Source organism: Odocoileus virginianus, chromosome 31 (genome assembly GCF_023699985.2).
Source record: "Odocoileus virginianus isolate 20LAN1187 ecotype Illinois chromosome 31, Ovbor_1.2, whole genome shotgun sequence".
In the NCBI taxonomy this organism is placed as follows: domain Eukaryota; kingdom Metazoa; phylum Chordata; class Mammalia; order Artiodactyla; family Cervidae; genus Odocoileus; species Odocoileus virginianus.
Window position 1 is genome coordinate 38,864,763 of NC_069704.1, and position 72,089 is coordinate 38,936,851.

A 72,089-nucleotide genomic window follows, 5' to 3' on the forward strand; every position below is an offset into this window, starting at 1 on the left:
TCCAGAGCCTAGAAAGTGAAAGTGCTAGTCGCTCAGTGTGTTGGACTCTTTGTGATCCCATGAAATGTAGCCCGCTAGGCTCTTCTGTCCATGGGTTTCTCTAGGCAAGAATACAGGAGTGGATTTTCATTCACTTTTCCAGGTGATCTTCCTGACACAGTGATCGAACCCAGGTTTCCCGCATTGCAGGCAGATTCTTTACTATCTGAGCCCCCAGGGAAGCCAGAACCTAAAGTAGTTGTAAAACAGAAAAGATTCTGGGATCACAAGCACCCGCTAGGGAGTGGCCAAGAGAATAGTAAAAGGAACTGAAGCCTCAGCTGTATCCCCAAACGAAGCCCTCTGTGAACAACAGCATCTCAACCAGCGATTGCCTAAACTGGGGGGTCACTACTGGGTGGATGTTCTTGTCTTTCCTGGCTGTGTAAACCTATGAATCATTGTCCCTGTGGCTCCAAAGGTTAGGAAGTTTGCTGGATGGAAAATGAGAGTGGGAGTGAGATATATTCATTTCCTTTCCAGGAGTCTGAAATTGAGGGAGTCTACCTTTCCCCTATCAAAATTATATTTACCTGAGCAGCATGGGAGTGATTGAAAGCATACTCTTTGGAGTTAGACTTCCTGGGTCGATGTCTTGACTATGATATTTAATCAGCTAGCTCTCTCTCAGTGGATTATTTGACTTTTGATCTTAATTTTTCTCAAACTGTAAAATGAGAATAATAATATTAGCTCATATGTACTAATGTGAGAGTTAGACCATAAATAAAGCTGAGTATTGAACAACTGATGTTTTAGAATTGTGGTGCTGAAGAAGACTCTTGAGAGTCCCTTCGACAGCAATGAGATTAAACCAGTCAATCCTAAAGAAAAGCAACCCTGAATAGTCATTGAAAGGACTGATGCTGAAGCCACCTGATGTGAAGAGCTGACTCACTGGAAAAGACCCTGGTGCTGGGAAAGACTGAGGATGGGAGGAGAAGCAGACGACAGGATGGGGTGGTTAGATAGCATCACTGCCTCAGTGGGCATGAATTTGAGCAACCTGCAAGAGATAGTGGAAGACAGAGGAGCCTGGCATACAGTCTATGAGATCACAGAGAACTGGACTCGACTTAACGACTGAACAATACTCACAGAGTTGTTTCAATTTAAAAATGAAATTATGCTATTAAGTGCTTAGATTAATGCTTAACAAATAGCATACACTCAATAAATGCTGTCTTTGCTCTCCTTGTAGCAAATCGTTGGTGTCCATGGCTTTTGCATTCACTTATCTAGGATTCTGTAAGATAGCTCTGGCATGGTTTCTTACAAACTAGTCCTCCTTTTTCTATGTCTTTCATCTCTGGAGACCCCCCAAAGCTTAAAGTTATATCGTCTTTTCTGAGCAATCGATATCCATTACGTATAGCTCAGGATAGCTTTTCCTGGAGAAAGATGTTAATGCATTCTGTCAAAGCCTCAATGCAGCCACTTCCTTACATAATGGCTTCTGAGTTTCCTAAAAGCCTGACCTTCAGTCAGAAAAGTGATCAGGAAGCTGCCAATCAGCTCAGTCTTCCAATTACTTCTCAGTCTTTGGTGATAATCCACTGTCATCAAGGGTCCACCATTGAGTCCCAGCAGTCACACAGGTTGTGGCTTCTCCTGACATTTAAAATCCATTAGGTGTACCTGGTTGGGAAGGGGTGGGCGGCAGCAGTGGCCAATCTCATGGACTCCAAAAACTAAGTAAACAAGATACTACAAAATTTAAAAACAAAAGCAAAACTCACAAGAGTCTTCAGGAGACTGGGTTATTTGGGGCTATTGACAAGTCAGCTTCAAGAGGACTGGATTTCAAAACAGAGTGAAAAGGACTTGTCTTTCCAGTTAGAATCTCCAATCAAAGCTTTCAGGCTGCCAACCCGGCTCTCCTCTCTTTTCAGCGATATGCTCTTTATTTTCTCCCTCAACCCGTGATCCTGGCAGACAGGGAAGTTTTGTCCGTCAAAATTCACCCAAAGCTACTTCCTTAATAAACAGGAAGAGAACTTTAACAAAATTCTCAGTGAGTTTGTTTAGTCACTGTTTCTGATGGCTGGTGTCTAACAAAGGAATGGAATCAGGCTCCTTGCTCGCAGATTTAGTTTTCTATGTCGCCTCCTGGTGACCCTTCTAGGAACTTCACTGTTGGATTATCCGGTACCGAGAGACCTGCCACAGAAGTGGCAAGGAAATGTTTAGCTTTATTCAGGATGATTTCACAATTTTAGCACATCCATAGTTTAGTTTTTAAATTCCACAATCACCTATCAGTCCAGGTGCCTTGATAAAAAGGCAGAGGGGCTCTATACCTGGTTGATATTTGAGAAGACAGTCAGTCAGTTCTCTGCAATCACATTTCCCATCCAGGAATTCAACCAACTGTGGATAAAAAAACATTGGAAAAAAAAAAAATTCGAAAGTTCCAAAAGGCAAAAATTGAATCTGCCACATCTCAGCTACTATTTATGTAGCATTTACATTGTATTTATAACTATTAACAAAAGTACTATTTTCCTTGCATTAGGTATTATAAATAATATAGAAATGATTCAAAGTATACATTTGCATTGCATAAGTGTTAGACACTCAGTCTTGGTAGTTGCTCAGCCTTATCCGATTCTTTGTGACCCCATGGACTGTAGCCTGCCAGGCTCCCTCTGTCCATGGAATTTCCCAGGTAGGAATACTGGAGTGGGTAGCTATTCCCTTTTCTATGGGATCTTCCAGATCTGGAGATTGAACCCTAGTGTCCTGCATAGCAGATGAATTCTTTACCATCTGAACCACAAGGGAAGCCCATAGGTTACATTGCAAATAATAGGAAAAAAAAATTCACCATTTTATGTAAGCTACTTGAGCTTGGGAGGTTAGTCTCCCCTGGGGGCCTGGAACTAATTCTCGGTTGATACCCAAGGAGGACTGTAACGGATGCTACTGGGAATGTTGGTTTTGTTTTAGTGTGTGTTGTCATCACTGCAGTCCTAGGTTTCCCTGGTGGCTCAGATGGTAAAAAATCTGTGTACAATTCAGGAGACCTGGGCTCGATACTTGAGTTGGGAAGGTCCCTTGGAGAAGGGAATGGCTCACTGCAGTCCTGGCAGGACTAATGTAAAAATACACTTGATATTCCTTGGCACCATAACATTTAGATAATTTATTGTAACAAATACAGATTTTGATTTATTTTTTCAGAGGATTTTTTTTTAAGTGACTTGCAGAAACTTACACTGCAGAATTCATCCCCTGCTCATCCTTCACCTTTTGACATGTACAGCCACAGTATCTCTGATCAATTTGACTTCTTTTTATATTTTATACTGTTTTTCCTCTGGGGTTCCTGACCAACATCACTCAGTGGTTGGAGATTTAGGCACTGGTTTTGTCCACACTCTGGGAGCCTATAAACCTTTGGCCCTCAGCCATTGATCTGCATGTGGACTGGGGAGCATAGTCAGGGTTCAGCTGGGTTTCACTCCAGTCTTGGATTTTCCTCTTTGTGGTGTTCTCCTGAGTACTCAACGCCCAGGCAGGTCTTTCCCCAGTTAGCTGGGAGGATGTGGGAGGCGCATCAAACCTACCATGCTTCTCCTATGCCCACATCCTTCTTGTACCATTTCAGGTTGGTCCACTCTCACCCTCCCTGTGATTGCAACTTCAGTCTAACTAAGGTGCATCTTTGTCCTATTTGTTTCCTATCAGCACTTTTAAAAATTAATTAAGAAATGCAAATCAAAACCACAATGAGGTACCATTACACGCCAGTCAGGATGGCTGCTATCCAAAAGTCTACAAGCAATAAATGCTGGAGAGGGTGTGGAGAAAAGGGAACCCTCTAACACTGTTGGTGGGAATGCAAACTAGTACAGCTGCTATGGAGAACAGTGTGGAGATTTCTTAAAAAACTGGAAATAGAACTGCCATATGACCCAGCAATCCCACTCCTGGGCATACACACCAAGGAAACCAGATCTGAAAGAGACACATGCACCTCAATGTTCATCGCAGCACTGTTTATAACAGCCAGGACATGGAAGCAACCTAGATGCCCATCAGCAGACGAATGGATGAGGAAGCTGTGGTACATATACACCATGGAATATTACTCAGCCATTAAAAAGAATTCATTTGAATCAGTTCTAATGAGATGGATGAAACTGGAGCCCATTATACAGAGTGAAGTAAGCCAGAAAGATAAAGACCATTACAGTATACTAACACATATATATGGAATTTAGAAAGATGGTAATGATAACCTTATATGCAAAACAGAAAAAGAGACACAGATACACAGAACAGACTTTTGGACTCTGTGGGAGAAGGCGAGGGTGGGATGTTTCAAGAGAACAGCATCGAAACATGTATATTATCTAGGGTGAAACAGATCACCAGCCCAGGTGGGATGCATGAGACAAGTGCCCGGGCCTGGTGCACTGGGAAGACCCAGAGGGATCGGGTAGAGAGGGAGGTGGGAGGGGGGATCGAGATGGGGAATACATGTAAATCCATGGCTGATTCATGTCACTGTATGACAAAAACCACTACAATATTGTAAAGTAATTAGCCTCCAACTAATAAAAATAAATGAAATTAATTAATTAATTAATTAATTAACAAATTAAGCCTTGTTGGAATATAGTTGCTTTACACTGCTGTGCCAGTTTCTGCTGGCAGTGAACCAGCCACATGCATACACGCATCCCTGCTTTTGGGATTGCCTTCCCATTTCAGTCCCCACAGGGCCCTGAGTAGACTGCTCTGAGCAGTGTGTTTCCCGTGCTATACGACAGGTTCTCATGGATGACATATGGTTTGAATTTCTTCTTCCCAACCCACAATGGCCCACTGAATGTCATTTAAAGAAATGTAAATGCAAAATTAGATAAAAGGTCTTGGAAGCAGCAGCGCACGTGATGGGCCCTGCAGAGCCCCAGATTCGTTAGCTTCCAGATAAACCCACCTTTGTCCAGGGCAGAGGGCACATGACCTAAGTGCAGAGAGCCAGTATAGCATCTCAAGACACAACGTTCCAGGCTGGTAGCAAGTTCAGTCTAAGCTGAGGCATTAATAAGGGTTGTTTATTCATGACTGGACAGCAAGACGTTCAGGGCGCTGAGGTGGAGGGCAGAGCTGCTTAGATAGTAGGTCTAGCAGGTGTGTGCATTCCCAGAGGGAGCCTTGACCGTGCTTGTGGATTCAAGGGATAGGACTCAAACCTTGGGGAAATGACAAGAGCCAGAAGCATTAGGGCTATGAAATCGTAACTTTTCCACAACCAGAGACAGAACTGCGTCTACAAGGGTTACTGGTTAGAGGGAGCTGTGAAAATGCTTCTGAGTCTGTAGACAGCATTAGAAGAAGATCCCTAGGAATAGAGCAGAGAGAGTAATTTGAAATGAAAATAAAGTCTTGAAGACCTAGAGTGAGTGATATGGACAAGCATGATGAATATTACTTAAAATTAAAAAGAGGCTTAATTGTCAGAAGGCTCCTGGAGTTGTTTGAAAAACAGGGCAGCAGATTAGAAATCTAGAATGATTAGGCAGGAAGCAATGAAGTGGGAGGACTTAGGGAATTCCAGACATTTGTAATTGGAGAGAGAGAGAAATTTGAAGAAAAAAAATAAAGCACTAGAAACTGGTAGTTAGTTGAATGTGGAGCCCAGGACAGAGGAAATGAGTGGTGATGGGGAGTTTTCTGAAAGAGATGTGGGAACAATAAGGAAAGGAACAAATCAAAAACAAAAAATGATTCTTTTAAAGGGAGAATAATATATCACCAAAATGTATATTGTTCATCAACACATGTATTGTTCTGGGGACTGGAATGTGTGAACATCTCTCCATTTTGTCTATTAAAAAAAAATTATAGTTGATGTACAATGTTGTATAAGTTTTAGGTGTACAGCAAAGTGAATCAGTTGTATGTATACATACATCCACTTTTTCATATTTTTTCCCATATAGATCATTACGAAGTATTGAACACTTATCTACTTTCATATAAATATGTGTGTATATGTCAAGTCCAATCTCCCAATTCATCCTTCCCCCCAGCCCCATAACATGTTTGTTTTCTACATCTGAGAGTCTGTTTCTGTAAATAAGTTCATTATACCACTTTTTTAGACTTCCCATATAAGTAGTATCACATAATACTTGTCTTGGACATGAAGATTATTGCTTGCTTTAATGAGGCTAGTGTATACGATATGGAATTTCTCTTTCTTCAAAAATTTACATAAAATGTTTCAGTTAGCATGTTTTGCTTTAAGCATGCATTTATCAGTATTCTTTCTCAAGGAATGGCTTTAATAAGAGTAGATGCCTACTGAAAGCACACTACGTATAAAGTGCTGAGTCACTGCCATCCTTTGCTGATTTAACTGGCTCCTCCCATCAACCAATTGGCGTTACAACAGAAATTCACCAGGAGCAACCAGCTTTCTTCTTTCATTTGCAGCTTTTATTTCATTGAATCAGAAAATTAAATGCACTTAAAAACTTTATTTCAGTAAATGAAAAAATGCTTGCAGATAGCTTGAGCAGTTAAGAAAAAAGAAAATAGAGAACATATGAGAATATGATGAGACACACCCTTATAAAAAAGAGCTGAAAGCATTCCCAGGACAACCCCACATACCAAAGTAATCAACCAGAAGAGACAGACAGAACTCGCACACTGCAGTGCTCAAACCCATATATTGCAAGGATCTCAAAAGCCCTTCATGGAAATTGCATTTCCTCTCTGCTGGAGTCAATTTTTTGAAAATTTTGTATGTCTATGAGCTTTCTGTCTAGTTCTTAAAGAAGTCTAAAAAATTAAGGAAGTTAGAATTGACTTCTAGGCTTTTTGAATGACCAGGAGAGCTTCATGTCCTCTTTGGCCAGCCTCACAAGTTTAAGATTTGGTAGCTGAAGTGACTATTCTTTTTCCTCCTTCACTGATAGGGAATGATCAGAACAGCCATTGACCTTTTAATTAAGTAGTGGAATCTGATGCTTCCTACATGGATTTCCTTGGCATCTCTGCAGGAGAGAACTTTATTTAAACCATAATTAGTGGTAATTATGTCAGGTTCAAATTAAGATAAGTACTTTTATGTTCCCAAAGAAATAACCTGTAATAAAAGATGTTTTCCTTCTTAGACTCAACATTGTAATTTACTTCCAAGTTTTGACTCATGTTTTAAGTAGTTAGATTAATATTTTGTAAGAAAATACTAGTGTAAGAAGACTACTTATTGTTATATGAAGCTAAAGGAGCATTTAAAAAAGGATAGTTTTTTTTTTTTTTTTTGGTATATTAGCATGTGTCTAAGCCACAGGTTGTGAATTCTACAAGTAAATGTTATAGAAAGATGCTACTTCTCTTCAGCATGTTCTGTCTGGATAAAGAACAGCTGAGAAACTACCAGACATTTGTGTAGCAAATATCTAGGGAAGGTTAAGAAGATCTTGCTTCCAGGATTCTCAGCCTAGCCTCGCACAGCCATTTTGGATATCCAGTTTCAAGCTCTAAATAAAAAGAGATGGTTAAAAGTGATTTATTTTCTGCAAAATCTATAAGCATGTTATATTTCAGTGACTCATTTATATCTGCTAATTACAGTAAGCTTTCTACATTCTGTTGTACTACATTTATCCACACTTTCCCAGATCTCCTTAGCCATGGCTAATTAAGCAGTTATTGTAAAATCGACCAGTCTGTCACAAAAGATAGAAAGCTATTTTGTTTTTTAATACAGGAAGGCAAACAGTTTGCTTGCCCTAGGGACCATCTCTCTCCGCTCTCCAATACGAGGAAGCTTCATCTTTGTGGAGGGGAGGGACCGCTTGAAAACATTTCTGGTGGCTCAGTGGTAAAGAATCCGCCTGCCAGTGCAGGAGACATGGGTTGGATCCCTGGCCCAGGGAAGATCCCAGATGCAGTGGGGCACCTAAACCTGTGCACCACAACTAGAGTGTCTGTGCTTTAGAGCCCACGCTCCACGATCAGAGAGGCCACCGCAATGAGAAACCCTCACACCGCAACTAGCTAGCCCCCACTAGCCGCAGCTAGGGAAAAGCCTGCACAGCAGCAAAGACCTAGCTCAGCCAAAAATAAAATAAATAAAATTGTATTAAAAAAAGAACAAATTTCTAAAAAACATTCCTTTCTCCATCCCCAAAGGGAAAGTGTATTGGGCAGGATTTCCAGTAAGAACGCTTTCTAGGGAAAACCCTCCTATTAACCCAGTACTTTGTAGAGACTCAAGAAAAGTCAATGAATGGATGAATGAAGGAATGAAAACAAAAACTCTAAAATGTAGTCAGTCTCATGCATCCCACCTGGGCTGGTGATCTGTTTCACTATAGATAATATACATGCTGTTCTTTCAAAACATCCCAGAGGAATAGGGTGGAGAGGGAGGTGGGAGGGGGGATCGGGATGGGGAATACATGTAGTAACTCCATGGCTGATTCATGTCAATGTATGACAAAACCCACTGAAATGTTGTAAAGTAATTAGCCTCCAACTAATAAAAATAAATGAGAAAAAAAATACTCAACATTCAAAAAACTAAATAAATAAATAAATAGATAAAATGTAGTCAGTCACACAATGCTCTTTTGTCTCGCTTTGGCAAAAATCACAAATTTTTGATAAATTTTCTACCAGTAGACACAGTCATTCAAAATAAAATTATCCCTCAGATTTAGTGAGTTACTGATTTGTAAGTGAAAGCTTTAGCAAAGCAATCAATCATGAAGCAAACTGTTCCATCAGAAAGGATAACTTTTCTATAATTGTTGTTTAGTTGCTCAGTCATGGTGGACTCTTTGCAACCCCATGGATTGTAGTCTGCCAGGCTCCTCTGTCCATGGGATTTCCCAGGCAAGAATACTGGAGCGGGTTGCCAGTTCCTCCTCCAGGGGATCTTCCTGAACCAGGGATCAAACTCATCTCCTGTATTAGCAGGCAGATTCTTTACCACTGAACCACTAGGGGAAGCCCATTTTCTATGATTACCAGTACTGTCACATCTTTATTTTGTTTTTGCTATTATTTCCAAAATGTATTCAGACTTTGACACTGTTAAATTCTAGCTTGCTCCTTTGGTAAGGTCGAAAACTCTTGGACTAAATAAGCACTGCCGAATTATCTGTGAAAAATTTAAGCACATCAAGGAAAACAATTTTAATCATCTCAATCTTTTGATAAGAACAGAGAATCTCTCCAATCAACAAGTAGGCAAAAAGCACAAAAAGAGGCTAGCATTTGAAAAGGAGGGAACCATTTGATACGGGAACTTACCATTTTGGCACTTGAATTGGGATCTGCCATTCCTCTATGCTCTTTATTTGCAGATTTCTATAATAAACATTTTTGTTGTGTCAGGAACTGAACCAGAAGATAGTATGCACAGATACACATACACACTCAGACCACCCCTTTTTGATCCATGAAAAACTAAGACTGTGTAGGAATGAAGTGGGCAGAGGTGGGTGAGGGTGGAGTACTGGTTAAGGGATGTTTTATCAGAAACCATGTTTCCTTGGTAGCCTTGCTGTAACTCCAACAGATGTGCCACCCTGCCTGTCCAGCACACTCTGAGACCCTTCTGTGTGGTAGGAGGATTCTGTGAAGCCACAGACTGAAAACTATCTTGGTCACCCCCTTCTATCCATTAACGAATGCATAATGAGAATTGCTGATTTTATAGAGATATAGTTGAGCATCTTGGAGATTAGCACCCAGCTCTAAGTAATACATGTTCTATGTGTACTTGAGAACACAGGTGCAGATAAAGACTCCAGTGGTTGAGGTGATCTTAGAGACCCTGTAATCTCTCTCTTCTTTTTGTATCTAAGTAAATGATGACTTCAGGAAATAAGTCCATCAAAGACACCAGAGATTATGAGATATTGGTGCATATTCAGAGACTGCATGATTCACTCAAATTTCCTGTCATGAATAATCATCTCCTAAAGAAGGCTGAGCACTGAAGAATAGGTGCTTTTGAACTGTAGTGCTGGAGAAGACTCTTGGGAGTCCCTTGAACTGCAAGGAGATCCAACCAGTCCATCCTAAAGGAGATCAACCCTGAACATTGGAAAGACTGATGCTGAAGCTCCAATACTTGGGACACCTGATGTGAAGAGCTGGCTCATTGGAAAAGACCCTGATGCTGGGAAAGACTGAGGGCAGGAGAAGAAGGGGGCAGAAGAGGAGGAGATGGTTAGATGGCATCACTAACTCAGTGGACATGAGTTTGAGCAAGCTCCGGGAGACAGTGAAGAACAGGGAAGACTGGCGTGCGGCAATACATGGAGTAGCAAAGAGTCAGACACGACTGAGCGACTGAGTAAGAATATGATGGTAAAAATTATAATGGAAACCTATAAATCTGAGCTAAGGAAAAATACCTGGGTTCGTTTATCGTAAAGAGAGATGTATTTTACTTCTCTGCTTTCCTACTTATGTAATGTCTCTGTTTTGGCTCCATGTCTCTCATGCATGTGTGTGCTGATTTAGCTAACTGGCTTCTCTGTCATCAATATTGATTCGGGAAACATGTCCTCAGTTCATGGAAAGCCCTCTGCTGTTCAAGGCCTCTCTGGAAACCATCATTCAGCTTTACCCTGAGAACCAGGGCTGGGACTAGAGCAGGGTTAGCAAAGCACTTGTCCCAGGAATAACATTTAAGGGTTACAGACAAACTCTGTGATCATAGTAAATAACATAGTAAAAAAAGTAGTTTTTTTTTTTTTTAAATCAGAACTAATTCCCAAGAATTCATGATGAGACAGGCAGTGTTTTAAATAAAGACAGCATCTGTGTACTTACAGGAGTCATTGTACTCCTATCACCGTAATCCCAGGCCTGCCGAGAAGTTCCTATTTCTGCCCAGAGTCAGAGAGCTGTGTTATATCACTGGACCTTTTCAAGGAACTGAGGAGTGGGTAAGTGGCTCCAAGATTATTAGTGACAGGGACACAGACTGGACAACTGACAGAGAGGAGGGACATACCAAAGTGATGTAGTGCGGACTAGAGATGCTGGTTGGGAGTCTCTCCAAGGACTCTGTGGTTCTTCGCTGGTGAAAAGAGATACTCTTAAGCCTTCAGTTAATGCTCAAACAAATAGGACTATTTCCCACGCCTACAAAATCAATTTTCAAGTCCTCCCTAGAATATAGTCTTAGTAAGTGTGCAAATGTTGAAACACACAGAGATAACACTCTTGCCTCGGTTGTCCTCTTGTGAAGGATGAGTCTAAGAACCTACCTATGAAGCAATCATACTTCTGAGAGAGTGGGAGTTTCTTTGCATGTGTTAGTGCTAGGTTATTTCATACTCTTTGCGACCCCATGGATGCAGGCTGCCAGGCTCCTCTGTCCATGGGATTCTCCAGACAAGGATAACTAGAGCGTGTTGCCCTGCCCCCTCCTCCAGGGGATCTTCCCGACCCAGGGATTGAACCCATATCTCTGTATATCTCCTGCACTGCAGGCAGGTTCTTTACCACTAGTGCCATCTGAGAAGCCCAGGAGTTTCTTTACGTTCTGGCCTAAGTGACCCTTTGTTAAGTGCTGTCTCTTAACCCTCAGTGGTTTTTATAATACAATCAGAAAGAATGGTTCAGTGGAAACGGAACTGGGGAAAGGCCCTGGGTACCAAAAATCTAACCAAGCATCATTAATGTAACTGAGAAAGGATCCCAAACACCATCCTTCCCCAAACCAGTTTTGCTGAGAACTAGCCTTTTGATGGGTAACTAATGTATCAAACAGGCATCAGTTGAATCATTATTATTTATATAATTTTATGACAAATAATACAAAAAGCCTAAACAAGAGATGCAAGGACTCAGACTGCCCTGTACAAATCTACGCTTACAACATATCATGCGATGTGCATGTACGTGCTCCGTTGCTCAGTCATATCTGACTCTTCGTGACTCCATGGACTGTAGCCCGCCAGGCTTCTCTGTCCATGGAATTCTCCAGGCAAGAATACTGGAGGGGTTGTCATTTCTTCCTCCTGGGGATCTTCCTGAATCATGGATCAAACCTGTGTCTCTTGTGTTTCTTGCATTGGCAGGAAGATTCTTTACCACCACGCCACCTGGGAAGCCCCATATTATTCTATGTGGCTAAATTCACTCAAATATTTATTAAGCTCTTCTTCTAAATTCCCCCATTCAACTAAAATTTTGGATAGCTCTTTGGGATTTTGTATTCTAGAAGTGCAACAAATATGCCCCAGGCTCTATGTGAACCTCTGGTTACTATTTATCATTGATCATGTGGTCAGAGGATGAGACGGTTAGATAGCATCACCGACTCAATGGACTTGAATCTGAGCAAACTCGGAGGTAGAGGCTTCCCTGGTGGCTCAGATAGTAAGGAATCTGCCTGTAATGCAGAGACCTTGGTTCAATTCCTGGGTCGGGAAGATCCCCTGGAGAAGGGAATGCTTATCCACTCCCGTATTCTTGCCTGGAGAATTCCATGGACAGAGGGCCCTGGTGGGCTACAGTCCATGGGGTCGCAAAGAGTCGGACATGACTGAGCGACTATTACCAACAGGGGCTGGTGAAGGACAGAGGAAACCGACGTGCTGCCGTCCATGGGATTGCAAGGAATCAGACCCGACGCGGTGACTGAACACAACATACAGTCAGACTACCTTCTCTGACAGTGAAACTGCTTTGCATGTTAATTTAAAGAAAATGCAATTGGGAAAGTTACTGCAACCGTGCAGGAGGCATAGTAGACAATTAACAGACATTAAGTGCTAAATATATACAAACATGGGGCTAAGTGCAGTTACATACAGCTTCTTATTTAATCCTGACATTGGCATCCTGTGTTTCCATATCAGAAAATCTCAGTGTAAGCTTAAAAAATTACCACACAATATTTTCTGTTCATCTGAGTGGACAATGAAGACTTGTTTCTTGGGGTCACTATTGTCATAATAAAAAGTAAGACTGGATTAAAATGATAAACATCATATTATCACAGCAGGAGTATACAATCCTGAGTAAGAGAAGTTCAGTAAAAGCCTTTCTACTATAATGTCATACATATGTCCCTCAGGGAGCTTGTTCTATAATACTGTACAGTAAAAAGCACAGGACTTATGGGAAATGGAGAGTTGGGGCAAGATCACTACAAAAAAAAATTCCTAATTTAAAACACTTAACACCATTATATTATCATTGGCATTTGCATCTATCAATAATCTGTTCATACTTCCTTCAATAAATAGGTGCTTGTGGGCAGTTTCATTGGTATAATCTTATCACCAAGTTTTCTTCATTGGTTAATTTTTTTAAAGAATACTTTTGTAGCTTTTTTTTTCTCCCCACTGAACAAAATACAATGGAAATCATAACTATTGTTAAAATTACTGAACAAGCCATGACTTGTTGGGATTCTCCAGGATTGTCATCTTTTTTTTTTTTAAATTTCTATGAGTATTATTTTAATAAGATTTCCCTTTAAAGTAAAAAGATATACAAAGAAATATATGAATAGAAAAGTGTTGAGATGGGTGAATTTTCACAAATGAGCACATCTGTGTAACCAAGCCCCACCAAGATCAAAATAAGAACTTTACTGCCAACCCCTATCCCCCCAAAATCCACTCTCCCCTGTGATAACAACTACCCTGACATCTAATATCATAGATTGGTTTTGTCAGTTCGAACTTATGTAAGTTGCATTGTACAGTTTGCCTTTGAGTTTGACATGTTGTCTAGCAGTATGTTTGTGGTAGTAATACATCACCTGCAATAATATGTTGTAAACATCAGTAGTTTGTCCATTTTTCCTTGTCTATAGTGTTCCATTGTATGAATATATAGTGAAATGTTCACCTTTTTTGTTACTAGATATTTGTATTATTTTTGCTTCTTATAAATAATGCTGTTGGAACATTATTGTTGATGTTTTCTGATATGCACGTGTACCTCTTTCTGTTGGGTGTATTCATATGACTGAAATTGCTAGATTACAGGCAATGTGTATGATCAATTTTAGGCCATAGAATCAGTTTTACCTACTGGTTGTATCATTTAAATTTTCATTAGCTTTTATGAGAGTTTTCACTCTGTATATCCCCACTAACAATTGGCATTGTCATCCTTACTCATTTCTAGTCATTTCATGGGAAAATACAATACAGATAAAAAAAATACACAAAACAGATTCATGGCTTAATGAAACATTTAAGGTAAATACCCTTGTAATTACTAAACTGATTAAGAAATTTCAAGTTTCCCATCATTACTGCCACCCACTTCCTACCCATCTAAATTAACCACTTTCCAAACTTAAGGTAATGACCTCCTCCTTGCACACAATTATACTTTCACCCCTGAATATTTATCTCTCAACACTATACACTGTAAATTTTTAATTTTTATGAGAAAAAGGCTTTTCCCAATATTTTTCTGCCACTGATTTCTAATAGAATTTTTTTTTGAGGACATATTTTGTATGACACCAACTCTTTTAGATTTATTAAGACTTGTGGAGGTTTATATTTGTAAAATTTTCCAGCTGTGCACAAATTAGTATTTTATTTAACCAACATATTCTATTCAGAAATAATGTCTTGATTTATTTGAATCCTGCCATTTTTTCCTTCCCTACATGTCAACAGAAGGTCACTGATGTGGAATCATGTTAGATTATTCTTCTACATTTCCCACTTCACTTTTTAGGGATAGTTCACTTCAAACATACATACAGCTAGTTTTGCAATTGATTAAAACTACTGCAATCAATTTTTTTCTTACATGTAGAGGATGAATATCAGATAAGATGGGCTCATTCCTTGTCTGCTGTTCATCACCAAAGTATCCTTTATTCTCCACTCCTAGGCTTTCTCGAGGTGGGCTGTCAAGAAGGAATTGAATATTGATACCAGCTATAGTATAGGAGAAGCCTGTGGTTAATAGTAAATCATCTAGGAGATTTTTAAAAGACTGATTGATACTCATGTGACACTCTATAACAATTAAATCTGAAGGAGGAACCAAATTTAGTGTTAAAAAAAAAAAACCTTGTAATTCCAATGTGCAGTGAAGTTTGGGAACCATGGGGCTAACATTTGAATGAGAATGAAGTGTGTAAAAGCTCAACTTGTTACACTTTTACTTAGTCTTCAGTAAGAGGCTTATACCTTCTTCCCATCAAATATTCTTTGTGGCCACAAAGTTTATATTGTCTAGGTAATGGTCCCCTTCAACACATAAAGAATGCAGACCTACCTTTGGACTTGCTTCAATGTAATACATTTTTTGTAACGAATTAGTAATATGACAACCACAACACCAAAAATAACCAGGACAAGCACGACCACCAGGATGGAGATATCTGTAACATTAAAACACATGAGCTTCAGCCAAGACATCAACCTTGGAACCATGGAATCTTAACATTTAACTGAGAAGTTACAATTATGTTTCTGTCCTCCTTGAAGGACTTTAATTCTACCCTCCTCTGTTTTTTTGTGTGTTTTTTTTTTAATAAAGTCAAAGACCAGAACATTGTACAAATTATTATCTGCATTAGCAATGGACACACCACCCAAGATTCCATTATGTTTAAGAGAATCCCAGTTAGTGGGAAAATTTGGATTATCAGTGATTAACTGACTACAGAAAAGGCCTTACTGGGTTAAGGATTCTTGGAGGAACCAATCCACATTTAACTGGAAGAAGATACATTCATTCCAGATTAATTGCAGTAAATTCAAACTTGGGTATTTAAACATTAACAATAAGAAAAATATCATACAAATCCATACAGAAATACAACACATGTGTAGTAGACCTGTCATATAAGCAGAAAGTATTCTCACTGGTGAGGTTTCTGATATATGCAAGACATTATGTATATATACTTTGTTGTTTTATTGTTTAATTGCTAAGTTGTGTCTGACCCTTTGTGACCCCATGGACTGTACCCTGCCAGGCTCCTCTGGATTTTCCAGGCAAAAATACTGGAGTCAGTTGCCATTTCCTACCCCAGGGGATCTTCCCAACCCAGGGATCAAACCCATGTCTCCTGCATTGGCAGGCGAAATCTTTACCACTGAGCCACCAGGCAAGCCCCTATATATTTTTAAATGATTATTATTTATTTATGTTTTGGCCACAGTTCACAGAATGCAGAACTTCCCTGACCAAGGATCAAACCCATGCCCCTTTCAGTGGAAGCAGAGTCTTAGCCACAGGACCACCAGGACGTTCGAAGACAGTATCTCATTCCGGGATGCTCACTGGTAAAATTTAAGGTTTCCTCCCATTCCGCAGATGCCTGAATTCCTTTGCACTGACACTCAAGGCCACCATCATCCACCTGGAAGAGCCATCAATCAAATAATTCATCACATGACTGACATAAAACTTGTGTTTTCCACCTCATTCAGCTTAGCATTCACCCACACCCAAAATACATACACGCACACACTCATGAACTTTTTACTGATTAATTAACAAACCCAAAATCAAGGTTGGGAAAAATAAGGCAATAAAATATAAGGAGCAGCTATCTTTGAAGATGGTCTTGGACCAAGAGGATTCTGACAAATTTGAAACTGAATGAACCAGATGGTTTGGCTTATCTTTCCAGAAGCCATCAATCTTATTGAATGAACAGCTCTTGCTAAAGTTGGGCATATCATAGCCAGAGAAGACTTCAACTAGATTTAGTGAGAGAACATTAATTTGGGAAAAAAAAAAAAGCAGTGGCATAAATGTTTACTTCATCAAAAAGCATTGTGTAATGGTTAAGGACATACACTGTTTCTATACCGAAAGCTCAGCTTTTCCTTTCATAGAATATCAGTGTGATTGCTTCACCATCTCTAAAAGAGGGCATAGGAATAGTACTTATCTTTTAATGTGATTATGAAACTTTTAAAATTTAATATATACATAAAACTCTTGAAAGAGTACAACTCTATACAAGTGTTACTGATTAATTTGGCTTAGGAAAAAATGTTACCCACAAAAGCAAACTGCTAGATACTGCTAGTATTGAACAGTGTCAAAATGAGTGAAAAAATTGTTGTTGCTTTTTTGTTTGTTGTTTGTTTTTCTCAAAAGCTTTGGACTAACGGCAATACTGGTATAATTTAACTGTAAGAGAAATTATGATAGATGCAACTTTTTTAAAAGATTCTTTTGGAAGTTGATCATTTTTAAAGACTTTATTGAATTTGTTACAATATTACTTCTGTTTTATGCTTTGGGTTTTGGGCCAAGAGGTATGTGGGATCTCAGTTCCCTGATGAGGGACTGAACCTGCATCTCTTGTGCTGGAAGGTGAAGTCTTAAAGTCTTAACCATGGTCTGCCAAGGAAGTCCCAATAGACCCAACTTTAAACTTTTGGTTTAAACTTCATACATTCATAAATTACTTGGTTTCTAGATTACCAGTCCAATGACAGGATATATACTTGCAATATTGACATTAACTGTGTATAACACTTGGTTTGGCTCTTTGGTTCAGTATTATTAATGCATGAAAAAATATGGATCCCAAATGCATATTTGATTTAAAAATCACCATACATACATATATACATACATACACACACACTCATGGGTGCACCTGTACCTATACACAGGCTCGGGAATGAAGTCTTATGCAAACAAGTGACTGGTAAGACATCAATTTAAAAAGGAGTCAAACCTTACAGAATTTTCATTGCACTGAGCAGAGCAATCAGTTGAATTGTAGGCCTTTTCAATAGTCACACATTCACCACTGCTGCACACCTAGAAATGAAGTCACCAAGATCAATTAGAATTACTCACTCAGAATTTGTACCATTTGTCCTAATGAAAAACCACATGTACAGTCTTCTGTGGAAGAGGAAATCTTCTATAAATGTTAAGTGGGTATTTGAAAAAAATGCACTGTGCAGTCAAATATTGTTATATACAAATACATTAATCATGATAATGTCTATGTCCTCATGACTTCTTCAAATGTTAACCTATCAATGATTCTACCATTGTAATTGTAGCAATTTTGTCTATTATTTCTACCACATTTTCTTCTAATTTGATAAGGATCCATGTTTGTTATATCACAGTTGCTAGCTGGGTATTTTGTCAATATCCATTAATCTTATTATTATGATTTATTTATTAATTTTGTTTTAAATTATGCTTTTGGGGGGGTAAGTTTTATGACCAAATTACTGTTTTGTTGCTCTTGGTTATTACGTGGCTTATCTTAGCTCATTTATTTGCAAAGAGTCAGACACGATTAAGGGACTAAACAAACAGTTTCTTTATCTAGAATTCCTATTAAATCTGTATCAGATTTCTTAGAACTGCATTTCTTATTTTAATTCACTTTCTTTTCTTTTTAGAAATTTCATCTTAGTTTTCTTTTTTAAGAAGAGTAACTTTCAATTTACTGATTTTTTTATAGTTTTGATTCCATGGCTTACTGCATAAATTGCATAAAAGCAATCATGATTCATTTTGTACTCTAAAGGCAGTTCTTCTGGATTGCAAATTTTATCATTTTTATAAATTTAGTACCCTTTTTAAGAATAATAGCATGTTTTATTTTTTAAATTAATTTTTAGTGGCACATATTTGCTTTATAATGTTATGTTTATAATCTTATATATAACATATATGTTATATTTCTTCTATGTTGCTATATAATGTTATATCATGTCATATATCCATTAAAATTAAAATATAAATTTAATTTATTTCTAAAGGATTTTCCTCTTTCTAAAAATGTATCACTTTCACGGAAACTATCATCTTTGATTTCTCAGACTGTCTCCTTTGTTCACCATCCTGGTTTCTTTCATGTATGTTTTTTAGTCTTCTTCCTTATGTTTACAGAATGGGTTTTCTATATACATGATTAAATACTGAGAAACTTTGTTTTAAAATCCATGCTGACCTCTTTTCAAGTATTTCAGGCTCAACCAAAGGAAAATACTGAGATGTTTCTTACTTTTATTTTGCAATTTTGAATATTTACTAAAGAGATAGCTACAGAGACCAATTTTGAGCAATTCTGTACGAGAGAACGAACCAACGAATTTCCTCTTTTCTCTTCTCTTATTCTCTCTGCAGTCTTCTTTCTCTCTTACTTTCTCTTCTCTTTTATTTTTCATCTTTTTTTTTTCTTATCTATGTTGTAAGTTCCTAGTATAACTAAGGAAAAGGGCACCTAGGTGTAATGGCATATGTTTGCCCTATTTTCCTATGCCAAATGAAACTGACCCAGAAAGAATAACTACTAAGAGAAACTAGAATGCTTTTAAGGCATTTGAAGTTCCTCACATCTAAAAAAATGGTAGCTCAGTGTAAATATGAAAATGACAAATTCTATAAGTAGTGTCCTTATGATAACTCTATAGACTAGTGTTTACTATGCATGGATTCCCTTATGAGGAACTGGTTCAAGAACTGCCACAATTATGAGTGGTGCACTTCTGTGCTGAGATTTCTCTTGAAGGATTTAGGTCCTCTGTGTGGTGGTGGTACCTACTCACAGTGTGTTTGCACCATCACCAAATGCTCTTTAACAACTTCTCTCCTTTCAACCTCTTTGCTGAATCCCAGTCACTCTACGAAGGGGACCTCACACTTTTGCTTGATACCTCTGGCTGATTTTCCTTACCTGAAGTGAATAGAAAACTATTTGGTATTTTCTTTAAACTGATGCCTCATACACTCTGTTATTGAAAACTCTTGACCTTTCTAGATGGTGGTTGGTACACAAACAAATTTTCATAACTGTTGACTCCTCACCATTTTTATATTTATTTAGTCATTTTCATGAGGTGTGTAGCTCAGTTGTGTCCGACTCTGTGACATGGACTGTAGCCTGCCAGGCTCCTCTGTCCCTCTGTAGTTAAAATTATGCACTTGAAATATGAAATATAGGTCTCTATGAAATTATTAACTTCTGATTCCTTTTTTATATGCTGCATTTGTACTTTCCAATTAATTTTCTATCTCATTATATGAATGATACTGTAATGTTTGTGGGTGGTGGTGTAGAGAAGGGGAGCCATGTCATAGATACTTTTCAGTTTCAAAGTTGCTGATTTTAATACTGTATTCTATTTTTCAAATACTCTTGTGCTTATAAACCGTGATGCGCTGGCTATTGTTTTTAGTATACGTTCTCAAGTCTTCACCTAAGAGTGATAAAACCTTCCCAAACCTAGCTTCATTCTATTTGTTCAACTTAGTTTCCTACCATTTCACCTAGAACTCCAATCACACTAACGCTGTCAGTTACCTGGATATGCCATATGTTATACTTTGTACCTTTGTATATTATGTCGGTATGTCTTTTTAAAAAAGCATTTTCTAAAAAAAATAAAATAAAATAAAGTCAAACACAAATCCAAAAAATAAAAAAAAATAAAAAGCATTTTCTCAAACCATGAACAAGATGAAAAGACAACCCTCAGGATAGGAGAAAATATTTGCAAATGAAGCAATGGACAAGGGATCAATATTCAAAATATATCAACAACTCATGCTACTCAAATATCAAAAAACAAGCACCCCCCCAAAAAAGAGCAGAAGACCTCAACAGACATTTTTCTAAAGAGGACATACAGATGACCAACATACACATGAAAATATGCTCATCATCACTAATTATTAGAGAAACGCAAATCAAAATTACAATGATCTATCACCTCACACCAGTCAGAATGACCATTATCAAAATATATACAAGCAATAAATACTGAAGAGGGTGTGGAGAAAAGGGAACCTTCTTGCACTATTGATGGGAATGTAAATTGATACAGTTACTACAGAGAATTGTATGTAGATTCTATAAAAAACTAAAAATAGAGCTACCATATGGTCCAGCAATCCTACTACTGGGTATATACATAGCAAAAACCATAATTCAAAAAGACACATGCACCCCAATATTTATTGAAGCACTATTTACAATAGCCAGGACATGGAAGCAACCTGAATGTTCACTGACAGAAGAATGGATAAGAAGATGTGACACATACATACAATGGGATATTATTCAAAGTAATATTTAACAGGAACAAAATTGGGTCATTTGTAGAGATGTGGACAGACCTGTATAGGTCTGCCATACAGAGTGAAGTCAGAAAAAGGAAAACAAATATATATTAATGCATATATGTAGAATTGAGAAAAATGATCTTATTTGCAAAGCAGAAGCAGACACAGATGTAGAGGTCAAACACATGGACACCAAAGGGGAAAGGAGGGAGCGGAATGAATTGGGAGATTGGGATTGACATGTATGCAATATTGATACACTATATAAAATAGATACCTGATGAGAGCCCGCTGTCAGTACAGGGAACTCTGCTCAGCGCTCTGGGATGATATCAATGGGAAGGAAATCCAAAAGAGAGGGGATGTATGTAAACATACAGCTGACTCATCTTACTATACAGTAGAAGCTAATACAACATTATAAAGCAACTATACTCCAATAAAAATTCGTTAAAGCACAGAAACATGTCTTTTCTCTTCTTCTGTATGTTGAAAATGTTCATAAAGTCGAAGCTGAAAGGTCTGTCATTCAATGGCATCAGGAGATGCCATTCCATGTTCTCTAAGAAAATTCAGTCACTTCCTTTGGACTCATACACATTGATCACGTCACAATGAAAGCAACTGAGTTGAATTGTAATGATACACTTGATTTAACCTAAGAAATTCTCATGTACACACATCTTTACATCATCTGTGTCCTGCACAGATACTGGCATTGTAGTACATGCCCAGTAAATACATCCGAATGAGTAAAATAAATGAAGACTGTATGGCTACTTCATAGTCAATTAAATTCAAACATTAAGTCTATAATTTCATTAAGCATCTACTGTAAGACACTAATTAAGCACATTTGTAACATTTACATAATTGGTATAAAATATTAAAATGAATATTCATTTATTAAAATGAATAGTGTTGTTGCTACTCTGCTCATTTAAAAAATGTTGCAGACTTTTTTCTGTGTTCCCATAGATAGGCCCTCTGGGGCCAATTACGGGATCCAGTGAAGTTTTAAGTGACTGAACAAGAAGTTTTAATAAAACAAAGGGCATTCATCTTACCATTCCATCGCCACATTTTGTGCCAGGTGCAACCAGGCCAAAATCCTTAGAATCATGGTACAAATAGAAGGTTTTGCATTCACTGGTATTCTGTTTCAGATGCTTCTTAAGGTGGTAGATCTTCTCTTCTCCAAGGACAAAAGAGTGATGCCCACCTGTGCAAAATATCTTTCCGCATTTGATATCTCTGAAGGGAAGCAAGAATATTGGCTCACACTTGGGACAAGAAATAGGACTGCTAGAAACTAGGCTGGCAGTGGAGTGGCCTGCTTATTTTTTTTTAAACCTAGGCTTGTCAGAGCCCAGGAGAGGCCAGGTAAGCCTATGGACAAAGTCCTGACCCTGAAAACAGATGAGCAGACAAAGATACTAAATGACTATATTTCTTTATGATACCTAGGTGATTCTCATAAAGTAATATTAGCTCAAGCTTATAGGAGAATATTATTAGTAATTTGGATAAGCGTAACTTGAATCAGTGGCACATTGGGCACCTACCAACCTGGGGAGTTCATCTTTCAGTGTCCTATCTTTTTGCCTTTTCATACTGTTCATGGTTTCTCAGGGTAAGAATACTGAAGTGGTTTGCCATTCCCTTTTCCAGTGGACCACATTTTGTCAGTGATTCATCTGTCTTGGGTGGCCCTACACGGCATGGCTCATAGTTTCACTGAGTTAAACAAGGCTGTGGTCCATGTGATCAGATTGGTTAGTTTTCTGTGCTTGGGGTTTTCAGTCTGTCTGCCTTCTGATGGAGAAGGATAAGAGGCTTATGGAACCTTCCTGGTGGGAGAGACTGACTGACAGGGAAACTGGGTCTTGGTCTGATGGGTGGGGCCATGCTCAGTAAATCTTTAATCCAATTTTCTGTTGACCAGTGGAGCTGTGTTGCCTCCCTGTTATTTACCTGAGGCCAAACAATGGTGAAGGTAATGAAGATAATGGCGACCTCCCTCAAAAGGTCCCATGCATGCACGCTACACTCAGTGCCCTCAGCCCTGCAGCAGGCCACTACAGACCCAAGCCTCCACTGGAAACTCCTGGACACTCTTGGGCAAGTCTGGTTCAGTCTCTTGTGGGGCCACTGTTCCTTTCTCCAACAGGAGATGGCAAGACTGAAAGGTGATGTTTTAGGAATCTGTGAGTTAAAATGGACTGGAATGGGTGAATTTAACTCAGATGACCATTATATCTACTACTGTGGGCAAGAATCCCTTAGAAGAAATGGAGTAGCTATCATAGTAAACAAAAGAGTCTGAAATGCAGTACTTGGATGCAATCACAAAAATGACAGAATGGTCTCTGCTCATTTCCAAGGCAAACCACTCAAGACCACAGTAATCCAAGTCTATGCCCTGACCAAGAATGCTGAAGTTGAATGGTTCTATAAAGACCTACAAGACCTTCTAGAACTAACACTCCAAAAAGATGTCCTTTTAATCATAGGGGACTGGAATGCAAAAGTAGGAAGTCAAGAAACACCTGGAGTAACAGGCAAATTTGGCCTTGGAGTATGGAATGAAGCAGGGCAAAGGCTAATAGAGTTTTGCCAAGAGAACTCACTGGTCATAGCAAACATCCTCTTCCAACAACACAAGAGAAGACTCTACACATGGACATCACCAGATGGTCAACACCAAAATCAGATTGATTATATTCTTTGCAGCCAAAGATCGAGAAGCTCTATACAGTCAGCAAAAACAAGACCAGGAGTGGACTGTGGCTCAGATCATGAACTCCTTATTGCCAAATTCAGACTTGAATTGAAGAAAGTAGGGAAAACCAATAGACCATTCAGGTATGACCTAAATCAAATCCTTTATGATTATTGAGTAGAAGTGACAAATAGATTAATGGAATTAGATCTGATAGAGTGCCTGGAGATCTATGGATGGAGGTTCATGACACTATAGAGGAGACAGGGTTAAAGACCATCTCCAAGAAAAAGAAATGCAAAAAAAAAAAAAAATGGCTGTCTGAGGAGGCTTTACAAATAACTGAAAAGAAGAAAAGTGAAAAGCAAAGGAGAAAAGGAAAGATATACCCATTTGAATGCACAGTTCCAAACAAGGAGAGATAAGAAAGCCTTCTTCAGTGATCAGTGCAAAGAAATAGAGGAAAGCAATAGAATGGGAAAGGCTAGAGGTCTCTTCAAGAAAATTAGAGATACCAAGGGAACATTTCATGCAGAGGACAGAAATGGTAGGGACCTAACAGAAGCAGAAGAGGTGGCAAGAATATTAAGAAGACGTGGCAATAATACACAGAAGAACTATACGAGAAAGATCTCCATGACCCAGATAATCAGAATGGTATGATCACTCACCTAAAGCCAGACATTCTGGAATGCGAAGTCAAGTGGGCCTTAGGAAGCATCACTAGGAACAAAGCTAGTAAGGTGATGGAATTCCAGTTGAGCTATTTCAAATCTAAAAGATGATGCTTTGAAAGTGCTACACTCAATATGCCAGCAAATTTGGAGAACTCAGCAGTGACCACAGGACTGGAAAAGGTCAGTTTTCATTCCAATCCCAAAGAAAGGCAATCCCAAAGAATACTCAAACTACTGCACAGTTGCACTCATCTCACACACTAGTAAAGTAATGCTCAAAATTCTCCAAGCCAGGCTTCGACAGTACGTGAACCATGAACTTCCAGATGTTCAAGCTGGATTTAGAAAAGACAGAGGAACCAGAGATCAAATTTCCAACATCTGTTGGATCATCAAAAAAGCAAGAGAGTTCCAGAAAAACATCTACTTCTTTATTGATCATGCCAAAGCCTTTGACTGTGTGGATCACAACAAACTGTGGAAAATTCTTAAAGAGATAGGAATACCAGATTACCTGACCTGCCTCCTGATCAGGTCAGGAAGCAATAGCTAGAACTGGACATGGAACAACAGACTGGTTCCAAATCAGAAAAGGAGTATGTCAAGGCTGTATATTGTCACACTGCTTATTTAGCTTATATGAAGAGTGCATCATGAGAAACTCTGCGCTGGATAAAGCACAAGCTGGAATCAAGATTGCTGGGAGAAATATCAATAACCTCAGATATGCAGATGACATCACCTTTATGGCAGAAAGCCAAGAAGAACTAAAGAGCCTCTTGATGAAAGTGAAAAAGGAGAGTGAAAAAGTTGGCTTAAAACTCAACATTCAGAAAACGAAGATCATGGAATCTGGTCCCATCACTTCATGGCAAATAGATGGGGAAACAGTGGAAACAGTGGCTGGCTTTATTTTGGGGGGCTCCAAAATCATTGCAGATGGTGACTGCAGCCATGAAATTAAAAGACGCTTACTCCTTGGAAGAAAAGTTATGACCAACCTAGACAGCATATTAAAAAGCAGAGACATTACTTTGTCAATAAAGATCCGTCTAGTCAAGGCTACGGTTTTTCCAGTAGTCTTGTGTGGATGTGAGATTTGGACTATAAAGAAAGCTGAGCAGCGAAGAATTTATGCTTTTGAATTGTGGTGTTGGAGAAGACTCTTGAGAGTCCCTTGGACTGCAAGGAGATCCAACCAGTCCATCCTAAAGGAAATCAGTCCTGAATATTCATTGGAACGACTGATGCTGAAGCTGAAACTCCAATACTTTGGCCACCTAATGCAAAGAACTGACTCATTGGAAAAGACCCTGATGGTGGGAAGGATTGAGGGCAGGAGGAAAAGGGGACAACAGAGGATGAGATGGTTGGATGGCATCACTGACTCAATGGACATGAGTTTGAGTAATCTCTGGGAGATGGTGATGGACAGGGAGGCCTGGCATGTTGCAGCCCGTGTGGTTGCATAAAGTGGGACATGACTGAGTGACTGAACTGAACTGACAGAACTTGAATCAGGACATTAAATTTTTTTCTTTCTTGCATAGAGCACATCAGTTGATTCTTGTTAAAAAAAAATCTATGAAGTTGCTATTATCATAACCCCCTTTTCACAGATGAGGCAACAGTTGGAAATAAAGTAAATTAAGTGTCCTTTTTTAGAAGTATATTTAGAAGCAAAGTTGAACTTGACTCTAGGTTTTTATTATTGTTGCATTCAGTACAGATCTTGTTTGGGAGAATATAGAAACCATGTCATACATCATAAACAAACCCAGAATATGGGTTTAGCATATGTGTTTTAGAAATTGGATCTAATATTCAGTTCTCCCATCCTGTTTTCAATGTCAGCATCTATCTTTCTTTCTTCTGATGACTTTCCTTCTCTCTTTTTCTTTCCCCCTTTTCTACCTATTTCTCCCCTTTTCTCTTTCCTTCTATCTCTCTCTCTCTCTTTTTGTAGTTCCTTCCCCTCCTTTTCTTCCTAAGAATCATAAATTTTCCCATCATTCCCTGCATTCCATGATTTTCAGTTACAAAATACAGAACATAAAAACCAGTTAATTCCATCAGGGATGTGTGGTCTCTCCCTTCTTGCTCCCCTTTCTTTCTAAAAAGCAAATATTTTAGTCGCTCAGTTATGTCCAACTCTTTGCTACCCCATGGACCTTCGCCCACCAGTCTCCTCTGTCCATGGAATTCTCCAGGCAATAGTTCTGGAGTAAGTCACCATCCCTACTCCACAGGATCTTTCCAACCCAGAAATCAAACCCAGGACACCTGCATTGCTTGCAGATTCTTTACCACTTGAGCCACCAGGGAAGCCCTCTCTTCCTAATCTCCTGAGTGAAAAAGAGAGACTTTCGGCTGTCAGAGTAAAAGCTGTTCTGATTTTGCAAAAATGCTTTGAGAGGGCACATGCTTTTCTTTACAAGGTACTTACTTTTCTTCACAAGGAATTAATATGCGTCCCTTGTTTTTGCAGTATCCAAATTTATTTCCAATTGTATTCATTTTGTAGCAAATATCAGAACTGGCTTTCGCTTCTGGGATCCAAAGCAGTATGATAAAAGTAAAACAATGACAACATGATTGTGACAAATCATAAATGCCTTACTTTTCTTATGTCATTGAAATTTCATTGTCACTTACATAGTAGTGAAACAGAATGGGATAAATAAATTTTAAAACTATCTTATTGCCTCAGGAGGATATTTTAGGAAGCAATATGGATAGAAATAAGGAACAAACATACCTTAACCCACATACTTAGATAGGTAACTAATGTGTGTGTGTGTGCATTCTTAGTTGCTCAATTGTGTCTGACACTTTGCGACTCCATGGACCATAGCCCGCCAGGCTCCTCTGTCCATGGGATTCTCCAGGCAAGAATACTGGAGTGGGTTGCCATTTCCTCCTCCAGGGGATCTTCCCAACCCAGGGATTGAACCTGTGTCTCCTACATCTCCTGCATTGACAGGCGGCTTCTTTACCACTGAGCCACATGGGAAGCCAGTCAATTAATATTAGAGGTAAAGTCAATGAATATTAAAGGTATTATTTAGAAAGGTGCCAGGTCATATCTGCCATAAATGACATTATCTCCAATCTTGCCCCCCAAATTCCTAAAGGACAGTAACAGAGAAACAGTGGCTATTATCTTTACCCATCATTCACTGCCACTGTCTCTTACCATGATCAAACAATTCAGAGCACTGATCATCCCGGGTGGGACAGCTCCCCATGAAGCAGTAGCCTTTTGCATTCTTGCAAGGAAATCCATTTACTCGGAATTGGTCCTTAGGACACCCCGAAGAGTGGCCAGTGCACCTCTCAGGAAAATCACATTCAGTTTTTGCTGGTCTGCATATAGACCCTGCTTCTTTTATCTGTGGAAGAAAAATGAAGAGGTTGATTCTTGGGCATCCTTAGGCAGGCAAGGAAGGGTCAGTGAGTGGGAGGAAGTAAGTAGGTTGACCCATTTAATTTCACTAAAAGAAATTTTTTTAAGGATGGGTCATGAGATCATGATTTCCTTCTGCTTTCCACTGAGAATTACTATCTTTATTGGCTTGTATATAATTTTAGGAATGACAAGCTGGTGGTATTGAAGTTTGGATTTGGAACAGCCTTGGGGCAGAGTTGGAATCGTTTAAAATGGGGAAATGAGCTTGTGTTCTTCTCATCTCGCCTTCTTCATTCCTTCGTCCCTCTCCCCCAGCCCACCATGCACACAGAACTGGGAACCCCTGACTATATATATATGTTGACTTTCATTTAGGGAGGGCATGACATGGAAGTATTCTCTCATTTAGTCATTCAATATGCATTTGATTGTGCTGGGGTTTTGGAAAGATTTGAGGATGAATTAAACACACTTCCTTTCCTTTTTCAGTTCATGATCCAGTGGTATGAAGGAAGAGTCAGTGAACCCTTGGACGGAGGCATTTGGGTTTCTGGTCATCCTTCCTAGGGATCTATCTCTAGGTACTCGTTTCTATCGCTTTCAATTCCAATAAAACCATTTTCCCTGTAAGTTCACTGAAGTAGGGGTGCCATTTCCCTCCTCAGCTAAGGTGAAATAGGCTAGTAGTCATTGAAAAAAGACCAAAAATAATGTTGGTTGTATGATTCCATTTCTAAAATTGTAAGCAATGCTTACCCACTTCTCCATTTCCCAAACCACAGCACAGATCAGGGTTTAAAAGTCAGAGTATTTCATAAGAGGCTCTATTGAGTACCAGCAAATCTGGCTGCAATCTGGGATTGGTAATGTAAGGTCACTCAGTGATCAGACAACTCTTTGGTTCTATGTATACTTAATAAACTGAAAACAGAGAAACCCAGTCCTAGCAGAGTTTCTTACCTGGCAAGAGTCACAGCATTCTCCTTCAGCACAAGTAAACCCTGGCTTCAACATACATTTGCGTGCATCACAGCAAGGATTACTGCAGTCCTGGCAATCATCAGAAATGCAAGATCAGAAGTGCTTTGTACTTTGGCTCCTGTTTAAAGAGTTAATTTACTGTGTTTCTGTGGAACTTAGCCTTAGTTGTTTTTCAGAGTTCAATTTAAGTGCATGGTTCTTGATGGTGATAAGTGTATAAAGGCTCCTGCTTCCAACTAGTGTCTGGGACTTTAATTTGTTTCCTTCCCTTGGAGCTGTTCAGTACTCTCACAAGCCCAAAGTTTGTGACCTTTTTGGCACCAGGGGCCAGTTTCATGGAAGACACTTTTTCTATGGACTGAGAGTATGAGCGATGGTTTCAGGATGATTTAAGTGCATTGTATTTATTATACCTCCAAAGATAAGAAGGGAGGCGGAGCTCAGGTGGTGATGTGACCAATGGGAGTGGCTGTAAATACAAATGAAACTTTGCTCAGTCTCTCACTGCTCACCTGCTGATGTGCAGACTGGTTCCTAACAGGCTACAAACTGGTCCATGGCCGGGATTAGGAACCCCGAAGTAAGGTATTTCAAGTGTTAGAATGAAGCTGTAGCAGTATTCCAAACAATGCACAGTTTCCGAAGTTAAGGTTCTTTTCACATTTAAGCTAGACATTTGAGAACTAGAAGCCGTAACTTCTGGACCTGTCAGTCTCCACTCTGATCATGGAGTCTCTTTGTGGCCATCTCACTACACTGTTTTTGAATTGTGCAATGTCTACAGCATAGCTCCTAAAAATGTTGTCCTTGGACTTCCAGCATCAGCACAATGTTGCAGGTTTGTAGGAATAGGATCTCAGTTCTACTCCAGACATACTGAATCAGAGTCCACATTCTAACAACATACCGGGGTGATGGATGAACACTTGATAATGTGAGAAGTTGTTATCTAGGACACATACCTATACGATGAGCTCTAGAAAGAAAGAGCTTCTATGTAGAAGAAAAGCAGATTAAGAATTAATTTAAAATATGCCTGCAAGGCTTATTCTAAATGTTCCAGAGACTGCTATAAATCTGTGTACGTTTGGAAGGTTTCTGCTCAATTAAATTTTCTAATAATGTGAACTGGTCAACAGGGATATAGACTAGCTTCATAAGGCCCTGAGTCAAACTCAACTGACTGTGTGGGATTTTGTAGAAAAAATCCTACTGTGGAAGAGAGATCGGACTTAAGGAGACCTATGGGCCCTTCGCACTAGAAGGCCAATTAGCATATAAACCAGGCTAATGAGACGCTTTGGGCCTGAGGTAAGATCACTACACACAATTCATGACTTGGGAAGAAGCTTTGCAAAGAGGGTACCCAACAGCATGTTTCCAATTCTTTTTTTTTTTTAAAGCACACTTGTTGAAGTTTTACAAGGATTACCATGGTTGATTAATGGCTACATCTGTGCCTAGGTTCTAGCTGAGTTGACATTTTGCAAATCGAAAGACAACATAATTTGCAAATACCTGAACAAGGCCACAATCACATTCCTCTCCATCATCCAACCTGTTGTTTCCACAATATGGGTAATCAGATAGCTTGTCAGAAAATGGAACATTGAACATGCATGTCAGCTGGTAATCCTTGAGAAATTGCTGGTACTGGGTTTTGCTGCATTTACTGAATTTCAGTGCAGGAATACTAGAGATAGGATGAGTTAAAAATAAAGATTAATCCTATCAATGCATAGTGGTAGAACAGCCATGAAAATTCTATGAAGAAATGAGAAGAAAAAACAAAGAGAAGACTACTCTGGTGCTCCAGTAGCTGGGAGTCTGCCTGCCAATGCAGGGGACGTGGGTTCGATCCCTGATCCAGGAATATTCCACATCCCTCAGGGCAACAAAGTCCATGTGCAACAACTGCTGAACCCATGGTCTAGAGCCTGCACACCACAAGGAGAGAAGCCACCACGATGAGAAGCCCATGCACCACAACCAGAGAGCGGCCCCTGCTTGTCTCAACTAGAGAAAAGCCCACACGTGGCAACAAAGGCCCAGAGCAGCCAAAACAGAACAAACAGAGATGATGGACTCACAGTCCATTTACCTTTCCTGCTCTCACCTTACAGTTACTGCTGACCAGTAACTGGGCTCTTTATTACATGAAATGTCTTTTTGAAATACAGCCAACACAGGATAGTTTAGTGAAAATATTCAGACTATATATCTTCCAGAATATGCTTCCTGAAGCCTGTGTGCGTACGTGCTAAGTCACTTCAGCCCCGTTCACCTCTGCGACCCTATGGACTGTAGTCCACCAGGCTTCTCTGTCCATGGGATTTTCTAGGCAAGAATACTGCAGTGGGTTGCCATGGCCTCCTCCAGGGAATTTCCCCAACCCAGGGATTGAACCCGCGTCTCTTATGTTTGCTGCATTGGGAGGCAGGCTCCTTACCACTAGTCCTGCCTGGGAAGCCCCCTGCAGCCTACATCTAGGCCAACTCTACCTGCTGTTTCCATGTCACCTTTTACTGTTCCACTTGAAATAGTCTATATATTTGTCTATCATCTGTGCAAGATTGCTAGCTTCTCAATACAGGGACTTAATCATGTTCAAATTTTTAAAAAAATAAGCACTAGCTAACAGGATACCTGGCAGAAATTGTTCTCTATAACATTTCTTGAAGCAATTTATTTTCTTACACATCCTAGGAATGTGATACACTTCTTTTCAAATTGAAACTCACCTCCCTTCTATCTTTCTCTGGTTTTGACTCCCTGCTCTTTATTATTGATACAACGATTAACTACAGATGGATTTTTAAAGTCTTGAATACATTTGAGGGGGATGGTGTGTTCCCCTCCCAAATATTACTAATTATGTAGATAATGATGTAAAATTAGATATCAGTTACTGAGTTCTTACCCAGGATATATTAGGAAAATTCCAGATAATAACTATAGTGCTAGTCATTCAGTTGTGTCAGACTCGTGACCCCATAGTCTACAGACCACCATGCTCCTCCTGTCCATGGGATTCTCCAGGCAAGAATACTAGAGTGGGTTGCCATTCCCTTTTCCAGGGGATCTTACTGACCCAGGGATCAAACCGGGGACACCTGCATTGTAGGCAGATTCTTTACCCTCTGAGCCACCAGGGAAACCATAGCCGTATAATAACCATGTAGCCCTACAGTACTGAGTTTTAATCAAAGTCATTCATCCAATATGGAAATATTTTCTCTATATTGTTGGAATCTCACCTTCCACCGCTATTCATCACACATTTTTCCAAAGCACAGGTACATGGGTAATCATCATGACTCATCCCAAGGTTATGCCCCAACTGGTGTGCCATTCTGCTCGCAATTGCATTGAGGTCAGGTAAAAGATCCTGAGGCCAAAAAAGTCTTGCATTAGAAACTTCTATAAAATAGCACACTACAGTACATAAGCTTTGAAGTCACTAAGATCTGGTTTCTAGCTTCTGGCTAATTAGTATCTTATCTGAGAGATTATGAACTTAATTATCTTCCATCCTTGCACCTTAATTTCCTCACTTATATAGTGAAGTTGGACAAAACCTTTTGATGGTTTCTAACTCTAACATTTGTAGATTTTTTTTTTTTTTTGGTGAAGTAATAGTCATTATTGATTTTATATAGACTCATTCTTACCTATAGCTCAAACTTATTAATTAGCATCCTAACAATAAAATAAACATTATTGATTGTCTCCTATTACTAGATATTCAAAGGGCATAAAAATAAAAATATGTGAGTTTAGGGTTTTCAATTTATAATCTCACATTAGGCAATAATGTGATACAATCATGAGGAGGGAGTTACTATTGTGAAAAAAGTCAGAAGATCGGTAATAGAAAATCCAAGGCAGCGTTGATTGCTCTCACTGTTCTTATTTCTATTTTATATTTTAATCTCTATGTTAGTGGAAAATTTTAATTTCTGAAGAGGGGTGGGATATCAGGTTACTATAAAGGAAAAACATCCCTAATTTGGTTATTTCATCTTACTCATATGACATTTAAAATGTATCCTGGATGGGTTATAATGTCATAATTGGAGTGCACAGCCTATATTAGATTAATTTGACTCTATTATACAAAATTTTATTTCTGAAATACTATAGGCAAAATTATAATCATTAAAAAAAAACCATGGGAATAAAAAATCAGGTAGTCATCTTAATAAGTACTAGCTTTTAAGTTCAAGGTCTTACAAGACTGTCTTGAGCATGGCAACAACTTGGTAAAGACACTACAGGAAATCAACTGTGATATTTTAAAGCTTATCTTAGGGTTACTTGGACAGAATTTACTGGAAGCCTAGTGACCTGGGAAGGGATTGGGTAAACAAGCGGTGTTGGCAGTTTGTAGTTTGTAGGTTTGCTAAAGTTGAATGGTAAGACCATTTAGATATGATATTTGAAGTGGTTTATACATTTTCTGAATAAACCATTATGTTCATTTGTTCACTTGCTAAACCAGCCATCAAGTTTTATGTACATCACATGTCCTTATAAATAACTGTATGTAATAGGCAAAAGAGCTTTCCTGGTCTTGGTATGTTAATTCATATATTAACATAAGTAGTGAATACTCTTTTCATATGTAAGAACCTTTCAGTAGGCTTATAACGTTAATAGGATTTTGACAGAAAGTTGCTGCTGAAATCTTCAGATTTCATATTTGACTTTGTAAAGAAATAGAAGTATATACCAAAATTCTATCAGTGTGATTATTTTTATCATGCTAGAGAAGGTTTCAAAGGCAGGAAGAATCATCCAAAATCCAATGTTCTTTTAAATTCTGAAAAGCACTGGTTTATCTTCATTATGTATCTATAGTTTTTATAATACATTTCCCATTTAAAAAAGAAACAAGACAGCTTGCTTCATCATGACATATTTTGATGGGAATGTATGAGAAGATGCATACGTGGTTCCTTTCAATAGAACACAGAAAATTACAAGTAATTTAAGGTAAACTTTCTAATTAAGTAATGTAACATAAATAAAACACAGCCCACCTTAACAACACTGGAGGAATAATAGGGCAGGCACATCCCCCCTGGATAGGAAGTTCCATGCGCCGGTGCATAGAGCCACTTTCCACTGTGAACAAGATACAAATAAACCCGTAGTTCAATTAACACAAAGACTGAAGTGAAGTGAACCCCCCAGTGCTAGTACCCTGGCACATGAAAAGTGCCTTTTCTTTTTCCTGGAGTTCTGGAATGGAGGATGACCTTAGTTGATATCAAACTCATTTTAAACCTATGGCATTTTAGAGGCATTGAGAAAGTCAATGTAATCTTGAAATTAAATCATTAAAATGCCCTTTCCAAAAAAAAAATAATAATAAGGTCAGAGTCCATTTGACTTATCTTTAGTTTGCCCTGCACTCAACTTTGGATAAGGTCACTTAAAAGGCCTAAATATTTAAAAGGGTTCAGAGGGGAAAATGCAGCATAGTGAACAGACTCAACACCATGATTAGTTTGCTGTGCTTGAAAATTAAAACAAAAATAATCAACCATAGAAACTCATAGAGAATTTGATAACTATTATCAGATATTTTAAAACACTTGTCATGTAAAAAAAGCCTATTCCTGGATTATCTAAAAAGACAGATGTAGATGTGTATACTAAAGGGACCCAAATCTGATATGCTTTCAAGAAAAACATTTAGAGTTTTACCACTCTGAAAAGAACTGTCATAGATTGGAGGGCCATTCTTAGAGTATAATGAAGTGAAAGTAAAAGTCATTTAGTCATGTCCAGCTGTTTGCTACGCCATGGACTATACCGTCCATGGAATTCTCCAGGCCACAATACTGGAGTGGGTAGCTGTTACTTTTCCAGGGGACCTTCCCAACCCAGGGATTGAACCCAGGTTTCCTGAATTGCAGGCGGATTCTTTACCATCTGAGCCACCAAGGAAACTCAGAGTATAATACAGAGGGTCCAAATACAAGAAAGGTTGTCAGGTCAGGTGACCAGTCTCCGTCTTCAAATTTTTTCATCAAGAAGAGATGCTATTTTTCTGTCTTCACTACTGAAATATTTATCTCCCTATATTTAAAAATCTTAGTATTTGACTATGCATCTTAGAATAATTTAGGGTTCTGATCTTTCCAGACTCTGGGAATCTTGAGAGAATATCAGCTATGGAGATGAAGCACCAGAGAAAGCACCATCTGGATTCTAACTTAGCTCATCATTACTGAAAACCAAAAGTCACAGCATGATAATGTCATATATGGTATCCAATCACTTCTAGATCTATGTGAATATAGAAGGAAGACATATAAGAAACCCAACACATAAGAAGTTCCAAATATGATGCTCAGTTAAACATTTAGCACTCCCCTCCCCATATTCCTATTTGTAGACATACTAATAGTGTGTGAAGCTACTGCTCAGAATAAGAGACATTTGTGGAAGTAAAAGTTTGTCTATGTAAAACAAATTAATATTTCCAGACTAACTTCTTGAGTATTTTAAGACATACATCCATGAAATAGGCAAAGGGGCTGTCTTGCTTGCTATGAAGGTCATGATGATATTTTAGCTTACCCCTCATGATTTTGGGACATAGTAGTCTGACTCTTTGTGACCCCATGGACTGTAGCCTACCAGGATCCTCCCATCCATGGGATTTTCCAGGCAAGAGTACTGGAGTGGGTTGCCATTTCCTTCTCCAGGGTATCTTCCCAACTCAGTGATCTAACCCATGTCTCCTGCCTCATAGGCAGATGCTTTACTGTCTGAGCCAGCAGGGAAGTCCATAGTACATGAATGTGTGAAACTAAACCAGATACAGTTATTCCCCTGGAGATATGTGTTACAGCCATGTGATACCAGAAATGATATCTGGAGTTCTGGTTTGCTCATCAAGCTGCCAAATGACAAGACTTGAGCTCCGATTATGGGCCTTGCAAGCTTCATAGTTCTGAGCTCAGACTGAAAGTTAACACTGAGATAATGCTGTTGTTATTGTTGTTCAGTCACCAAGTTGTGCCTGAGTCTTTGTGACCCCATGGACTATAGCACGTTAGACTTCCCTGGAGTTTGCCCAAACTTATGTCCTTTGAGTCAATTATGCCATCCAACTATCTCATCCTTTGTTGCCCCCATCTCCTCCTGTCCTCAAGTTTTCCCAGAATCAGGGTCTTTTCCAGTGAGTCAACTCTTTGCATCAGGTGGCCAAAGTACTGAAGCTTCAGCTTCAGCATCAGTCCTTCCAACATTCAGGGTTAATTTCCTTCAGAATTGACTGGTTTGATCTTTGAGTCCAAAGGACTCTCAAGAATCTTTTCCAAGACTGCAATTCAAAAGCATCAATTCTTTGGCATTCAGCCTTCTTTATGATCCAACTCTTACATCCTTACACGACTACTGGAAAAACCATCGCTTTGACTATACACACCTTTGTTGGCAAAGTGATGTCTCTAGTTTTTAATACACTGTCTAGGTATGTCACAGCTTTCCTTCCAGGGAGGACATGTCTTTTAATTTCATGGCTGCAGTCACCATCCACAGGTATTTGGGAACCCAAGAAAAGAAAAACTGCTGCTGCTTTCACTTTTCCCCCCTTTACTTACCATGAAGTGATAAGATCAGATGCCATAACCTTACTTTTTGAATGTTGAGTTTTAAGCCAGCTTTTTCACTCTCCTCTTACTCCCTCATCAAGAGGCTCTTTAGTTTCTCTTCACTTTCTGCCATTAGAGTGGTATCATCTGCATATCTGGGCTTCCAGGTGGTGTGATTGGTAAATAATACATTTGCCAATTCAGGAGACCTGAGAGATATAGGTTCTATCCCTGGGTCAAGAAGATCACCTCGAGGAGGGCAAGGCAACCCACTCCATTATTCTTGCCTGGAGCATCCCATGGATAGAGGAGGAGCCTGATGAGCTACCATCCATTAGGTAGCAAAGAACTGGACACAACTGAAGCAACTTAGCACACGCACACATCTGCATGTCTGAAGTTGTTGATATTTCTCCTGGAAATCTTGATTCCAGCTTGTGATTCATCCAGCCTGGCATTTGGCACGATGTACTCTGCATGTGACAGGCAGGGTGACAATGTACAGCTATGTTGTACTCCTTTCCCACTTTTGAACAAGTCAGTTGTTCCATGTAAGGTTCTGACTGTTGCTCCTTGACTTGCACACAGGTTTCTCAAGAGACAGGCAAAGTGGGCTGGTATTTCCATCTCTTTTAGAATTTTCCAGTCTGTTGTGATCCATACAGTGTATTCAATGAAGAAGAAGTAGATGTTTTTCTGGAATTCCCTTGCTTTCTCTATGACCCGATGGGTGTTGACAATTTGATCTCTGGTTCCTCTGCCTTTTCTAAATCCAGCTTATACATCTGGAAGTTCTCAGTTCACATACTGCTAAAACCTAGCTTGAAGGATTTTGAGCCTAATCTTAGCATGTGAAATGAGCACAACTGTTTGGTAATTTGACATTCTTTGAAATTGCCTCTTTGGGATTGGAATGAAAACTGACCTTTTCCAGTCCTGGGGCCACTGCTGAGTTTTCCAAATTTGCTGGCATATTGAATGTAGCACTTTCACAGCATCATCTTTTAGGATTTGAAAGAGCTCAACTGGAATTCCATTACCTCCACTAGCTTTGTTCATAGTAATGCTTCCTAAGGCCCACTTGACTTTGCACTCTAAGATGTCTGGCTCTAGGTGTGTGATCACACCATCGTGGTTATCTGGGTCATAAGACCTTTTTTGTATAGTTCTTCTGTGTATTCTTGCCACCTCTTCTTAATTTTTGCTGCTTCTATTAGGTCCTTATTGTTTTCTGTCCTTTATCATGCCCATCCTTTCATGAGATTTTCCCTTGATATCTCCGATTTTCTTGAAGAAATCTCTAGAAAGTGTATCTGTGGGCTGTTTTATAGGCCTTAGGAGAAATACTGGGATTATAGGTAGATGAAATAGGTAAAGCTGGTACCACCCTTATATGGTAGCTTTAAGGACATCAAAAGAGATGCTGAAAGACCATTATTAGGAAAAAGATAATTTACAAGGTCATTTGGAAATATTCTATTTAACCACACATAATGTTTTATTCCTGTGACTTTTATCCAAAAGTCAACTGCTTTAAAAATATTTTAGTTTATTGTGTTATTTTCTTTTTAAAAATAATCCATCTAATATGCAGAAAAATAGAGCAGTTACATACCTGAGTAACATACTGTGATCAAAATTTTTCCTTTTTTTAAGGATTATTTCTTGCCAAGCTGAGAAACGCAATAAGGTAGTTTCTATGTTTGAATCTACTTCTATTTTGTCTCCATTTGTCCATATTTCAAGGCCAACTAATGCCACATGAATGTTCAAGGTTTTATAAATCTGTTCAAAGGAGAAACAATTTTTCACAATGTCAAATTGCAGAAGGATCCTTTATTGTGACTATATTTCTTTATATTAAAAAAGTAATTTTGATGTGTGAAGTACATAGTCAAATGTTCAGGCCTCATTTTATAAATAGCTGTATTGAAACAGAATGTGAGGTTGAATCATCCAGAATATTGGGTGAACCGCCATGGCCAACCAAGAAACTTGGCTAAAAGCATCTGATTCTCCTTGAAATATAATTCTGATAGGCACTGGGCTCAAGATATGTCTAAAATAAATACATGAGTAAAGCTCTGAGATAATACCTGACCTGAAAACATGAATTTATGAACACTGGCATACAACAGAACGAATATTCTTTATCCATCTCTCTACTGAGGTCATTAGTTGGTTTGGTAGTAGACTAGAACATTGATATTGCATTGTTTGCAAAGGGATTTGTGCAAAAATGTTCATAACAGCTTCATTCACTGTAGCCCAGATTGGAAAATACTCAAATGAATATCAGTGGGAGAATGGGTGAACAAATTGTGATTTCCATACCCTAGAAAACTACCTAGAAATGTCAGAGAACAAACCACCAATACACACACAGATACATGAATGCATCTCAGGCATTGTGCTAAGCAAGGGAAGTCAGACACAGACAAGACCCGCAGGATAATTCCATTTGCATGAAGCTGTTAGACTAGAACTAATCTACAGTGAAATTTTTCAGAAAAGTAGTGTGGAGAGCCAGCAGGTTACTCCGGATAAAGGAATTTTGTGGGAAATGGATTCTATTATGGTCATAGGCATGTGGCTCACATAGGTGGGTTCATTGTTCAAATTTTTATAGCTAAGACTTGTGCATTTCAAACTGTTGAACTTACCACTCTCAAACCTGTAAAATAATAAAAAGAAGAAGGATGCACACTTGCATATTTCGAAGTATTGAATTAACCTCCTGAAACTTGTAAAAATACAATAATAACAATGCAAGTGGTGGGCATTGGTTAGTGATATTGATAAAGAGTAGAATGATGGTAATCACTGAAATTGGATAATGAATACACAGAGGTTCATTATACTGTTCTGCTTACTTTGTGTATGCTTAAAATCTTTCATGAATAAAAAGTTGTAGAAATTTAAAAAAACAACAAACAGTAACCTAGCTCTCATGTTTGTGCTCTGTGTTTGATTTTTGGAATTACTTTGTTGTGTAAGAAAACTTATTGGGAATTGCTTAACGCCTCAAAGCAGATGGAAATAGTTGTAGCTCAAGGCTTCTCACCCTTATTCCCATCTGCTTTTGTAAACACAAAGTTGATAGATACTTTGATGCCAGGACAAAAAGAATTTAAGCAAATATTATGAAGATTTTGAGACAAAGAACTATGTGTTAAATCAATTTTATATCTCAAAATAGCCAGTACAAGTCAGTTGAAAGGAGGAGTGGATGATAACTATAAACACTGAGTTAAGAACAGAAATAGAGAGGTCAACTTGATAATATCCATAGAAGGTGTAACTGATTATTAAGAAGTTTAATATTCACATCATTGCTATAAAAATAATCTTGTACTAATTTTTCACTTTTCTTAACCTGCATAATATGACTATATAGAATTTCATGTGCCGACACAATAATCATGACTCATGGTCATTTCATAACCATGAAGAACTATGGTTTTCATAAACTCTTATAAAGTTAGATCTTTAGCTAAACCATGATCTCAAACCTAACTAGATGTTCATTCCTTTGTCTTTCTTGATGAGTTAGGTCCCGTGAGATTTTTTCTTAACCTGGGTTCTTTGGACTCTCTACCTTCTTGGGTGGACTTCAGGTTCATAAAATTGTAATCAAGTGCAAATGGAAATGCTATTTGCCATTCTCTGGATATATTCTTTTCTAATGAGAAAATATCACTGAACTGAACTGAAAATATTTAGTACAAATTCAGCAATGTGCAACAGTTTGGGGATGGGAACTCAAGGAGAGAGATAGACCTGTGTTATATTTGGATCCATGTTAGGGGAGTAATAAAGATAATTGCAAGAAACAGGAGAAGCAGCCCTTGAGATTCCCCCAGAGCAAAGCCACTTCTGGACTGGTGAAAACCCCTAAAAGATGGGCATCCCAGCAGTGCTCAGCCTAAGAGATGGGCAGACAGAGCTGATAGCCTTCAAGCAAAGTCAGTGACCCTGTTCAGCTAGGAAAGGGGGTCAGCTTGACTTAAGACAGCCAACAGAGCTTTATCAGTTTCAGAGCTGCTTCTCCTGCTGTGCCCAAGCAGAGAATCTGATTTGAAGCCCTGCTTATTGCTGAATATAGACTTCAGTCTGTCTGACCAGGGACTCTTACCATGGAATCTTCATAGCCCGTTCAACAGCCCTAGGCCCAGTAGAATTTGAACAGAGGTCAGCTCATGACTTTCCCTATCTGCAGAGCAAAGCTGATGGCCTCACTTAGCCCAGGAATTCAGTACACAGTCAGGGCTGGTTCAGGTCCCCAAACATTCTAGTGAAAAACTAGAAACAGATCAGCTGGTGAATGAAAAAAATCACTGACCTAAAGGGGTGATTTCTACAGTGTCTTTTTGGGGGGCCTTCTTTATCCTAGTAAAGGAGCTGGCTAACTCAGAAGGAGTCACTTTTTAAAAGATGTGTAAAATTCACAGTATTATTTATTTAAAAGGGTTCTAGTTGATTCTAAGTTAGACAAAGTAATCATTTGCCGCTTTTCATAGAAATGTTTCCCCTGATCTCTCTGTTTGAAGATGGATTAGCATTTGAAAGCCTTTTTGCTATACAATGCAAGGTCATGGAACAGTAATTTCAAAGAATGGATTTGATTATTCATGGTGGGTAGTCAAGCCTTTGTACACTGCCTTGTAAATTTTGTGCTTAGTAATGAATGCTTGAAACTTATCTAAATATTAAATATCATTTACTTAGAAAACTTAAAACTTACAGTTGTGATTCATTTGTTGCTTTGATTTTTTTTTCCAACGGAATTTTGTTAATTAGCTGTCTTGGTGAATTATATTTTGGGCTGTCTCAGAATCAGGATTACTAGAAAAATCCAGCAGAGATCTAGCCTAAAAGTTTCTTTCATTTGTGTTTTTGGCTTGATTCAAACTGTGTCAAATCTTACCATGTTAACAAAATTGACCATTCCCCAAACTCGGTTCCTCAGTCTACTGTGAGGTTGACTATTCCTGCGATACTGGAAAAATAGACATTCAATTAACATTCATTGATCATAGAAACTGAATGCAATTTCAACAAAATTATTCCCATTATGATATATTAAAAAAAAAATTCATTGGCTTTCCTTCCAGTGAGCTGAAAAATCTATACAACTTATGCAGAAATACACTTTTAATATAAAATCACCAGATACAGCAGTTTCTAAAGGCAGTTTTAACTTGGCACTATTTTAAGGTGTTTCTTTATAACTCTGTTCCCTCTTCACATTACATTATATAGCATTATACTAATTTATTAAGTCAACTGATAACTATTCTTTAAAGCAGGGGTCCCCAATCTCTGAGATCAAATGCCTGATGATCTGAAGTGGAGCTGAAGTAATAATAATAGAAATAAAGTGCCCAATAAGTGTAATGCACTTGAATCATCCTGAAATCATCTCCCCACTTCCTGGTCCATGGAAAAATTGTCTTCCAAGATATCAATTCTTGGTGCCAAAATGGGTTGGGGACTGCTGCTTTAGAGTCCATATTTATAGCAAAATTTATTAAAGCTGTATCAACCAGTATATTGCAAAAAACAACTTTCTCAGCCCTCCTGTATCCATGGTGGGCACAGACTCAGGAGCATATAATCAAGGATCATCCTGGAGCCAGAGATATGATGGAGAAGGACAAGTAATTGTGGTCCATCCCACTTCTCTCCACTTGGGCTTCCCTGGTGGCTTAGCAGTAAAGAATCTGCTTGTGATGCAGGAGACTGCCAGTAATGCAGGAGACACAGCTTCAATTCTGGGTCAAGAAGATCCCCTGGAGAAGGAAATGGCAGCACATTCCAACATTCTTGCCTGGGAAAGACAGAGGAGCCTGGCGGGCTACAGTCCATGGGGTGGCACAGAGTCAAACACGACTGAGCGATTGAGCACAAACCCACATATAGATTGTGAACATATTTTCAATTTTTCTGTAAGTCGTTCATCATTTCCATATGTTCATAATGGAGAGGGAGGGTTCTATTTTGACTCAGTCTGCTGTATATCCAAAGACCTCATTGTCTCTTAACATATGTCCGGGGAAGCTAAAAACAGAACTTTGAACCTGGAATGAAATTTTGATGAAAATACTACTTTCTCTTTGCTAAAAAATCACAACTACAATAGAGAGCAAATGTTTAAGTGAAAACTTACCATGTTATCATCAGCAACAATGAACAGTTCAATATGCCTTTCTTTTTCCTTGCTCTGGAAATATATGGAAAATTGAATGAAGTGTGGTTAATATTTCTTATCTTAACATTTTAAGTTAACATTTTCAAGGTGAAAAATGTTTGTATTATGTAAGGTGAGGTCCAAGAGTATATCTAATAATTCTAGAAATTTAGGTAAATAAAACCCGCTATGTTATTAAAACATGTGGCTCTATTCATCAGATTTTAGTGAAACTGAAGCAACATTCCATATTTTATATTCCTTCATTTCTTTGTTTAGTATTTCAGGTAAAATAAGAGTTATAAGTAAAGAATCATGAATACAGTTTTTAACATTTAGGTTTTTTTTTTTCTCTTATAAAGTAAACACTAAGTAAGTTCATGTAAAAAAGGCCATGTATAGTTGAGAGCAGGACATATAACCAGTCAATAGGACTGACTGTATTCCTTCTACTCTTCTGTCTCCCAATCTCGCTTTGTTGAAATTCAATTCCAAGGAACCTTGTAAAACATTGCTAATTATAGATCTTTATTTTATAAAACACAGTTCCAGGAAATTCTAAGTTTTCAGCCTTCAGTATCAGGCGCTAGGTATATGCATATTCTCTTGAGTATAAACCAGAGGCATATCGTTCAACTATTTAACTAAGTTATTCTTTTCTGAGCTAATTAATCATTTATTAATTGATTGATTTAATCAGAAAACAACTCTTAGGCATCTAGAAAGTTTCAGGCACAGTCTAAACCATGGATATGTGAAGAAGACAAACATTCACAGATCTTAAGGTTAACACCTCGTGGGGATTTAAGATGATATGAAAAGCCTAAAACACTATCATTGCAGTGTCATTCCACTGGAAATTCCACCTTAACAATTAGAATATTTGGTTTGATGTGAGGGAGATAATCTGGCTTATAATCAACAACTCCCCAAAAAAATGTGGCAAGAAAGACAAGGAAACAAATGACAATATTTAGGAGCGATTTCAAGATGTAAATTTCATTCCTTCCAACCACGTTTAGCTCTAATACTATAAATCTATATATTTAGGATTGCAGATATCCACCTTCTTTGAAATTGGTGAGACAAGCTGAGATTTGCTATAGAAAATGCACACTTTCTATAAAGATAAGAACAACAAAAAATTGACATTTCAGATTTCAAACAGTGAAGAGTCAGATTCAGGTAGCATATATACGGCATTCATTGGGCTTATAATCTCTCTCTTGAGATGAGAAGGAAAATAAGAGGCATTTGACATGGGATAAAAATGATTCAAAAATAATGCACTCACTTCCATTTTGGAATCTTCCAGGGATTTAGTATTATCCTTTGGAACAGTTGTCCTGGTAAAGTTGAGCTCTGTACAAGAATAATTGACAGGCTGCTGCATCAGGGGGTCATATCTGAACACCAAATGTTCTCCCTCATCTGAATATTTCACTGGTTCAATGAGGTATCTTTGATCTCTCACCCTGAAGAACCCCCTGTGGAAATTAGGAATACAATGTCTATTTAAAAGTCTCTCTCATTTTACTGCTACATTACCAGTACAGTATTTCTCTGTTCCACTTTGTGGAGTTTGCGTTTTTAAGAAAGGGAAACATACTTTAAAGCAATTATCCTCCAGTTAAAATAAATACATTTTAAAAAATAAGAAAGGGAAACAGTGGAGTCAAAGCCTCATGTCAGCAGGTAGCCAGGTATCCTGAGTGAATAAGAGGTGATATACTGATGAGATGATCGGATGGCATCACTGACTCAACGGACATGAGTTTGAGCAAACCCTTGAAGACAGTGAAGGACAGGGAATCCTGGTATGCTATAGTCCATGGGGTCACAAAGAGTCAGACATGACTTAGAGACTGAGCAACAACGAGAGGTGATACAGCATGTGACTCTTTGCTAAGAGATAGCTCGTCCGGATTTCAGAAATTTGACAGCCCCGTCTTTCCTCTGAAGCCTGAGTAGAGTAGCAATTCCCACTCATGGCTGAGGACCCCTGGCAAGTCTGCGTTCATGCAAAAATTTTGTGAATTTGTATGTATTAATTAAAGAGTAAATATATGAAGGTACAGACACTGCTATGTGGCAATTGTGTTGTTAAAGGGTTTTTTATTCTTGGAAATACTGAAAACTGAACACGTAAAATCCTCATAAATGAAGATACAAGTTTCTTGTTTTTCTACTTTGCCTCCCAACATCTTCTTCCTTTGTCCTTGAGCCCAAGATCTAGAGACAACTTATATAGGCTTTACTTCTGACTATTTTACTTTCCAGAGACTGGAAACACTGCCTAATTTAGTAAAAAGCTGCGAAGCATTGTGCTGTGATGTGGTAGGAATTTATAGGATTAGGAAGTAGAAGGTCCATTTTTGGACAGAGTTCAACCACCAGCAAAATGAATGTTCAGAAACAAATCTCTGATGTCAGTATCCTGATCAGAAACATGAGAGGCCAGGCTGGATGAATCTCAGTTATCTTCCAACTCTGAATCCCTTGATCATATATTGAAAAATTCATCTTGCTTAAACCATGTTGTATCTTTTTGTCTAAAATGAACATAAAAAATTGGCTAGATTGGATATTCATGCCAAAAATATACAGTACCTTTTTTGCCATTAGTTTTTCTATATGAAGTGTCTATAAAAAATAAAAGTGAATGTCTTTGAAAATTCATAGAATAACTCATTTAAGTAGAAAGATATGGTGCATACCTCAGACCATGACATGTGCTGATGCTGACAGCAGAATCAAACTCATGTAAGATAGATCCTTGGTAAAAACAGTGATCCTAAAAGAGATGAAGATGCTATTGACATAAATACATGTTTTGTATTATATAAATATTAATATCTACACATTTTATATTCATAATACATCATTATTTTATTTTCACAAATTATACTTACATTCATTAATGCATTCATTCATTGCATTCTTGTGTTGGAAGATTTTAAAGCTACTTTAGAATCATTTTGTTTTAATTGCTTGATTATTTTGTTTAAAACAGTATATAAATTCTTCCCTGACAATTTTAATAGTCTATGAGTTGATGCTAACCTCAGAAATGTGACCCTTTTCCTTAGAAATATTACTCCTAATCCATCTCAATATCTCTATTAAACTACCCTCCTGTGCTATCATTATACATTTCCCCCTGTTGCATGGGAAATCAAATCAAAATTTTTGATGATCACAAAAATTAGGTCTCACTCTCTAACCAGGTTCCTTCATGACTTCCCTGCCTCTCTGTTTCTATCAGTTGGTGTCTTTATTACTCCCTCCTTGGGGCTCCATTCATGGTGATTCCACCAGATAATTTCTCTTTCCATCAATTCCTTCTGTTCAGCTCCTGTCTATGTGTGACAATTTCTATGGCCCTAGACCTCAGACCCTCACAGACTAATATCCACTCCCTTTGTAGAAGAATGTAATCCAGCTTTCTTACTGTTCTATTTTGCAAAGAGTGCATGATGACTTAGATATCATAGCTGATAACTGCCTTAAATAGAGGTGATATGGTTTAAAATGTATACATTTGGTAGAAGAGAATAAAGTCATCCTTGGATAGAAGGTTGCAGTGGGCATCTTCTGGAATGGAAGATAAATATAAAAACAGAACTTGTATCTGCTGAAATAATACTATAATAAATGAGCCAAGACTCATTTGGAGAATGAAAGAGAGGACTCAGTGTTGGTACATCAGAAGGACTGGGCAAGGGGGTTTGATTCACATAAGAGTCAAATAGATGGAGGTTTTAAAATTGTTTCATACCTTTAAGTTTTATCCTTTAGCTTAACTACTGCTCCATCAGGGTACCTCATACTTCTTTGGTGTTCTGCTTTACCCTTCCTCCAGACTTAACACCATTTTGGGTACAGAGAAATCAATAAGATACATTAGCAGTCATTGATTTGCTTGTTAGGCAGTTATCAGCCTCCTTTAGCATTCAGAGGATCATCGCCTCTATTCTAGGATCATTCAGTGATGGTAGTCAATGCAAGATTAATTTCTTTTTTAAAAATTTTATACTTACTCTATTTATTTTTCACACTCTTTGACCAGTATTAGTGGGAGGAGCGAGTTAACAGTAGTGTTGAGAAGCTCTCATGAGTTGATAGAACCAAGTTAACTCTTCAGTTTTTAAAATTTTTTAAAGTTATTTATGATTATTATTTTTTAACTAACACTTCCTGCAACTTTCTGTTTCTGATGTAATACTTTCTGCAACTACTTGTAACGCTAGAATGGTTTCAAAATTATGCAAGGAAATATTTTCAAAGAAGAGACAGAGGAAGGTTTTGTAAGATACCGTGATCTGAGGATGCGTGGTGATTTCCTCTCCTTTTGTGGAGTAGTACGTCTCACTGTAATTTAAGGCTAAAAGCTCCCTGGAAAAGAGGACAGGGAGATGGTGAGATTCATTTATTCTAACAAGTGAACAGATAAAGCCTATTATGTGAGAGAGATGCCTCCAGGCTGCTTTCAGTTCTCCGAAAGATCCTCTTATGCTAAAGATAAGCAAAATCAATCCCAGTCACATGAGAAGACTCTCTATATAGATTTCAGGGTGTGGTACAGGCAGCAAAAAAAACAGAAAAAGATCCTGTCAGTTCTAAACTTGCATCATTTTGAGAAGAACCTAGGAAAAATATTATCTAAGGAAAAATCTCTTGCCTTAAGTGCCAAAATTAATGCAAAATACTTGTGATATTATATATCATATATGTATATATGATATATATGTATCTATATAGTATATATTTTATTGAAATATATACCTGTTGGGTTAATGTGCATTAAGATATATGTGCACATTAACCCAACAGGTATATATTTTGATAAAATATATACTATATAGATACATATATATCATATGTACATATATAATACGTAATATCACAAGTATTTTGCATGCATCAAATGATACATGTACTTAAAAAGATTGCAGTTTTTACATTTTATAAAAAATTATACAATATTCCCTTGTGGCTCAGCTGGTAAAGAAGGTAAATAATCCTCCTGCAATGTGGGATACCTGGGTTCAATCCCAGGGTTGGGAAGATCCCCTGGAGAAGGGAAAGGCTACCCACTCCAGTATTCTGGCTGGAGAATACCATATACTACACACAGTCCATGGGGTCTCACAGAGTCAGACACAACTGAGAGACTCTCTTCACTTTCATACAATATTAACTGTAAATATATATTTTAATCTCTAAAACAAAAACTTCAAATTAAAGCAGATAAAAGACAATAGATAAACAAAAAGCCAGTAGATAAAGTAAAAAAGAAGTCAAATAATTCAAAGATCCGAAGAAGAGTAGGAAAAGAAAACCAGAGAAACAAAAACAGAGACAAACAGAAATTAAACATTAAAGACAACCATATCATTCATTCATAACATTATAATGTATCATTTATTACATTAAATATTAATGGCTTAAGCTTTCCAATTAGACAATTAGAAATAGTGTCAGAAGTCACTAAAAGGCAGCAACCAACCACTTGCCATCTTACAGGAGACACATTTTAAATGTTAATGCACAGGTGGGTTGAGGAAAATAGATGAAAAACTGTACATTATGGAAACAGTAAACATGTGAAGACAGAGCTAAAGTGTATTAATATCAGGTAAAATACACTTCCCAGCAAGAGTGACATTTTAAAATGACATAATGAGAAAAGAGTCAATCCACAATAAAGAAAAAACAATAATAAATATGTATGAATCTAAGTGCTAAGCTTCAGAATACATGAAGCAATTATTTTAAAAATTCAAAGGATAAACAATTCCAAATCATAATTGAATATTTTAATACTCATTCCTTGGCAATTGACAGAACACATAAAACAGTAATGTAAGTAAAAATAAAAGATCTAAATAATTCTATCAACCTAGAACTCTTTATCCAGTAACTGAAAAATATTTTTTTTTCCCAAGGGCATATGGTATGTTTAACATATTAGAACATAGGTTTGCCTATAAAACAAATTGCAATAAATTTTTATTAAAAAAATGATATCATACAAATCTTGACAAAGGTTATACCATAAACTATCAGATATTGGTATCAAATAAATAACACACTTAAGTAATCCATGAGTCAAAGAAGAAATTTCAAAAGAAATTAGAAAATATTTTGAAAGAAACGATAATAAAAATAAAACATGTCAAGGGTTTTTAGATGCATCTGAATTAATACTTGGAGGAAATATGAAGGTTTTAAATGTTTTAAATACCTATGACAGAAAAGATGAAATGTTTCTATAAAAAGAGAAAATTAAACCCTAGATAAGTAGAAAAATTAAATAATAAAGATAACAGATGGATTCAGTGAAATAAATAGAAAAGAGCAATAATGAACAAATCCAAATTTTGGCTATTTGAAAAGATGAGCTAATTGATAAACCTCTTCAGATTTGTCAAGAGAAAAGGATGGAGAACTCAGATTACCGGCATTAGAAATTATAAAATTGTTATCAGATACTATAGACATTAAAAGGATAAAAAGAGAATATTACAAAAAACACTTTATACCAAAAATTTGACATCTTACACGAATGTATGTTTTCCTTGTGAATTAGAATTTAAAACTGATACAAAGTGAAGTAAAAAATTTGAATAACTCTAACCCTCTCTGAGTAAAATTGAATTTGTAATAATAAAACCACCCCCCCTTCTAACACACACAAATCTTCAAGGCACAGATAGTTTCATTATAGTTTCATTCCATCAAGCATTCTAAAACTAACATCTTTTGGGAAATACAGGAAGAGAAAATACTTCCTAACTCATTTTTGAGGTCAACATAATGTTAATATAAAAATGTGACAAACATCACCAAGAGGTAGAAATGCTTAATAATATTCATCATTAACATGGTTTCAAAAACCTTTAACAAAATCTAAGTGAACTGAATACAGCAAAGAGGGTTTTATCACAAGAATGCAAGTATGGTTTAACATTCAAATATCAATCAGTGTAAATTACCATGTGGACATTTCAATGGATGCAGAGGTTAACACTTTCAGAACTTTTGGGGACTAAAAGAGAACTTCAAGGAAAGGCACATAGAAATTTCTCAATAAATGTTAGCTTCCTCCCATCCTGAGGATGTTAGAATATGCAGATTTTGAACAAATTATCAGTATAAGTATGTTATTAGGTTCATATTTCTGTACATTTGTCCAGTGGGAGACTCAAAGTGGAAGGAGATTTTGTTGTTGTTTATTTATTTACTTAATCTTTTTAGCTAATAGGCCAGAGTCTCAATTCTTCAGTGGAGCTATCCTATATTTTACTCAACATCTGAGAGTTCTTCATGATTTCAATGTTTGAGGCTGGGAGGAAGAACTATAGTGCGTAGGACCAACAGAAAAGAAAGAAGTGGAAATTCAACAAAAACAGCAGCAACAGTTGTGAAGAGAGCTAACCAAGAAAGTTGAATGCATTAGAATTATTTAAGGTACACAAAATAACTTGATAAACTAAATTCTTCCCATCCCTTAGAGCCCGCTCCAGCACAACTCTATTTGATGTCTATTTTCAATAATTTAGAAGTCACTTTAAAGAAGTATAGTTTCCAAGCTTCTTTTGTTTCACTGATTCACAAAGCATTAACGTATGCGCTCTTACAATGAGCATACTCCAGGTGCCCCAGATAGGAAGTAATTTAGGAACAGGAGAGCAGTGTGCATAATTGTTGTTAAATGTTATTAAATTGTTGAAATGATACAAGCTTATTTTAGAAGAATAAGAATTCAGATTACATATACATAAGAAGGGCTTAAGGAATTCACTTTACCAGAAGTTTTTTATGAAAACTAGGATACTATAGACTAATACATCTATAAGGTATTGAATTATCATAGAACTTACCTTGATTTTACAAGGTGCATTATTAAGATTTTTCTATTTAGGTTTAGTTGATACAACAATTCTTCTTCAAAAGCTTCCTGAAAAACAGTATCCATCATGTGACTTAAATGTGTGCCCATTGAGTGTGTGTTGGTGGTGGGTAGAGGGGAAAATTACAAATCTTTCACAGTCTACCCAGCAACCTGGAAGTCCTTTCAGGCAAAATCATAAATACTGATAAAGCTAAATTTCTATGAAAAATTTTCCTTTTTAAGTTTTTTTTTGCATAGACCATTATAAAAATCTTTATTGAAGTTATTACCATATTGCTTCTGTTTTGTATTTTACTTTTTTGGCCAAGAAGCCTGTGGGATCTTAGGTCACCAACCAGGGATCCAGCCAGCCTCCCCAACCCCCACATTGGAAAGTGAAGTCTTAACCACTGGACTGCCAGGGAAGTCTCCTCAAGTTATTTTTTTAATTTTATTTTATATTGGAGTATAATTCTTTAAATTTATTTATTTTAATTGCAGGATAATTGCCAGGTTATTTTTTTTTTAATTTTGGTGGACTTTTTTCCAGTTATAAAATAAAATTAAATGAAAAAATGCATTCTTTCCCTACTTTTTCCTTATTCAGAAGTATACAAGTTACTATATATCCTTATAGTTTTACTCCCCTGGATCTTCTGTTTATGTTTTCTTAACAGTTGGTATACATTGTCCTAGACTGTACATCTTCACATAAAAATAAATCATGACCATGAGCATTTCCTGTTCTAATATATCTTCTTTTACAGTATGTATTTTTTTTAAACTGGAAGACACAAAATGAACTTATCTAATCTACATCTATATTAAAAATTTCACTTGGGATATCCACTACAGTTAGAATTTCACTATCAACAACATAGGGGGGAAATGTAAAGCTTTTGGTAAATATTACCAGATAGCTTTGAATAAAAGTAGTTCAAAATTAGAATTTCAACAGAAATTTATAGTGATTCTTGTTTCCTTCCCTGAGATATTGTTGCTAATAAAAGTCTTTTGAATAATGAAATGATAACATTGTGATAAATTGCTCTTTTTGATTACTTTTGAAATTGATATTTTCCTTTTATTTGTATATGACTTTTCTATTTATGTCCTTTTGTTGTTTTTGTTCAGTCACTAAGTTGTGTCTGACTCTTTGTGACCCCATGGACTATAGCCTATCAGGCTCCTCTGTCCATGGGATTGTCATTTCTTCTGAGGCTCCTCTAAATCGTGATCATTTTTCAGATTTCCCTTATTTCTGATGACCTTGACGGTTTTGAAGAGTACTGGTCAAAAATACTGCTCAGGTTTTTTGTGGGATGTCTCTCAGTTTGGGTTTATCTGATGTTTTTCTCATGTTTAGACTGGAGTTATGAAGAATTGATAGAAAACAACAAAATCAAGCATCATTTTTCATAGCATCATATCAGAAGAACATACTGTCAGTATGACTTGTTACTGATGTTAACCTGGACCATTTCACTGAGGCAACATTTTCCAGCTTTCTTCACTGCAAGTTATATTTGTTTCTTTCTTCCATATTATTCTACCTACTCTTGGGAAGGAAGTCATGAAGTACAGCCCATGCTCAAAGGTGGGGTGCTATGCTACACCTCCTGGGGAGGGGGGGTCCGGATTTCTGCATCAAGTTTCTGATTTCTTCTTTAAGAGAGATTTGTCTATTCTCCCTCATTAATTTCCTTGTTCAATCACTTTTTATGTAAGTATGGGCTCATGGATATTAACTGATACTTTGTGTTATGGTCCAAACCCCCCCACCCCCTACCACCTCTTCTCCACTCTCCACCCAAGCATATGCTCTAACAGGACTAAGAATCCTCAGAAAAGACAAGATACCTCACTTGTTTGCTTTCTTCATACCTGCGAAACAATGCATTTTGTTTATTAAATCAAAGCCTGTACCTGTATCTCATCCTCATGGATGTGCCAAACATCTCGCTTCTGCATCAGAGGAAGCCTTTTAGGATGAACCAGTTCTTGACCCTCTACTCCAAGGATGACCTTTTCTGAAAGGGAACATAAGCAGTGGGGGGGTGGGGTGGGGGGGATATATTTGACATTAACATTCATCCATGGTAATTGATAACAGAATTATTCTCATGGAGTTCATTTGCTCCCAATTAGCAGCCAGGTAGAAGAGCATCCCTGCGTTACAAGTATGGAAATTGAGACTGATATTTCTAAGTTAGGAAAATATGGACTTCCCTTGGTGGCTCAGACGCTAAAGAATCTGCCTGAAATGTGAGAGATGCAGGTTTGATCCCTGGGTCAAGAATATTCCCTGGAGAAGGGAATAGCTACCCACTCCAGTATTCTTGCCTGGAGAATTCCATTGGAAAGTAGGGAAACAGATTGGGGTCCTTCAGTTTCTTATATCTTTTCACTTTATTCTGCAGGTGTGACCTTTGTCTTCTCCTGCCTGTCTCTGGATCCTGCCTCCTGTGGAAACCAGTCACTGCAATAGTTTGTTTCAATATAAATTACTGATTTTATCTCTATGGGGCATTTGTATTTGAAGTCAACTCTCATAGCTAAATATAAGACTTTCCCATGTGAAAGGGATTTTAGATCCTTTGAATCAGTGCTAAAATAATCTCTATATTACCTATCAGATTGGTAATCATCTGTCAGGTGAGTCCTGCCAACCCCAGTACAGAGTGATGTAGAGCAATAGAGCATAGGATTTTGGAATCTTTCTTATTGGAACCAGAGTTTTACTAGTTTATTAGCAGTATGACTATGAGTGGGGTTTCCCAGGTGGTGCAGTGGTAAAGAATCTGCCTGCCAATGCAGGAGACACAAGAGATGTGGGTTTGATCTCTGGGTTGGGAAGATATCCTGGAGGAGGAAATGGCAACCCACTCCAGTATTCTTGCCTGGGAAATTCCATGGACAGAGGAGCCTGGTGGGCTACAGTCCATGGGGTTGCAAAGAGTTGGACATGACTGAGCAACTGAACACACATACATGACCATGAGTAATATGTCTAATCTCCCTGATCTATAGATATTAATCTCAATTTTCTTACCGCTGAAGTGGAGACAATATAGAATTTTAAGAGTGCAAATACACAAAGTGGCTAATGGCTAACATGTCTCAGTTCCAGTTCAGCCGCTCAGTCATGTCCGATTCTTTGTGACTCCACAGGCTGCAGCATGCCAGGCTTCCCTGTCTATCACCAAGTCCCAGAGCTTGCTCAAACCTGGTGTCTGCTGCCTTGCAGGTATTCAGTAAAATCCACTCCTCCTTCCTGCTCACCATCTATCAGAGTACTTAGGAGTAATACAACATTTTATAGAACTATTGAATCTCAAGATCAACCATAATCAAATTCTATGCTATGTTCTCAGAAAAATAAGTGAATATTAATATTTTATCATTTACAATTTAAACTTGGTGACAAGTGAGATGTTTCCTCACAGCATACTCAGAAAACTATCATAAAAAGATTAAGACATACCTTTAATTTGAAAAATGAGTAAAATCATGAAACATAAACTCCCGGGAAACATTCTGAATGATTCTGGCAAACTGGGGCACATGTATTTGAGAAAAGACGTGCACAGTTCTTGGTCCTTGCTTCCACAGAGAGGATGAAGACCCTAGCAGACAGACAGGCAGTTTTGATCCAGCACAAGGAAGTGTTCTTTATCGCATTACACAATTTGTGAAGTGCTTTAGGCTAAAACCTGGAGGTTGGACGTCATGTACTAATTAAAAGCAACCATTGAGATGGTGGTGGTGGGGGAAGTGGGCTGGACAGAGATCCCTATATTATACCTGTTATAAATATGACTCCAGATGTACTAAATTATTTTTAAAGTGAAAACTTCACATTTGTCTTGGAAAAAATTACTGAAGCATGTTCATATAAACTGTGGTGGAACAAAGTCATCTATGCTGAAAGACACATGTAAGAACTGTCAAGGAAAATTTGATAAAGTAAAGTAGATAGAAATATTGAGAACTTTTTTTCCTTAGCCAAATAAAGGCCTGGACAATGTGGGACATGAGGATAATGATGTTTGCGGTACTAAATGAAACAAAGATGTGAATCCATATTTCATCCCCACCCTGATAAAAGAATCCAGAGAGTAAGAGGGTAAGAGGGAGAGATGAAGGGAATTAATTTTCCCTTTCCTCCCTGGTTTTATTAAGATATAATTGACAACAGATTAAGGTATATATCATACAGATTTGACATTATATATTATGAAATGATTCATGTCATACAGACACTAACCCACCCCCCCCATTTTTTCCTTTTGATGAGAACTCTAAAGATCTATTGTCTTAACAACTTTCAAATACACCACCTAGCCCTGTTCACTACAGTGATCATATTGTACATTACGTCCCTAGTACTTATTGGTCTGATAGCTAGGATAGATCACTTTCATCTAAACCTATTTATGAAAACTCATTCATGCTATAAATCACAAATTAATTTTTAAAAAAGGCAAATAAAAACTCCAAAACTACATACAACATATATAATAAAATGTGAGGGCATAGATCCTGATAATATAGAACACTTTCAAATAAATACAAAAAGAAAACATTAATGGGCAAATGTGCAAAGGACCTGTACAAACCCTTCTATATGCAAGTGTTCTCTCATAATATAAGAAGAGATATACCTTTGCAATATAACCCCATATCTGCTTGGGATTCTATCCCTCCACTATCTCCATTATTGATTATCCCCATAATATTCCCATAAACTGAAACAGTCTACCATAACTGGAAGTTCTCTTTAACACTTTATGTTGTATTGGGCTATAGCCAATTAATGGGCTTCCCTGGTGGTTCAGATGGTAAATAAAATGCCTGCAATGCAGGAGACCCAGGTTCAATCCCTGGGTCAGGAAGATCCCCTGGAGAAGGGAATATCTACCCACTCCAGTATTCTTGCCTGGAGAATCCCATGGACAGAGGAGCCTGGCAGGCTACATTCCTGGGGTCTCAAAAGAGACATGACTGAACAACTAAGCAGGCACATATTAACATATTAAAGAGTTTGGAAAGATACTCAGTAACAGTATGCACCCAGTAAAAGTAGACTCTAATGATTTAACTTAACTTGGAGGAGGTTGTATAATACAGTAAATAAAAGTGGACATTTAGATCCAAACCACCTGGGTTCTGTTCTCAGCACTTATTTTTCTTACCTACAAACCTTGGACAAGGTCTGACCACTCCATACCTCAGTTTTCTCATCTCCCAAAATGAGGGTAACAACAGTATCTTGGGGGTTCTCTGTTGGTTCAAATGGTAAAGAATCTGCCTGCAATGCGGGAGACCTGGGTTCAGTCCCTGGGTTGGGAAGATCCCCTAGAGGAGGGTAGAGTTAATAGCCAGGATTAAATGGTGGTAATTTAACTGAATCACTTAAAAGTGGTGTCTGCTTCATATTAAAGGCTAGGTAAGTGATGATTTTTTAAAGAACTACATAAATGTTGAATTTTGCTTTTATTATTTTTTCTGTACCAATTTTATCTACTTCTCATCTTCCTCTCCTTCCCTGAGACTCAGGAGCTCTGGCTTCCTTTCTTTATTCCAACATGCTGTTTTCTCCTATCCAAGAACCCCTGGATACACTTGTTTCTCTGCTTCTTTGTGACCAGATTAATTTCTCATGCTTCAATTCTTAGTTCAAGGGTCACTCTCTCAAGAAAGACTTCTCTAACTTCAGGGTCTAGCACAAGCTTCTTGTTGAAACAAGATACCCTTTTCTTTTCTGAAAAGTTGTTAGTTTATCACAAACTTATTCATCCAATTACTTATCTGTTTCCTGCAACAAATATAACTTCCAGAAAGCAAACTCTGCTTGCTTTTTCTTACCCTGGAACCACAAATGTAGAAGTGTCTTGCATACAGATAGTGTATTCAATATAAATTTGTTGAATGCAATAAACCTAATTCACAATATGAGTAGGATCTGGGTCCATCTTCATGTGTTTCTCAAAATTTTGAACATAATTGGAATAACTTTAAGTGATCACTTCTACCAGCAGAGTTTCTTTCAGGTCAGCACAAGAGATAGTTGAAGACCAAAGGACATACACAATATATCGGACCTGTCATCAAACAAATATTCATCCACATATCAGATGGAACTTACCAGCTTCATTCACAGTAATGATTACAGAGAGCATTTTAAATTGGGTGATAAGTAGGAACCATATTGAAGTTGCCTTTATTACAGTCAAAGTAGAAAAAAAATTAAATACCAGTTGTGGAATCCTAGTTATTTATTAGTGTCATGTTAAATGATAAGGCTTAAAGGCATTTGTCTGATGACTTTAGCTATGGCTGAGCTAGCTTTCCAGCATGTCTAAAATATTAAAGATACAGCATTATCCACAGTTAATCCGGGTGAAACAACCCAGAACTTTCAAAGAAAAAAATTTTTTGTAACTTAATCAAGCCCCATAATCAATACGGAGAAAGCAGACATGAAAATTTCTGCCTGACCCCATGTTCTTTTTATATGCTAGTGGCTTTTTGGACATAGAAACAAGCTTTATTTTCCCATAATCACTCTATAACCAAGCATTCAAACCTGGAGAATATTATACTTCAATTCTGAACCCTACCAAGTGACTAGAGTAGGATAGTGAAATATTATAGGTAGTTTATATACTTCTTTCACTCTCAAGTCACAGCTTTCTGTTTTCAAAATAACAGCATCACTAAAGTATATAAAGCTTTAAAAACAATTAACCCTGAAGCAGATTTCAATGAAAGTGGCTCTGGGAAGTTCATTTATCATACAAAAGCAGATTCTAAAGATTATACAAATATGAGAATATTCTGTTTCCTCCTTATTTCTCTGCTGCAAATTTGTAGAGCAACCTCTCATAGGAGGTTCTCAAATCTACTCCTATCTTTGTTTCAGTGAGGGGTTTGGAGGTTGTAGATTCTTTTTTTTTTTTAATATTTTAATGATTTTTATTTAGTTTTTTGGCTGTGTCACATGGCTTGTGGGATCTTAGTTCCCTGACCAGGGATTGAATCCACGTCCCCTGCTTTGGAAGCATGGAGCCTTAACCACTGGACCACCAGGGAAATCCTGAGATTTTAGATTCTTGTGTCCAATCCTTACAGTTGCTAGGATCAACCCTTTAAGTCAGGCAGGAGTATGTGTCTCAGGGGCCTCCTAGCTTTGATAAGAGCATGTCTGCCTTCTCCCTTTGACCTCCCTCACAATCCACGTACCCCTTCAGGTTTCCTCTTGAGCTTCCTTCTCCCTTTCTTTTCCTCAGTCCTGCTCCCTCTCTCTGAGCTAGCAACTTGGCAAGTCCTCAACCCTTCTTAAAGACTTAGAGTGAATTCACAACCGTGGAGGCCCAGGAAGTGTGACTGATGATAAAGAATACATTCTAAGTCAGAAACAAGAGGCAGTCCACTATGCAGACTCAAACAGCTTATTCTCTTCTGTCCTTTGCAAAGAGAAACATGGAAAAGGGGGCAATAAATTAAGAGAATAAAGAAAATCTTATCCAAATTGCAATGGAAATGGCAAAAACTAAAACACAGAATACTGGATGAAAGATTAGCATTTTCTATCTGACTTTAAAAGAAATATTATTATAAAGTACTCCAAAGTCACATTCATTAAATTCTTTTTGTAGAAGCTAATTTCAGCCCATTAATTGTGTTTTCAGTGCATTGAAAAGAACACTAGATTCAAAATAAGGAACTCTATGTTCACCTGTGAGTAATTATTCTTTCTTTGGCAAATCATTTATTTGCTTGGCCCCAGTGCTTCATGTATAAGTTAGGGATATTAGATTGTTTGATCTCTAAGTTTTTTTTTTAACATCAGGGTGCTATGTTTCCATGCTTTTACTGAATTTATTTTTCCTTTTCTAAGACCTCTTCATAAATAGAAATTTTGACTTATTAGAATAACGATAAGTTTGGGTTTTTTTTTCTCGCCATCCTTTTTGTTGTTGTTCAGTCGCCAAGTCATATCTCTGCGACTCCATGAACTGCAGCACACCAGCCTTCCCTGTCCTTCACCATCTCCCAGAGTTTGCTCAAACTCATGTCCACTGAGTCAGCTATGCCATCCAACCATCTCATCCTATGTCACCCCCTTCTCCTCTTGTCCTCAATCTTTCTCAGGATCAGGGTATTTTCTAGTGAATCCCTACTGTCTATAAATTGATACACACAGTAAATGTCATGATATAGATGCAACAAGAGAACTAAAAAAATTGACTTACTTTGTCATGCAAAAAAAAGTTATTTGTGGGGAGTAGTAGATCCTGAGTAAAAAGAGTGCATAGAAATTTCACCCTTTAATTCTGATAATCAAATTACTTAGCTCATGACATTGAACAAATTACTTAATATTCCTAGAGTTTTGGTTTCTTCATGGCAAATTAAAGATAATAGTGCTTCCTACACCAGATCACTGTGTAGATTAAGTAAAATCATTAATGACGAGTACTAATACATAGCACATATACTACTCTCAATTTTGTTGAAGGGTTGACATTATTCCTCACCTTCAATTTAACTCTACTTCATAACAGCTTTAGGAAATACATTAACTTCAGTGAGGTCAAAATATTTGAACAACATAGACTTAAAGTCAATGGGTGACAAGGTATGAAATGAAATGTGATTAAGTTTTCTCCAGTTGGATAAGTGGCAGACTTCATGATCCCATCCATAAGTCCAGTTCCTACAGAACTATGCCACACATTCACCTTACTTCTCAACAAACTGTAACATTCATATTTTAATAAATTTTAGTAACTCTCTTGATCTCTCATGCCCTTCCAGCAACCTCGATATTTTTCTGATCCCTTTATAACAAAATCCTCTCAAGGACTTATCAATAATTCCTGTTCTTAGTTCTTCATTCTCTCTTTAAGTCACTCTCTTATGTCTCCTGCATTGACAGGAAGTTACTTTACCACTAGTGTTACCTGGGAAGCCCTTCTTAGTAGCATGAACGGTCAAATGTAAGGCGACGTACGTTATTCTAGCTAGCCCCTGTTTGCACAGTATTTTAAGATCATCAGCTGAACAAGTGGTGGAACTATACTTTGAGTGATTGCTCGGTTGGTTGGCCTGTTCAGTTCTTAGTGGCCCTGCTCCTTTCATCAGTATGCCTGTGTGAGTTCTGTACGTCTGGCCACCCTTTCATCTGCCTACAGAAACATCTTTTTCAAGGTTGGTTAAATAGAACTCAGAGTATACTTGTCAGTCTTTTGTGGTTTCATCGTATTCTTTATTTCATGCTATTCTTTGCCTCCAGTTTGACAAATACAATAAATTACTTTCTGAGTGAGGGACCACCCTGCCCACCTTCCCGAAACCCAACACATCTAGTACCACATTCTTCATGATATTTCTGTTAGCCACCATAGCACACACTGATCCTTTCTTCCCGTGATTCCTAAAACCCTGACTAGCTCTGTTTTACAGTTGGCATATTGTTATGTAAGCATCTTTGAGTGAATCTTTCTTCTCTGCTTGATATAATAGGCTTGATATAATGGAGCCTGCAGTATTAAGTGAGCTTTCTTGTTTATATCTTAATAGAGTATAATGAGAGTTGGACCATAAAGAAGGCTGAGTGTTGAAGAATTGATGCTTTGGAACTGTGGTGCTGGAGAAGACTCTTGAGAGTTCCTTAGACTGCGAGGAGACCAAACCAATCAATCCTAAAGGAAATCAACCCTGAATATTCATTGGAAGGACTGATGCTGAAGCTCCAATACTTTGGCCATCTGATGTTGAGAGCTGACTCATTGGAAAAGATCCTGATGCTGGAAAGATTGAAGACAAAAGGAGAAGCAAGTGGCAGAGGATGAGATGGTTAGAAAGTATTGCTGACTCAATGGACTTGAGTTTGAACAAACTCTGAGAGATGGTGAAGGACAGGGAAGCCTGGCGTGCTGCAGTCCATGGGGTGGCAAAGAGTCGGACACAACTTATCAACTGAACAACAGCAATGTCTGAGTTATCCTGTGCCTATCACTGCTCTCAAATATCTGCAATGATAGAGATCACTAGTATAATTTTCACCTTATCTCCTGAAGTATGTGCGAGCCCTTTGAAAACAGAGACCATGGCAAATATTCACACATCCCCTGTGGAGTCTAAGAGTACCAGAGCTTGCATATTGTTGGTACTCAATAAATAGCAATTTAAGAAGTTGATTGTAATTTATCATGACATTATTGCTGCACTCAATTTACAGATGATAAATACGAGTTTATCAGAACTGAACTAATATTCTACTAAAATTCCTATTTTCCTGAATCTTTGAGCTTCTTTGGATCTCCATTATAGTTAACCCAAGGCTTAAAAGCCCCAGAGTTACCTGGGACTAAGAGCTATTCATGGACCATCAGGTACTAGGAGCCAGGGTCATATTAATATTTCAAATAGCTTTGATATCCATTGTGCCTTTCTTCCGAAACCAGGAAAGGATGTGATACCATCTCTAGAGTCCGCCCATTCAAACTCTGCAGTTGACTTTCACCCACAAGGATGCCTCACGGCACAACTTGATCTCGGTGTGCCTGTACCAGCAGCACTTCATTAATCGTGGGGCAGAGGCTGGGAATGGCCCTCAAGCCTGTGCCAGAAACTCCCCCACAGTGTCAACGTCGCCTTCTCACAGAGGGAACATCAAGGGAGGGAGGGGTTGCTGGCACCTGGATCTCTCTTAACTCAGAATGTACAGTCTTGATTCACCCTTGAAATTAACCCCACTACTTTGTAATGATATAAAACTTACACTCTGAGCACGCACTCTGTTAGGCATTTGCTTGTTCAGTGTTAACAATATGTGGCAGTTAAATGAAATAATAACTCAGCCATTTGACAAATGAAAGAACTGAGTCTCCACGAAGAAATTCATCCATTTGAGGGTGGTCAGCAAGTGGTTGAGCTTTGTGTACACCCAAGTCCCTAAGGCAATGTGTAGTGGTTTAGTTGCTAAGCCATGTTTGACTCTTAACAACCCCATGGACTGTAAGCCTCCAGGTTCTTCCATCTGTGGGATTTCCCAGACAAGAATACTGGAGTGGGTTGCCATTTTCCTCCTCCAGGAGATCTTCCCAACCCAGGGATCAAACCCAGGTCTCCTACATTAATTAGCAGGAAAGTACTTCATTGCTGAACCACAAGGGAAGCACTCAAAATTAATGTGTGAGGTTCCCACTATTCTACTCTCTCCCTTCTGAGCATCACCAAGAAATCCTACAATAGTGATAATCTTAAAAATTTTTTTTGATCTTTCAAAGTAACCAGTCGCTGCGTAAGGTTTGAAATTTCCTTCCTGCTTCAAACTCCAACCACATGCCATACAAATATGAAGGGAGTATTTCAAACCTTTGATTTCCATGGTGTTCTGTAGGTGATGGTCTGACAGCTGCTTGGGCCCATGGTTAGAATAAGAAATAGAAATTGGAGGGTTTTAATTTTTTCATCCATTTCTTCTTTTAAGAATCATATTCAGGGAATTCCCTGGGGTCCAGTGGTTAGAACTCAAGTGTTCTCGCTGTCATGGCCCGGGTTCAGTTCAGTGCCTCATAGCATGGCAAAAAAAAAAAAAAAAAAAAAAGGTAAAAAATGTTTAAAAACAAAGAAACAAAAGAATCACACTCCATTCTCCCTTATGATTAAAGAGAATTCAGCCAAGAAAACTATTTGTTCTCATTCTCTTCCTATGAAGTCAAGAAATGTGTGCTTAATTCTGTGCTAACATGTTATTCTTTTTTGTTCCTTGCTGCAGTTTAAGCCCCTCTTGCCTTTGCTGTCTGTGCTTCTGGTCTTTCCTTTGTTGAACTTTCTCAGTTGCTTCAGTTGAGTAGTATGTACTTAAGGAAATTGTAATAGTCTCTTAAGTTGGGCAAAAGCCAAAACTCTAGCTAGATATTAATGGGGTGATGAGATTTGTTCACGGGTATGAACTCTCTTTGGGTTTCCCATGTGGCTCATTGGTAAAGAATCCACCTGCCAATGCAGGAGATGTGCATTTGATCCCTGGGTAGGGGAGATCCCCTGGAGAAGGAAATGACAACTTACTACAGTATTCTTGCCTGGGAAATCCCATGGACAAAGGAGACTGGCGGGCTATAGTCTATGCGGTCACACAGAGAGTCAGACACAACTGAATATGCACGCTTGCAAACATACTCTGTATAATACAGCATTTGTCCTTTGTAGTATTTTCCCAGTGTTGTTGAAAACTTCAGTTCAGTTCAGTCACTCAGTTGTGTCTGACTCTTTGTGACCCCATGGACTGCAGAACGCCAGGCTTTCCTGTCCATCACCAAGTCCCAGAGCTTGCTCAAGCTCATGTCCATTGAGTCAGTGATGCCACCCAACCATCTCCTCCCCTGTCATCTCCTCCTCCTGCGTTCAATCTTTCCCAGCATCAGGGTCTTTTCCAACGAGTCAGTTCTTCACATCAAGTGCTCAGAGTACTGGAATTTCAGCTTCAGCATCAGTCCTTCCAATGAATATTCAGGACTGTTTTCCTTTAGGATTGACTGGTTTGATCTCCTTGTAGTCCAAAGGACTCTCAAGAGTCTTCTCCACCACCACAGTTCAAAAGCATCAATTCTTCAACACTCCGCTTTCTTTATGGTTCAACTCTCACATCCATACATGGCTACTGGAAAAACCATAGCTTTGATTAGACAGACCTTTGTTGGCAAAGTGATGTCTCTGCTCTTTAATATAATGCCTAGGTTGGTCATAGCCTTTCTTGGTTGCAGTCACCATCTGTAGTGATTTTAGAGCCCATGAAAGAAAATCGGTCACTGTTTTTGTTGTTTCCCCATCTATTTGTCATGAAGTGATGGGACCAGATGCCATGGTCTTAGTTTTCTGAATGTTGAGTTTTAAGCAAGCTTTTTCACTCTCCTCTTTCACTTTTATCAAGAGGCTCTTTAGTTTATCTTCACTTTCTGCAATAAGGGTGGTGTCATTTACATATCTGAGGTTATTGATATTTCTCCTGGCAATCTTAATTTCAGCTTGTGCTTCATCCAGCCTAGCATTTCACATGATGTACTCTCCATATAAGTTAAATAAGCAGGGTGACAATATACAGCCTTGATGTACTCCTTTCCCAATTTGGAACCAGTCTGTTGTTCCATGTCCAGTTCTAACTGTTGCTTCTTGACCCACATACAGGTTTCTCAGGAGGCAGATAAGGTGGTCTGGTATTCCAATTTCTTTAAGAATTTTCCACAGTTTGTTGTGATCCATACAGTCAAAGGCTTTAGCATAGTTAGTGAAGTAAAAGTAGATATTTTTTCTGTGATCCAACAGATATTGGCAATTTGCTCTCCGGTTCCTCTGCCTTTTCTAAATCCAGCTTAAGCATCCGAAGGTTCTTGATTCATGTACTGTTGAAGCCTAGTTTGGGGAATTTTGAGCATTACCATGCTGATAGGGCCCGCATGGGGTCTCATTGATAAGATGGCTCATTAAGTCAACCTCACAAAGAATAAAATCACAGTGATCCATGAGACTGATGAAATTGCCCAAATGGCATGCTATTTTCTCACTGGTGCCTATCTTCTCAAAGCTGTGAGACCACCAGATTTCAGACCTCTGGCTACATGACTATCCCTTCACAGAATTTTTCATTGGCAGGGTATAAGAAAGACCCCGATAGAAAGGGAGGACGCTAGTTCTTCTTAAGGGCCAGTCACCCTCTCTTTTCCCTCTAACGAATTTCCCTTTTCTTGCCTGACTACCGGGCTTGCTCTCTCTTTCTCTGCACTCACCCTACTTTCTGATGCCAAAACCCAGGAAGGAAGACCACTGTAATTGGGCGGGCTCGTCTCACAAGCCCACCTCCAGTGGCCCCTCCCTCGGACCTTGCCAAGAAACTGAGATGTGCTCCGGGCCAAGACTCTCCGCTTGCCTTGCTGAGTTGACATCCACACACTGGCCCACATTTCATCCATCAGTTAGAAGGGTGAGTGAAATCCCATTCTCTTGGATCCTGTCTCTCTCTCTTGACTCATTTCCAAGTCCTAGTGCTAGGCAGGAGGATCCCCAAGGCCCTTGGGCCCTTAGGCCCTTGGCCTTGTGCCCCCGTCTGACTTTGAAATAGGGGATGCCCATTTCAAAGCAGACTATTATTACTCTCTGAGAAAGTCCTGAGAAGAGGGACGCCTTTTCTCTCAGACCTTTCTCCTCGCCTTCTCTCAGCCTTGTCTAACCTCTCTATTCAGCTGCAATGGGGAATTCTCAATCCCAGCCCTCAAAATCTACTCCTCTAGGATGCCTTCGCTGAAACCTTGGTTTCTCAAGGACAGATAAGACCAAAAAGACTTATTTACTGTTCTAACACTGCCTGGCCGCAATACAGGCTTGATAACAGGTCCCAATGGCCAGAAAATGGAGCTCTCAATTATAATACTCTGCGGGACCTCGATAACTTCTGCCGCTGCAGTGGCAAGTGGTTAGAAATCCCTGACGTTTAGGCTTTCTTTGCTCTTTGCTCTCGACCCACTCTCTGTGAATCCTTGGACCCACTCTCTGTGAATCCTGTCCTACTTCTCAAATACTCTTAGCCCACTCTGGGCCACATCCTCCTAATACAATGTCTCCTGACCCCTGTTCAGGCTTTTCTTCTTCTTCCTTCTGAACACAGCCCACCCCCTATCACTCCCAATCCCATTCCAGATCCAGTTCCACAACCTCCACCTTACCCCCCCTCCTCCCTCCCTCCTTCTCAAGTCCCAATTCCTAGTCCCCAGCCCGTGCCCGAGGCAAGCTCTGAGACCTCAGCCCCACCCTGAGGGTCCCTAGATCCTGAACGAATTTAAAACAGGAAACCTCACTGCAGGATCCCTTCGGGGAAGTAGCTAGAGCAGAAGGCATTGTTTGGCTTCATGTCCCATTCTCCCTCACCCATCTGTGGGGCTGCTGGGGCTGGCAGGCGGCCCGGACCTGGGTTTCAGTTTCCCCTGAAATGGTGGGATTCCCCGCCCCCATCAGGTAACCCAGAGTCAGTCAATCAACATGCGCCTAGCAAGAAAAAGGGAACCTTTCAGGGGAAAGCCGAAAAGCCCGCGAACGCCCAAGTTTGAAAAAAGCCCGTGAAGGTTTAGGCCAATAAGATTACTTTGCAAACATGCAACCAATCCGCTTAAGCCAGCTACCAACTGCTTATGCACACCTTATAAATTGGGTAACAGTTTGAACTCAGCGCTCTCTGACCCCGTACCACTGCGTTGGACGCACGGCGGGAGCCCTGACTCGAGTCAGCAATAAACTTCCCTTTTTTTGCGAGTTGCATTGTCTTGGAAGCCTTCTCTCTTCCTGCTCAGGGATTCGGACATCGGGCATAACACATCTATCTCAGATTGAAAAGCATCCTGGCTCCTTTTCCTCAGATCCTAATAATTATCTAAAAGAATTCAAGTATCGTACCCAGTCTTACAACTTTAACATGGCATGATATTTACATCATATATTCCTCCACTCTTCTCCCAGAAGAGAAGGAATGAGGATGGCCAGCCTCTCAAGCACAAGCTGATGAGATACACAGGACAGATAACACTATCTGTTCCCAGACATGATCCCAACAGGGATTATCAGGAAGGGAGACCTGGGGGAGCAGTTTGTAATCACATGGTTGCTTGCCTCATTGTGGGCCTTCAAAAGGCAGGGCATAAAGCTGTCAACTTTGATAATTTCCAGGAAATAACTCAAAGACTAGATGAAAACCCAGCACAATTTCTAGCCAGGTTAACAGAAGCCCTACAAAAATATACAAAATTAGACCCCACTTCAGCAGAGGGCACCATTGTCCTTAACACCCATTTTATCTCCCAGTCATCCCCAGATATCCAAAAGAAACTAAAAAGGCAGAAGAAGGCCCTCAAACCCCTCAACAAGACCTTTTAAATTTAGCCTTTAAGATTTTTAATAACCGGGAAGAACAGGCAAAGCTAGAGAAGGCCCAAAGAAATCAGGCCAAATGCCACCTTTTAGCCACTGCCCTACATGGCTCCAAGCTTCCATCAACCAACAAAGAAAGGAAGCCACCTGGGCCCTGCTTCAAATGTGGTAAAGAAGACCACTGGGCCCACTCAAGTCTAAAGCCAAGGCCCACTTCAGGTCCATGTCCCAGCTGGGGCATAAAGGGACATTGGAAGGTCGACTGCCCAAATCCCCTTCCAGGGATCCAGACATCCCCTCCTCCTGAGCAGGAGTCCTCCGACCCAGCTCCACCCAGCCTCCTTGGACTCACTGCTGAAGCCTGAAGTTGCCCAGGGCCCCAGGCCCAACTCTCATCACCTCTAAGGAGCCAGGGTAACTCTTACAGTGGCAGATAAGCCGGTCTCCTTTCTCACAGATACAGGGGCCACTTACTCTGCTGTGCCTGCCTACTCCGGAAAAAACCAAGGCCTCTCAGGCGTCTGTTATGGTGATTGATGGTTTAATATCTACACCATGAATAACCGAGCCTCCTCCTTGCACATTTCAAGATAGCTCATTTTCCCATTGTTTTCTCACACTCCCTAAATGCCCCACTCTTATTCTTGGGAGAGACTTTTTCTCAAAATTCAAAGCCTCTATTACTATCTTAAACTCACCCTCTGATCTAGTCTGGCTACTGCTCCTCAACCCCACCTCCTCTTCCCCTGCCCCATTGCCCTCTTTGTCCATAAACCCCACAGTTTGGGATACAGATAACCCATCTGTTGCCTCTCAACATGATCCAACTTGTATCCATCTCAAAGACCCCTGCATGTTTCCCAATCAACCACAACACTCCATCTCCCAAAAACATCAACAAGGGTTAAAACCTAACATCACTAAACTCCTACATCATGGCCTCTTGTGCCCAATTCACTCTCCCTATAACATATATATCCTACCTGTCAAAAAGCCAAATGGCTCCTATTGCCTGGTCCAGGACCTGAGACTTATCAATGTGGCTATTGTCCCCACACACCCAGTAGTTCCAAATCCCTATACTCCTCTCTCTCATGCCCTCTCCCACTACCCACTTCACTTTTCTAGACCTCAAAGATGCCTTCTTTACTATTCCTTTACACCCAGGCTCTCAAGACCTCTTTGCCTTTACCTGGACTGATCCAGACAATCATTGTTTTCAAAAAAACTGACATGGACAGTCCTCCCAAAAGGCTTTCGTGATAGCCCTCATTTCTTTGGCCAAGCTCTAGCATCAGACCTCATCTCTCTTGACCTACTCCAAGTACTGTACTCCAACATGTGGACAATCTCCAGCTTTGTGGTCCTTCACTTACATACACTCAACAACACACTACATACAACTCATCAATTTTCTAGCTGATTGAGGCTATCCAGTATCTCCCACCAAGGTTCATCTCTCTCTTCCTAGAGTCACCTATCTTGGAGTCCTTTTAACACCAACAAAAAGATGTATTACTACCAATAGAAAATCCCTTATATCCACCCTACCACTCTCTACAACAAAAACAGAGATCCAGTCCTTCTTGGGGTTAGCTGGATATCTACGCCTCTGGATTCCTAATTTCATCCTCTTGGCACCACCTCTATAGCAAGCCACCCAAGGAGCTCTTCCAGATCCTCTAGCGCTGAAGTCAAATACCCATTCAGCCTTCAACAACCTTAAGCAAGCCATTCTCTCAGCCCCAGTTATAACTGTTCCTGACCTTTCTCACTCCTTTATACTCTACACTGCTGAGAGACACAACATTGCCCTAGGAGTTTTGGGACAAAATCAGGGCCTCTCCTTCACCCCCATCACTTATCTATCAAAGCACTTATATTCCATGATTCAAGGATGGCCAGCCTGCCTACATGCTCTGGCAGCAGCTGCACACCTGGCTCAGGAAAGTAAAAAACTTACTTTCGGAGCATGCATGGCCACTCATTCACCACATGACCTTAAGGACTTACTTTCTCACAAATCCATGACCCTTCTATCTCCTTCATGCATCCAGCTAATTCATGTCAGCCTTCTCGAATCTCCCGAGTTTTCCTTTGAATGTTGTCCTACTCTCAGCCTTGCCACACTTACCCCTAATTCTTCTGAGCCCCCTGTCCACACTTGCAAAAAGGCATTAGAAGACCTGATGCCCCATTTCTCCCACTTTTCCTCAATCCCTTAAATACCCTGACTTTACTTGGTATATTGACGGCAGCTCCTCTACAACATCAGAAGGGAAAAAAGTAGCTGGATACGCAATGGTCTCTGACACTGAAATTATTGAATCCCAACCTGTCGCCTCGGGAACCTCTTCCGAAAAGGCAGAACTTATTGCACCAACTAGAGCCCTTACCCTTGCAGCTAACAAGAGAGCAAATACATACACTGACTCTAAACATACTTTCCACGTCATACACTCATATGCTGCCATTTGGAAGGAATGAGGCCTCCTATCTACTAAAGGCTCTCCCATAACTAACACCCCGCTTATACTCCAACTTTTAAAAGCAGCTAACATGCCAGTTGAAGTAGGCATCATGCATTGCTGAGGTCACCATGTGGCCTCAGACTCCATTTCACAGGGCAACGATGCCTCAGACAGAGAAGCAAAACAAGCCTCCCTAGGATCATCAGCTCAACAATTTATAGTAATCCCCAACATAAACCCCTTTACCTCCCTGGAGAAAAAACACAGTTATTACAAGAGGGAGCCCAACCATAAGGAGACTGGTCACAAAAACAGGGCTGCTCCTTCCCCAATCTCAGGCCACACACATTCTTACAGACATTCATCCGGCCCTACAGTAGGCACTAAACTTCTTTATCATCTCCTAGGACCTCTTATCACCTATCCTAACCTCCTTTCACTCCTACAACAAATCACTTACTCTTCCATTATCTGTTCCTCAGTCTCAGCACAGGGAGTCCTAAAGCCTATTCCCTCATTCCCAACACATCAGGCTCAAGGCCATAACCCAGGAGAGGACTGGCAAGTTGACTTCATTCACGTGTCTTCAACACAAAAAATAAAAAACTCATGCTCACCCTAGTAGACACTTTCTCAGGGTGGATTGAGGCTTTTGCTATGAGATCAGAAACTGCGTCAGAGGTAACACAGTTTCTCATAGAAGAAATCATCCCTCGCTTTGGCCTCCCACTCTCTCTCCAATCCGGTAATGGGCCAACTTTTATCTCCCAGATCCCTCAACAGGCAGCCCAATCCCTTGGCATAACCTGGAAATTACATATTCCTTACTACAAAGGCCATGGACTGAACTCCTTCCCATGGCTTTGGCTCGCATTAGGGCTATTCCACAGGCCCCGTCTTTCCTCAATCCTTTTGAGCTCATGTATGGATGCCCTTTTCTCTTAGGTCAGTTCCCTACTGCCAGCCCCTTGCTGGGAGATTATCTTCCCACCCTCATTCTTATTAGACACCTCTTGAGAGAACATGCAGATCACTCTCTCCCAAAGCCTCACCAAAGAATTCAGCTGACTTAACACTCATACCCGGGGATTAATCCTGCTTAAAACCTTAACACCATAAAGGTCTCCAGCCTCAATGGACTGGTCTGTTTGAGGTCGTTCTAACCACACCTACAGCTGCTAAACTAGCAGGTCATTCCTCTTGGTTTCATATCTCTAGATTAAAGCAGGCCCCAGGAGACTCTCCATCTCTGCCAAGAAACATTTCCCACTCAGATGCTTCTTGCTGCACCAGCACTGTTCTGGGACCCACCAGGCTTCAACTGGATGAAATTCGAGAAGAAACAGAACGGTCAAAAACAAATTGACAAGTAAAGCAAAACAGATGTATTCGTTACTAATTGGACTGGGATTTCCCCTACTTACCCTATTCACAATAGGACTTTACTCTGGGTCTCCCAGTGAGAGAACTATCATTCAAAAACTTTCCCTCTGTTTTACCTACTTCTCCATAGTTCTTGTTTTTTAAAGTGTAGCCCTCCTCTTACTGTGATAAGCCTAGATGAATTCATTATCCACTTTCCTTCACATAGTAACACGAGCCCTTACCTTTCCTGGAAATACTGTTACTGATCTCCCCGTACTCCTTGACTTTATAACCAGTTTTTGGCTCCAGGGAGATTTCATAGCATTCACATCAACCCAAATTGATTTCTACACCTGGATTCTTATTTTTATCATTTTCTCCCCTTAGACATGAGACATCAATCATGATTTTACCCTTACTCTGTCTTGTTTTACAGTCCAAGCTTCACATTAATACCCTACCTATAACTCACTCTGCCCCACACCTTCCCTTTCTATTCAGAACTCTAAATCTGACCCATCATTTATCAATACCTCACACCCGACCCTGACCAGTGATTGTTGGATTTGCTTATCCATCTCCTCATCCAGAGGATTGGCACTCCCCATTTCCACAGATAAATGGACTCACATAAACACTTCTCTTTATCACACATATAGAGGAAAATCTCTCTTCTTATCATACATATGTCATTTATATTCAATTGATCAAATTCACAGTTCCGACAAGATTCGGACCTCCCTCCTTACAGATCTCACTTCTACTCATAAAGGACCAACTATAGGAGGACTCACCACCTCTGATGTTCGTCTACAACAGGCTCCTTTCTGCTTTTCCAGACAAAACTCTATAAACAATTCTTACCCCCAACTAGGAACTATGCCACCTCACCTCTATACTCACACTTCACTTCTCTCCTTCCCTCCGGGCCTACCTGTCTATCATGTCTCAGGAACTGCAGGACATTCTCTTACTTTCTCGGGGAGACTCCCTTCTGCATGTTATAAATACTCCTCTTGTAGGGAGCTACACTGGCGAGTTCACTGTCAGTTTCAGAGACTACCAACAGGTTCACAGAAAGACCCCTATTTGCTATTGAGTTCAGCTGTTATCTTCTTACCCCTGGAATATTTTTTTCATATGGAACCCTACTTGTTTATGTCTTCCCGCTAACTGCACAGGAACACATACCCTGGTACATCTGCCTCCAGATATTTCTATTGCTCCTAACAGTCAGACCCTTCCTATCCACTAACTCATAACTGACCCAGATGGGCAATTCAATTCATTCCTCTCTTAATCAGTTTAGAAATAGCGGCTGGGATTGGGACAGGGACCGCAGGACTCACAACCTCTTTAAATTACTATCAAAGCCTTTCTAAAGACCTCACTCACAGCCTAGAAGAAATAGCTAACAGCCTTATCACTATCCCAAACCAGCTAGATTCCTTGGCAGCTGTGGTCCTCCAAAACAAAAGAGGATTAGACCTCCTCACAGCAGAAAAAGGAGGCCTATGCCTATTTTTGGAGGAAGCCTCCTGTTTCTAGGCCAATAAATCAGACGTTGTAAAGGAAGCAGCAAGAAATCTGACAAACAGGGCCTCGAGGATTCGTCAACACGTCAGTAATTCATGGGAAAACTGGTTAAGCGATTGGGATTGGATGCCCTGGGTCCTACCTCTTCTCCACCCTCTCCTTCTGTTACACTTATTCTAATTTTCGGCCCATGTTTAGTGTGTTTTTTTCAAAATTTCTTCAG

The 72,089-nt window shown here is 38.9% G+C and overlaps 1 protein-coding gene across 1 annotated transcript; it reads right to left on the bottom strand.

The window, feature by feature from the left end:
- Window positions 1–10,831: 10,831 nt before the first annotated feature.
- Window positions 10,832–54,189, bottom strand: ADAM7 (ADAM metallopeptidase domain 7). The gene is made up of 21 exons (XM_070459129.1): window positions 54,052–54,189; window positions 52,494–52,597; window positions 50,557–50,633; window positions 46,987–47,065; window positions 45,388–45,464; window positions 43,965–44,157; window positions 42,650–42,703; window positions 41,408–41,479; window positions 38,096–38,265; window positions 33,913–33,997; window positions 32,128–32,258; window positions 30,389–30,563; window positions 28,850–28,939; window positions 27,677–27,872; window positions 26,927–27,029; window positions 22,149–22,335; window positions 17,731–17,811; window positions 16,309–16,387; window positions 15,295–15,400; window positions 14,821–14,920; window positions 10,832–11,107 (listed from the first exon to the last, which is right to left on the bottom strand). The coding sequence occupies exons 1-21, from the start codon at window positions 54,131–54,133 to the stop codon at window positions 10,955–10,957; spliced, it is 2,394 nt and encodes a 797-aa protein (XP_070315230.1). The 5' UTR covers window positions 54,134–54,189; the 3' UTR covers window positions 10,832–10,954.
- Between the last annotated feature and the right edge of the window lie 17,900 nt (window positions 54,190–72,089).

What these genes read in the sequence shown, in the direction of transcription:
- ADAM7 (XM_070459129.1), bottom strand. Translation starts at nt 54,133, where the DNA reads ATGTGCCCCAGTTTGCCAGAATCATTCAGAATGTTTCCCGGGAGTTTA. An exon ending in ACTCATTTTTCAAATTAAAG is followed by an intron (nt 52,598 to 54,051) that starts GTATGTCTTAAT and finishes GTTCCCTTTCAG; the next exon opens with AAAAGGTCATCCTTGGAGTA. An exon ending in CCACGCATCCTCAGATCACG is followed by an intron (nt 45,465 to 46,986) that starts GTATCTTACAAA and finishes CATCTCTTTTAG; the next exon opens with GATCACTGTTTTTACCAAGG.